Source organism: Corvus hawaiiensis, chromosome 4 (genome assembly GCF_020740725.1).
Source record: "Corvus hawaiiensis isolate bCorHaw1 chromosome 4, bCorHaw1.pri.cur, whole genome shotgun sequence".
In the NCBI taxonomy this organism is placed as follows: domain Eukaryota; kingdom Metazoa; phylum Chordata; class Aves; order Passeriformes; family Corvidae; genus Corvus; species Corvus hawaiiensis.
In genome coordinates this window covers 8,786,707-8,855,337 of record NC_063216.1, presented here as the reverse complement: position 1 = coordinate 8,855,337, position 68,631 = coordinate 8,786,707, and positions in this window count along the sequence as shown.

Here is a 68,631-nt window from a genome sequence, read left to right as displayed (position 1 = left end):
TCTCCAGCTAAACGAAAGCGCGACCTGCTACGAAGAGCATAAGAACGAAGGCAGAGCAGCAGGCTGCTGTGCGAATCGCCCAGGCTGCAAGAGGAAGCGTGCGTGGCACTCGCTTGTTTGCGGATTCACTTTAGCAGTCGGAAGCAGAAAGTTCAACCTGCGGCTACTTGTGCTGCTACCTATTTCTCTTCCAGTATTCCCTGGAACCAATTCTGCTAGCTTCATGCTTGGAGATGCAGAGATGACAGTGGTAGATGCGGTGGAGAAGGGAAAAACAGAGTGCAGAGGACAGTTTCTGGTGCTTGACGTGAGGCAAGGGGAAGGTTCAGCCCAGCAGAGGCTGTTACCCCTGGAGCCTTTTTCTTTGGCAGCAGCTGCTGCAAGTGGGCAAGGGAGCTGCGAGAGTGAAGAAGGGGACGGTCCATCTAGCTGAGGAAAGAAGAAGCTCCCCGAGGCGCAGTTTGTTGTGCTCAGTTTCAAGGTTGCCTGGAGGAGGGGGGGACTTGAAGAACGCCTTCTTTCTGGACGCCTCCTTCTGGCTGTGCTCCAGCTGCATGCACTCTGCAGCACGGAAGGTTTAGGAACCTGCTGCTGGCCAGCTTGTGTCCAGGAGTGCAAGGGCTGCGCCTTCCTTTCTGAAGCAGCCAGAGCATTCTCAGCTGCATGTGCTTGTGAAGCAGCTCTTGGCTGGACATTTGAAATTGGCTCCCCTGAGTACATGAGCCCGGTGCCCAGCTGCTTGGTTCTTCGCCTTCTGTGCTCTGGACAGAAGTGAAGCCCAGCCATGGCTTGGAGCTTTGCCGCTCTTCAGCGTGAACACTGCACGCAGCCACAGTGTGCTGTGCAGGGATTTTCCTTCAGCTCGACGGACAAGCATTTTCTTGCTGTTTCACCGAGTGCAAACTGTCCGTGTAGCTCTCGCTCAGCGAAATGCGTTTGGAGAGAAACACTTGCTGGAGTAGCTTTTCGCTGGGCAAGACTTTCAACACAGCACCACAATTCGGGCAAGGAGCAGCAGAAAGGAAGACCATCTTTTGGTCCTGGCACGTTCTTCTGGGCGAGACGCCTATCCGCCTCTTCGCTCCCTGCAAGGCTGTAAGCTTGGCGCTGGTACTTGCAAATGAGAAGGCAGGTGCAGAGAGCACCGCGATCTGCCGGCGCTGTTGCAGGCTGGAAAGGAAAGAGGGCTACCACTAGGATGTGCTGCAAATACAGGTTTCCACGCGTCGAGGGTAAGCTCCGCGTAAGCTCGTTCACCTACAACTGTTCTCTGTGCGAGACGTAGCTGAGAAGCTTTCCGTTAAGATTCAGGCTACAAGGCAGACCGAATGTGCTGCTACCTAGCGCTGAGAGAGAAAGTGCAGAGGCCAGGCGTGTTTGGGCAGAGGCAGCAGCCTGGAGCATTTCTCTGCCGGCACCGTGCTCTCTGGGTGAGAAGTAGACACCGGTTCCACTCCGGCACAATGAAGGCGCAGAGCACGGAGCTGGTATGCGCATGGCACAGGCTGCAAGAGGAAGCGTGGCTGCCTCTCGCTTGTGTGCGGATTCACGTTAGCACTTGAAAACAGAAAGTTCAACCTGCGGCCACTTGTGCTGCTACCTATTTCTCTTCCAGCTTTGCCTGGAAAGAATTGTGCCCAGCTTGATGCTTGGAGATGCAGAGATGACAGTGGTAGATGCAGCGGAGACTGGAAATACAGAGTGCAGCCGAGAGTTTCTGGTGCTTTGACGTGAGGCAAGGGGAAAGTGCAGCCCAGCAGAGGCCTTGACTTCTGGAGCCTTTTATCTTGGCAGCAGCTGCTGCAAGTGGGCAAGGGAGCTGCGAGAGTGAAGAAGGGGACGGTCCATCTAGCTGAGGAAGAAGCTCCCCGAGGCGCAGTGTGTTGTGCTCAGTGGCAAGGCTGCCTGGAGGAGGGGGGGACTTGAAGAACGCCTTCTTTCTGGACGCCTCCTTCTGGCTGTGCTCCAGCTGCATGCACTCTGCAGCACGGAAGGTTTAGGAACCTGCTGCTGGCCAGCTTGTGTCCAGGAGTGCAAGGGCTGCGCCTTCCTTTCTGAAGCAGCCAGAGCATTCTCAGCTGCATGTGCTTGTGAAGCAGCTCTTGGCTGGACATTTGAAATTGGCTCCCCTGAGTACATGAGCCCGGTGCCCAGCTGCTTGGTTCTTCGCCTTCTGTGCTCTGGACAGAAGTGAAGCCCAGCCATGGCTTGGAGCTTTGCCGCTCTTCAGCGTGAACACTGCACGCAGCCACAGTGTGCTGTGCAGGGAGTTTCCTTCAGCTCGGCGGACAAGCATTTTCTTGCTGTTTCACCGAGTGCAAACTGTCCGTGTAGCTCTCGCTCAGCGAAATGCGTTTGGAGAGAACCACTTGCTGGAGTAGCTTTTCGCTGGGCAAGACTTTCAACACAGCACCACAATTCGGGCAAGGAGCAGGAGAAAGGAAGACCATCTTTTGGTCCTGGCACCTTCTTCTGGGCGAGACGCCTATCCGCCTCTTCGCTCCCTGCAAGGCTGTAAGCTTGGCGCTGGTACTTGCAAGTGAGAAGGCAGGTGCAGAGAGCACCGCGATCTGCCTGCGCTGTGCAGGCTGGAAAGGAAAGAGGGCTACCACTAGGATGTGCTGCAAATACAGGTTTCCACGCGTCGAGGGTAAGCTCCGCGTAAGCTCGTTCACCTACAACTGTTCTCTGTGCGAGACTTAGCTGAGAAGCTTTCCGTTAAGATTCAGGCTACCACGCAGACCGAATGTGCTGCTACCTAGCGCTGAGAGAGAAAGTGCAGAGGCCAGGCGTGTTTGGGCAGAGGCAGCAGCCTGGAGGCTTTCGCTGCCAGCACCGTGCTCTCTGGGCGAGAAGCAGACGACTGTTCGTCTCCAGCTAAACGAAAGCGCGACCTGCTACGAAGAGCATAAGAACGAAGGCAGAGCAGCAGGCTGCTGTGCGAATCGCCCAGGCTGCAAGAGGAAGCGTGCGTGGCACTCGCTTGTTTGCGGATTCACTTTAGCAGTCGGAAGCAGAAAGTTCAACCTGCGGCTACTTGTGCTGCTACCTATTTCTCTTCCAGTATTCCCTGGAACCAATTCTGCTAGCTTCATGCTTGGAGATGCAGAGATGACAGTGGTAGATGCGGTGGAGAAGGGAAAAACAGAGTGCAGAGGACAGTTTCTGGTGCTTGACGTGAGGCAAGGGGAAGGTTCAGCCCAGCAGAGGCTGTTACCCCTGGAGCCTTTTTCTTTGGCAGCAGCTGCTGCAAGTGGGCAAGGGAGCTGCGAGAGTGAAGAAGGGGACGGTCCATCTAGCTGAGGAAAGAAGAAGCTCCCCGAGGCGCAGTTTGTTGTGCTCAGTTTCAAGGTTGCCTGGAGGAGGGGGGGACTTGAAGAACGCCTTCTTTCTGGACGCCTCCTTCTGGCTGTGCTCCAGCTGCATGCACTCTGCAGCACGGAAGGTTTAGGAACCTGCTGCTGGCCAGCTTGTGTCCAGGAGTGCAAGGGCTGCGCCTTCCTTTCTGAAGCAGCCAGAGCATTCTCAGCTGCATGTGCTTGTGAAGCAGCTCTTGGCTGGACATTTGAAATTGGCTCCCCTGAGTACATGAGCCCGGTGCCCAGCTGCTTGGTTCTTCGCCTTCTGTGCTCTGGACAGAAGTGAAGCCCAGCCATGGCTTGGAGCTTTGCCGCTCTTCAGCGTGAACACTGCACGCAGCCACAGTGTGCTGTGCAGGGATTTTCCTTCAGCTCGACGGACAAGCATTTTCTTGCTGTTTCACCGAGTGCAAACTGTCCGTGTAGCTCTCGCTCAGCGAAATGCGTTTGGAGAGAAACACTTGCTGGAGTAGCTTTTCGCTGGGCAAGACTTTCAACACAGCACCACAATTCGGGCAAGGAGCAGCAGAAAGGAAGACCATCTTTTGGTCCTGGCACGTTCTTCTGGGCGAGACGCCTATCCGCCTCTTCGCTCCCTGCAAGGCTGTAAGCTTGGCGCTGGTACTTGCAAATGAGAAGGCAGGTGCAGAGAGCACCGCGATCTGCCGGCGCTGTTGCAGGCTGGAAAGGAAAGAGGGCTACCACTAGGATGTGCTGCAAATACAGGTTTCCACGCGTCGAGGGTAAGCTCCGCGTAAGCTCGTTCACCTACAACTGTTCTCTGTGCGAGACGTAGCTGAGAAGCTTTCCGTTAAGATTCAGGCTACAAGGCAGACCGAATGTGCTGCTACCTAGCGCTGAGAGAGAAAGTGCAGAGGCCAGGCGTGTTTGGGCAGAGGCAGCAGCCTGGAGCATTTCTCTGCCGGCACCGTGCTCTCTGGGTGAGAAGTAGACACCGGTTCCACTCCGGCACAATGAAGGCGCAGAGCACGGAGCTGGTATGCGCATGGCACAGGCTGCAAGAGGAAGCGTGGCTGCCTCTCGCTTGTGTGCGGATTCACGTTAGCACTTGAAAACAGAAAGTTCAACCTGCGGCCACTTGTGCTGCTACCTATTTCTCTTCCAGCTTTGCCTGGAAAGAATTGTGCCCAGCTTGATGCTTGGAGATGCAGAGATGACAGTGGTAGATGCAGCGGAGACTGGAAATACAGAGTGCAGCCGAGAGTTTCTGGTGCTTTGACGTGAGGCAAGGGGAAAGTGCAGCCCAGCAGAGGCCTTGACTTCTGGAGCCTTTTATCTTGGCAGCAGCTGCTGCAAGTGGGCAAGGGAGCTGCGAGAGTGAAGAAGGGGACGGTCCATCTAGCTGAGGAAGAAGCTCCCCGAGGCGCAGTGTGTTGTGCTCAGTGGCAAGGCTGCCTGGAGGAGGGGGGGACTTGAAGAACGCCTTCTTTCTGGACGCCTCCTTCTGGCTGTGCTCCAGCTGCATGCACTCTGCAGCACGGAAGGTTTAGGAACCTGCTGCTGGCCAGCTTGTGTCCAGGAGTGCAAGGGCTGCGCCTTCCTTTCTGAAGCAGCCAGAGCATTCTCAGCTGCATGTGCTTGTGAAGCAGCTCTTGGCTGGACATTTGAAATTGGCTCCCCTGAGTACATGAGCCCGGTGCCCAGCTGCTTGGTTCTTCGCCTTCTGTGCTCTGGACAGAAGTGAAGCCCAGCCATGGCTTGGAGCTTTGCCGCTCTTCAGCGTGAACACTGCACGCAGCCACAGTGTGCTGTGCAGGGAGTTTCCTTCAGCTCGGCGGACAAGCATTTTCTTGCTGTTTCACCGAGTGCAAACTGTCCGTGTAGCTCTCGCTCAGCGAAATGCGTTTGGAGAGAACCACTTGCTGGAGTAGCTTTTCGCTGGGCAAGACTTTCAACACAGCACCACAATTCGGGCAAGGAGCAGGAGAAAGGAAGACCATCTTTTGGTCCTGGCACCTTCTTCTGGGCGAGACGCCTATCCGCCTCTTCGCTCCCTGCAAGGCTGTAAGCTTGGCGCTGGTACTTGCAAGTGAGAAGGCAGGTGCAGAGAGCACCGCGATCTGCCTGCGCTGTGCAGGCTGGAAAGGAAAGAGGGCTACCACTAGGATGTGCTGCAAATACAGGTTTCCACGCGTCGAGGGTAAGCTCCGCGTAAGCTCGTTCACCTACAACTGTTCTCTGTGCGAGACTTAGCTGAGAAGCTTTCCGTTAAGATTCAGGCTACCACGCAGACCGAATGTGCTGCTACCTAGCGCTGAGAGAGAAAGTGCAGAGGCCAGGCGTGTTTGGGCAGAGGCAGCAGCCTGGAGGCTTTCGCTGCCAGCACCGTGCTCTCTGGGCGAGAAGCAGACGACTGTTCGTCTCCAGCTAAACGAAAGCGCGACCTGCTACGAAGAGCATAAGAACGAAGGCAGAGCAGCAGGCTGCTGTGCGAATCGCCCAGGCTGCAAGAGGAAGCGTGCGTGGCACTCGCTTGTTTGCGGATTCACTTTAGCAGTCGGAAGCAGAAAGTTCAACCTGCGGCTACTTGTGCTGCTACCTATTTCTCTTCCAGTATTCCCTGGAACCAATTCTGCTAGCTTCATGCTTGGAGATGCAGAGATGACAGTGGTAGATGCGGTGGAGAAGGGAAAAACAGAGTGCAGAGGACAGTTTCTGGTGCTTGACGTGAGGCAAGGGGAAGGTTCAGCCCAGCAGAGGCTGTTACCCCTGGAGCCTTTTTCTTTGGCAGCAGCTGCTGCAAGTGGGCAAGGGAGCTGCGAGAGTGAAGAAGGGGACGGTCCATCTATCTCAGGAAAGAAGAAGCTCCCCGAGGCGCAGTGTGTTGTGCTCAGTGGCAAGGCTGCCTGGAGGAGGGGGGTACTTGAAGAACGCCTTCTTTCTGGACGCCTCCTTCTGGCTGTGCTCCAGCTGCATGCACTCTGCAGCACGGAAGGTTTAGGAACCTGCTGCTGGCCAGCTTGTGTCCAGGAGTGCAAGGGCTGCGCCTTCCTTTCTGAAGCAGCCAGAGCATTCTCAGCTGCATGTGCTTGTGAAGCAGCTCTTGGCTGGACATTTGAAATTGGCTCCCCTGAGTACATGAGCCCGGTGCCCAGCTGCTTGGTTCTTCGCCTTCTGTGCTCTGGACAGAAGTGAAGCCCAGCCATGGCTTGGAGCTTTGCCGCTCTTCAGCGTGAACACTGCACGCAGCCACAGTGTGCTGTGCAGGGAGTTTCCTTCAGCTCGGCGGACAAGCATTTTCTTGCTGTTTCACCGAGTGCAAACTGTCCGTGTAGCTCTCAGCGAAATGCGTTTGGAGAGAACCACTTGCTGGAGTAGCTTTTCGCTGGGCAAGACTTTCAACACAGCACCACAATTCGGGCAAGGAGCAGGAGAAAGGAAGACCATCTTTTGGTCCTGGCACCTTCTTCTGGGCGAGACGCCTATCCGCCTCTTCGCTCCCTGCAAGGCTGTAAGCTTGGCGCTGGTACTTGCAAGTGAGAAGGCAGGTGCAGAGAGCACCGCCGTCTGCCGGCGCGCTGTGCAGGCTGGAAAGGAAAGAGGGCTACCACTAGGATGTGCTGCAAATACAGGTTTCCACGCGTCGAGGGTAAGCTCCGGCTAAGCTCGTTGACCTCAAACTGTTCTCTGTGCGAGACTTAGCTGAGAAGCTTTCCGTTAAGATTCAGGCTACCACGCAGACCGAATGTGCTGCTACCTAGCGCTGAGAGAGAAAGTGCAGAGGCCAGGCGTGTTTGGGCAGAGGCAGCAGCCTGGAGGCTTTCGCTGCCAGCACCGTGCTCTCTGGGCGAGAAGCAGACGACTGTTCGTCTCCAGCTAAACGAAAGCGCGACCTGCTACGAAGAGCATAAGAACGAAGGCAGAGCAGCAGGCTGCTGTGCGAATCGCCCAGGCTGCAAGAGGAAGCGTGCGTGGCACTCGCTTGTTTGCGGATTCACTTTAGCAGTCGGAAGCAGAAAGTTCAACCTGCGGCTACTTGTGCTGCTACCTATTTCTCTTCCAGTATTCCCTGGAACCAATTCTGCTAGCTTCATGCTTGGAGATGCAGAGATGACAGTGGTAGATGCGGTGGAGAAGGGAAAAACAGAGTGCAGAGGACAGTTTCTGGTGCTTGACGTGAGGCAAGGGGAAGGTTCAGCCCAGCAGAGGCTGTTACCCCTGGAGCCTTTTTCTTTGGCAGCAGCTGCTGCAAGTGGGCAAGGGAGCTGCGAGAGTGAAGAAGGGGACGGTCCATCTAGCTGAGGAAAGAAGAAGCTCCCCGAGGCGCAGTTTGTTGTGCTCAGTTTCAAGGTTGCCTGGAGGAGGGGGGGACTTGAAGAACGCCTTCTTTCTGGACGCCTCCTTCTGGCTGTGCTCCAGCTGCATGCACTCTGCAGCACGGAAGGTTTAGGAACCTGCTGCTGGCCAGCTTGTGTCCAGGAGTGCAAGGGCTGCGCCTTCCTTTCTGAAGCAGCCAGAGCATTCTCAGCTGCATGTGCTTGTGAAGCAGCTCTTGGCTGGACATTTGAAATTGGCTCCCCTGAGTACATGAGCCCGGTGCCCAGCTGCTTGGTTCTTCGCCTTCTGTGCTCTGGACAGAAGTGAAGCCCAGCCATGGCTTGGAGCTTTGCCGCTCTTCAGCGTGAACACTGCACGCAGCCACAGTGTGCTGTGCAGGGATTTTCCTTCAGCTCGACGGACAAGCATTTTCTTGCTGTTTCACCGAGTGCAAACTGTCCGTGTAGCTCTCGCTCAGCGAAATGCGTTTGGAGAGAAACACTTGCTGGAGTAGCTTTTCGCTGGGCAAGACTTTCAACACAGCACCACAATTCGGGCAAGGAGCAGCAGAAAGGAAGACCATCTTTTGGTCCTGGCACGTTCTTCTGGGCGAGACGCCTATCCGCCTCTTCGCTCCCTGCAAGGCTGTAAGCTTGGCGCTGGTACTTGCAAATGAGAAGGCAGGTGCAGAGAGCACCGCGATCTGCCGGCGCTGTTGCAGGCTGGAAAGGAAAGAGGGCTACCACTAGGATGTGCTGCAAATACAGGTTTCCACGCGTCGAGGGTAAGCTCCGCGTAAGCTCGTTCACCTACAACTGTTCTCTGTGCGAGACGTAGCTGAGAAGCTTTCCGTTAAGATTCAGGCTACCACGCAGACCGAATGTGCTGCTACCTAGCGCTGAGAGAGAAAGTGCAGAGGCCAGGCGTGTTTGGGCAGAGGCAGCAGCCTGGAGCATTTCTCTGCCGGCACCGTGCTCTCTGGGTGAGAAGTAGACACCGGTTCCACTCCGGCACAATGAAGGCGCAGAGCACGGAGCTGGTATGCGCATGGCACAGGCTGCAAGAGGAAGCGTGGCTGCCTCTCGCTTGTGTGCGGATTCACGTTAGCACTTGAAAACAGAAAGTTCAACCTGCGGCCACTTGTGCTGCTACCTATTTCTCTTCCAGCTTTGCCTGGAAAGAATTGTGCCCAGCTTGATGCTTGGAGATGCAGAGATGACAGTGGTAGATGCAGCGGAGACTGGAAATACAGAGTGCAGCCGAGAGTTTCTGGTGCTTTGACGTGAGGCAAGGGGAAAGTGCAGCCCAGCAGAGGCCTTGACTTCTGGAGCCTTTTATCTTGGCAGCAGCTGCTGCAAGTGGGCAAGGGAGCTGCGAGAGTGAAGAAGGGGACGGTCCATCTAGCTGAGGAAGAAGCTCCCCGAGGCGCAGTGTGTTGTGCTCAGTGGCAAGGCTGCCTGGAGGAGGGGGGGACTTGAAGAACGCCTTCTTTCTGGACGCCTCCTTCTGGCTGTGCTCCAGCTGCATGCACTCTGCAGCACGGAAGGTTTAGGAACCTGCTGCTGGCCAGCTTGTGTCCAGGAGTGCAAGGGCTGCGCCTTCCTTTCTGAAGCAGCCAGAGCATTCTCAGCTGCATGTGCTTGTGAAGCAGCTCTTGGCTGGACATTTGAAATTGGCTCCCCTGAGTACATGAGCCCGGTGCCCAGCTGCTTGGTTCTTCGCCTTCTGTGCTCTGGACAGAAGTGAAGCCCAGCCATGGCTTGGAGCTTTGCCGCTCTTCAGCGTGAACACTGCACGCAGCCACAGTGTGCTGTGCAGGGAGTTTCCTTCAGCTCGGCGGACAAGCATTTTCTTGCTGTTTCACCGAGTGCAAACTGTCCGTGTAGCTCTCGCTCAGCGAAATGCGTTTGGAGAGAACCACTTGCTGGAGTAGCTTTTCGCTGGGCAAGACTTTCAACACAGCACCACAATTCGGGCAAGGAGCAGGAGAAAGGAAGACCATCTTTTGGTCCTGGCACCTTCTTCTGGGCGAGACGCCTATCCGCCTCTTCGCTCCCTGCAAGGCTGTAAGCTTGGCGCTGGTACTTGCAAGTGAGAAGGCAGGTGCAGAGAGCACCGCGATCTGCCTGCGCTGTGCAGGCTGGAAAGGAAAGAGGGCTACCACTAGGATGTGCTGCAAATACAGGTTTCCACGCGTCGAGGGTAAGCTCCGCGTAAGCTCGTTCACCTACAACTGTTCTCTGTGCGAGACTTAGCTGAGAAGCTTTCCGTTAAGATTCAGGCTACCACGCAGACCGAATGTGCTGCTACCTAGCGCTGAGAGAGAAAGTGCAGAGGCCAGGCGTGTTTGGGCAGAGGCAGCAGCCTGGAGGCTTTCGCTGCCAGCACCGTGCTCTCTGGGCGAGAAGCAGACGACTGTTCGTCTCCAGCTAAACGAAAGCGCGACCTGCTACGAAGAGCATAAGAACGAAGGCAGAGCAGCAGGCTGCTGTGCGAATCGCCCAGGCTGCAAGAGGAAGCGTGCGTGGCACTCGCTTGTTTGCGGATTCACTTTAGCAGTCGGAAGCAGAAAGTTCAACCTGCGGCTACTTGTGCTGCTACCTATTTCTCTTCCAGTATTCCCTGGAACCAATTCTGCTAGCTTCATGCTTGGAGATGCAGAGATGACAGTGGTAGATGCGGTGGAGAAGGGAAAAACAGAGTGCAGAGGACAGTTTCTGGTGCTTGACGTGAGGCAAGGGGAAGGTTCAGCCCAGCAGAGGCTGTTACCCCTGGAGCCTTTTTCTTTGGCAGCAGCTGCTGCAAGTGGGCAAGGGAGCTGCGAGAGTGAAGAAGGGGACGGTCCATCTAGCTGAGGAAAGAAGAAGCTCCCCGAGGCGCAGTTTGTTGTGCTCAGTTTCAAGGCTGCCTGGAGGAGGGGGGGACTTGAAGAACGCCTTCTTTCTGGACGCCTCCTTCTGGCTGTGCTCCAGCTGCATGCACTCTGCAGCACGGAAGGTTTAGGAACCTGCTGCTGGCCAGCTTGTGTCCAGGAGTGCAAGGGCTGCGCCTTCCTTTCTGAAGCAGCCAGAGCATTCTCAGCTGCATGTGCTTGTGAAGCAGCTCTTGGCTGGACATTTGAAATTGGCTCCCCTGAGTACATGAGCCCGGTGCCCAGCTGCTTGGTTCTTCGCCTTCTGTGCTCTGGACAGAAGTGAAGCCCAGCCATGGCTTGGAGCTTTGCCGCTCTTCAGCGTGAACACTGCACGCAGCCACAGTGTGCTGTGCAGGGAGTTTCCTTCAGCTCGGCGGACAAGCATTTTCTTGCTGTTTCACCGAGTGCAAACTGTCCGTGTAGCTCTCGCTCAGCGAAATGCGTTTGGAGAGAACCACTTGCTGGAGTAGCTTTTCGCTGGGCAAGACTTTCAACACAGCACCACAATTCGGGCAAGGAGCAGCAGAAAGGAAGACCATCTTTTGGTCCTGGCACCTTCTTCTGGGCGAGACGCCTATCCGCCTCTTCGCTCCCTGCAAGGCTGTAAGCTTGGCGCTGGTACTTGCAAGTGAGAAGGCAGGTGCAGAGAGCACCGCCGTCTGCCGGCGCTGTGCAGGCTGGAAAGGAAAGAGGGCTACCACTAGGATGTGCTGCAAATACAGGTTTCCACGCGTCGAGGGTAAGCTCCGGCTAAGCTCATTGACCTCAAACTGTTCTCTGTGCGAGACTTAGCTGAGAAGCTTTCCGTTAAGATTCAGGCTACAAGGCAGACCGAATGTGCTGCTACCTAGCGCTGAGAGAGAAAGTGCAGAGGCCAGGCGTGTTTGGGCAGAGGCAGCAGCCTGGAGGCTTTCGCTGCCAGCACCGTGCTCTCTGGGCGAGAAGCAGACGACTGTTCGTCTCCAGCTAAACGAAAGCGCGACCTGCTACGAAGAGCATAAGAACGAAGGCAGAGCAGCAGGCTGCTGTGCGAATCGCCCAGGCTGCAAGAGGAAGCGTGCGTGGCACTCGCTTGTTTGCGGATTCACTTTAGCAGTCGGAAGCAGAAAGTTCAACCTGCGGCTACTTGTGCTGCTACCTATTTCTCTTCCAGTATTCCCTGGAACCAATTCTGCTAGCTTCATGCTTGGAGATGCAGAGATGACAGTGGTAGATGCGGTGGAGAAGGCAAAAACAGAGTGCAGAGGACAGTTTCTGGTGCTTGACGTGAGGCAAGGGGAAGGTTCAGCCCAGCAGAGGCTGTTACCCCTGGAGCCTTTTTCTTTGGCAGCAGCTGCTGCAAGTGGGCAAGGGAGCTGCGAGAGTGAAGAAGGGGACGGTCCATCTAGCTGAGGAAAGAAGAAGCTCCCCGAGGCGCAGTGTGTTGTGCTCAGTGGCAAGGCTGCCTGGAGGAGGGGGGTACTTGAAGAACGCCTTCTTTCTGGATGCCTCCTTCTGGCTGTGCTCCAGCTGCATGCACTCTGCAGCACGGAAGGTTTAGGAACCTGCTGCTGGCCAGCTTGTGTCCAGGAGTGCAAGGGCTGCGCCTTCCTTTCTGAAGCAGCCAGAGCATTCTCAGCTGCATGTGCTTGTGAAGCAGCTCTTGGCTGGACATTTGAAATTGGCTCCCCTGAGTACATGAGCCCGGTGCCCAGCTGCTTGGTTCTTCGCCTTCTGTGCTCTGGACAGAAGTGAAGCCCAGCCATGGCTTGGAGCTTTGCCGCTCTTCAGCGTGAACACTGCACGCAGCCACAGTGTGCTGTGCAGGGAGTTTCCTTCAGCTCGACGGACAAGCATTTTCTTGCTGTTTCACCGAGTGCAAACTGTCCGTGTAGCTCTCGCTCAGCGAAATGCGTTTGGAGAGAAACACTTGCTGGAGTAGCTTTTCGCTGGGCAAGACTTTCAACATAGTACCACAATTCGGGCAAGGAGCAGGAGAAAGGAAGACCATCTTTTGGTCCTGGCACGTTCTTCTGGGCGAGACGCCTATCCGCCTCTTCGCTCCCTGCAAGGCTGTAAGCTTGGCGCTGGTACTTGCAAATGAGAAGGCAGGTGCAGAGAGCACCGCGATCTGCCGGCGCTGTTGCAGGCTGGAAAGGAAAGAGGGCTACCACTAGGATGTGCTGCAAATACAGGTTTCCACGCGTCGAGGGTAAGCTCCGCGTAAGCTCGTTCACCTACAACTGTTCTCTGTGCGAGACGTAGCTGAGAAGCTTTCCGTTAAGATTCAGGCTACCACGCAGACCGAATGTGCTGCTACCTAGCGCTGAGAGAGAAAGTGCAGAGGCCAGGCGTGTTTGGGCAGAGGCAGCAGCCTGGAGCATTTCTCTGCCGGCACCGTGCTCTCTGGGTGAGAAGTAGACACCGCTTCCACTCCGGCACAATGAAGGCGCAGAGCACGGAGCTGGTATGCGCATGGCACAGGCTGCAAGAGGAAGCGTGGCTGCCTCTCGCTTGTGTGCGGATTCACGTTAGCACTTGAAAACAGAAAGTTCAACCTGCGGCCACTTGTGCTGCTACCTATTTCTCTTCCAGCTTTGCCTGGAAAGAATTGTGCCCAGCTTGATGCTTGGAGATGCAGAGATGACAGTGGTAGATGCAGCGGAGACTGGAAATACAGAGTGCAGCCGAGAGTTTCTGGTGCTTTGACGTGAGGCAAGGGGAAAGTGCAGCCCAGCAGAGGCCTTGACTTCTGGAGCCTTTTATCTTGGCAGCAGCTGCTGCAAGTGGGCAAGGGAGCTGCGAGAGTGAAGAAGGGGACGGTCCATCTAGCTGAGGAAGAAGCTCCCCGAGGCGCAGTGTGTTGTGCTCAGTGGCAAGGCTGCCTGGAGGAGGGGGGTACTTGAAGAACGCCTTCTTTCTGGACGCCTCCTTCTGGCTGTGCTCCAGCTGCATGCACTCTGCAGCACGGAAGGTTTAGGAACCTGCTGCTGGCCAGCTTGTGTCCAGGAGTGCAAGGGCTGCGCCTTCCTTTCTGAAGCAGCCAGAGCATTCTCAGCTGCATGTGCTTGTGAAGCAGCTCTTGGCTGGACATTTGAAATTGGCTCCCCTGAGTACATGAGCCCGGTGCCCAGCTGCTTGGTTCTTCGCCTTCTGTGCTCTGGACAGAAGTGAAGCCCAGCCATGGCTTGGAGCTTTGCCGCTCTTCAGCGTGAACACTGCACGCAGCCACAGTGTGCTGTGCAGGGAGTTTCCTTCAGCTCGGCGGACAAGCATTTTCTTGCTGTTTCACCGAGTGCAAACTGTCCGTGTAGCTCTCGCTCAGCGAAATGCGTTTGGAGAGAACCACTTGCTGGAGTAGCTTTTCGCTGGGCAAGACTTTCAACACAGCACCACAATTCGGGCAAGGAGCAGGAGAAAGGAAGACCATCTTTTGGTCCTGGCACCTTCTTCTGGGCGAGACGCCTATCCGCCTCTTCGCTCCCTGCAAGGCTGTAAGCTTGGCGCTGGTACTTGCAAGTGAGAAGGCAGGTGCAGAGAGCACCGCGATCTGCCGGCGCTGTGCAGGCTGGAAAGGAAAGAGGGCTACCACTAGGATGTGCTGCAAATACAGGTTTCCACGCGTCGAGGGTAAGCTCCGCGTAAGCTCGTTGACCTCAAACTGTTCTCTGTGCGAGACTTAGCTGAGAAGCTTTCCGTTAAGATTCAGGCTACCACGCAGACCGAATGTGCTGCTACCTAGCGCTGAGAGAGAAAGTGCAGAGGCCAGGCGTGTTTGGGCAGAGGCAGCAGCCTGGAGGCTTTCGCTGCCAGCACCGTGCTCTCTGGGCGAGAAGCAGACGACTGTTCGTCTCCAGCTAAACGAAAGCGCGACCTGCTACGAAGAGCATAAGAACGAAGGCAGAGCAGCAGGCTGCTGTGCGAATCGCCCAGGCTGCAAGAGGAAGCGTGCGTGGCACTCGCTTGTTTGCGGATTCACTTTAGCAGTCGGAAGCAGAAAGTTCAACCTGCGGCTACTTGTGCTGCTACCTATTTCTCTTCCAGTATTCCCTGGAACCAATTCTGCTAGCTTCATGCTTGGCGATGCAGAGATGACAGTGGTAGATGCGGTGGAGAAGGCAAAAACAGAGTGCAGAGGACAGTTTCTGGTGCTTGACGTGAGGCAAGGGGAAGGTTCAGCCCAGCAGAGGCTGTTACCCCTGGAGCCTTTTTCTTTGGCAGCAGCTGCTGCAAGTGGGCAAGGGAGCTGCGAGAGTGAAGAAGGGGACGGTCCATCTAGCTGAGGAAAGAAGAAGCTCCCCGAGGCGCAGTTTGTTGTGCTCAGTTTCAAGGCTGCCTGGAGGAGGGGGGGACTTGAAGAACGCCTTCTTTCTGGACGCCTCCTTCTGGCTGTGCTCCAGCTGCATGCACTCTGCAGCACGGAAGGTTTAGGAACCTGCTGCTGGCCAGCTTGTGTCCAGGAGTGCAAGGGCTGCGCCTTCCTTTCTGAAGCAGCCAGAGCATTCTCAGCTGCATGTGCTTGTGAAGCAGCTCTTGGCTGGACATTTGAAATTGGCTCCCCTGAGTACATGAGCCCGGTGCCCAGCTGCTTGGTTCTTCGCCTTCTGTGCTCTGGACAGAACTGAAGCCCAGCCATGGCTTGGAGCTTTGCCGCTCTTCAGCGTGAACACTGCACGCAGCCACAGTGTGCTGTGCAGGGAGTTTCCTTCAGCTCGGCGGACAAGCATTTTCTTGCTGTTTCACCGAGTGCAAACTGTCCGTGTAGCTCTCAGCGAAATGCGTTTGGAGAGAAACACTTGCTGGAGTAGCTTTTCGCTGGGCAAGACTTTCAACACAGCACCACAATTCGGGCAAGGAGCAGGAGAAAGGAAGACCATCTTTTGGTCCTGGCACGTTCTTCTGGGCGAGACGCCTATCCGCCTCTTCGCTCCCTGCAAGGCTGTAAGCTTGGCGCTGGTACTTGCAAGTGAGAAGGCAGGTGCAGAGAGCACCGCCGTCTGCCGGCGCGCTGTGCAGGCTGGAAAGGAAAGAGGGCTACCACTAGGATGTGCTGCAAATACAGGTTTCCACGCGTCGAGGGTAAGCTCCGGCTAAGCTCGTTGACCTCAAACTGTTCTCTGTGCGAGACTTAGCTGAGAAGCTTTCCGTTAAGATTCAGGCTACCACGCAGACCGAATGTGCTGCTACCTAGCGCTGAGAGAGAAAGTGCAGAGGCCAGGCGTGTTTGGGCAGAGGCAGCAGCCTGGAGGCTTTCGCTGCCAGCACCGTGCTCTCTGGGCGAGAAGCAGACGACTGTTCGTCTCCAGCTAAACGAAAGCGCGACCTGCTACGAAGAGCATAAGAACGAAGGCAGAGCAGCAGGCTGCTGTGCGAATCGCCCAGGCTGCAAGAGGAAGCGTGCGTGGCACTCGCTTGTTTGCGGATTCACTTTAGCAGTCGGAAGCAGAAAGTTCAACCTGCGGCTACTTGTGCTGCTACCTATTTCTCTTCCAGTATTCCCTGGAACCAATTCTGCTAGCTTCATGCTTGGAGATGCAGAGATGACAGTGGTAGATGCGGTGGAGAAGGGAAAAACAGAGTGCAGAGGACAGTTTCTGGTGCTTGACGTGAGGCAAGGGGAAGGTTCAGCCCAGCAGAGGCTGTTACCCCTGGAGCCTTTTTCTTTGGCAGCAGCTGCTGCAAGTGGGCAAGGGAGCTGCGAGAGTGAAGAAGGGGACGGTCCATCTAGCTGAGGAAAGAAGAAGCTCCCCGAGGCGCAGTTTGTTGTGCTCAGTTTCAAGGCTGCCTGGAGGAGGGGGGGACTTGAAGAACGCCTTCTTTCTGGACGCCTCCTTCTGGCTGTGCTCCAGCTGCATGCACTCTGCAGCACGGAAGGTTTAGGAACCTGCTGCTGGCCAGCTTGTGTCCAGGAGTGCAAGGGCTGCGCCTTCCTTTCTGAAGCAGCCAGAGCATTCTCAGCTGCATGTGCTTGTGAAGCAGCTCTTGGCTGGACATTTGAAATTGGCTCCCCTGAGTACATGAGCCCGGTGCCCAGCTGCTTGGTTCTTCGCCTTCTGTGCTCTGGACAGAAGTGAAGCCCAGCCATGGCTTGGAGCTTTGCCGCTCTTCAGCGTGAACACTGCACGCAGCCACAGTGTGCTGTGCAGGGATTTTCCTTCAGCTCGACGGACAAGCATTTTCTTGCTGTTTCACCGAGTGCAAACTGTCCGTGTAGCTCTCGCTCAGCGAAATGCGTTTGGAGAGAAACACTTGCTGGAGTAGCTTTTCGCTGGGCAAGACTTTCAACACAGCACCACAATTCGGGCAAGGAGCAGCAGAAAGGAAGACCATCTTTTGGTCCTGGCACCTTCTTCTGGGCGAGACGCCTATCCGCCTCTTCGCTCCCTGCAAGGCTGTAAGCTTGGCGCTGGTACTTGCAAGTGAGAAGGCAGGTGCAGAGAGCACCGCCGTCTGCCGGCGCTGTGCAGGCTGGAAAGGAAAGAGGGCTACCACTAGGATGTGCTGCAAATACAGGTTTCCACGCGTCGAGGGTAAGCTCCGGCTAAGCTCATTGACCTCAAACTGTTCTCTGTGCGAGACTTAGCTGAGAAGCTTTCCGTTAAGATTCAGGCTACAAGGCAGACCGAATGTGCTGCTACCTAGCGCTGAGAGAGAAAGTGCAGAGGCCAGGCGTGTTTGGGCAGAGGCAGCAGCCTGGAGGCTTTCGCTGCCAGCACCGTGCTCTCTGGGCGAGAAGCAGACGACTGTTCGTCTCCAGCTAAACGAAAGCGCGACCTGCTACGAAGAGCATAAGAACGAAGGCAGAGCAGCAGGCTGCTGTGCGAATCGCCCAGGCTGCAAGAGGAAGCGTGCGTGGCACTCGCTTGTTTGCGGATTCACTTTAGCAGTCGGAAGCAGAAAGTTCAACCTGCGGCTACTTGTGCTGCTACCTATTTCTCTTCCAGTATTCCCTGGAACCAATTCTGCTAGCTTCATGCTTGGAGATGCAGAGATGACAGTGGTAGATGCGGTGGAGAAGGCAAAAACAGAGTGCAGAGGACAGTTTCTGGTGCTTGACGTGAGGCAAGGGGAAGGTTCAGCCCAGCAGAGGCTGTTACCCCTGGAGCCTTTTTCTTTGGCAGCAGCTGCTGCAAGTGGGCAAGGGAGCTGCGAGAGTGAAGAAGGGGACGGTCCATCTAGCTGAGGAAAGAAGAAGCTCCCCGAGGCGCAGTGTGTTGTGCTCAGTGGCAAGGCTGCCTGGAGGAGGGGGGTACTTGAAGAACGCCTTCTTTCTGGATGCCTCCTTCTGGCTGTGCTCCAGCTGCATGCACTCTGCAGCACGGAAGGTTTAGGAACCTGCTGCTGGCCAGCTTGTGTCCAGGAGTGCAAGGGCTGCGCCTTCCTTTCTGAAGCAGCCAGAGCATTCTCAGCTGCATGTGCTTGTGAAGCAGCTCTTGGCTGGACATTTGAAATTGGCTCCCCTGAGTACATGAGCCCGGTGCCCAGCTGCTTGGTTCTTCGCCTTCTGTGCTCTGGACAGAAGTGAAGCCCAGCCATGGCTTGGAGCTTTGCCGCTCTTCAGCGTGAACACTGCACGCAGCCACAGTGTGCTGTGCAGGGAGTTTCCTTCAGCTCGACGGACAAGCATTTTCTTGCTGTTTCACCGAGTGCAAACTGTCCGTGTAGCTCTCGCTCAGCGAAATGCGTTTGGAGAGGAACACTTGCTGGAGTAGCTTTTCGCTGGGCAAGACTTTCAACACAGCACCACAATTCGGGCAAGGAGCAGGAGAAAGGAAGACCATCTTTTGGTCCTGGCACGTTCTTCTGGGCGAGACGCCTATCCGCCTCTTCGCTCCCTGCAAGGCTGTAAGCTTGGCGCTGGTACTTGCAAATGAGAAGGCAGGTGCAGAGAGCACCGCGATCTGCCGGCGCTGTTGCAGGCTGGAAAGGAAAGAGGGCTACCACTAGGATGTGCTGCAAATACAGGTTTCCACGCGTCGAGGGTAAGCTCCGCGTAAGCTCGTTCACCTACAACTGTTCTCTGTGCGAGACGTAGCTGAGAAGCTTTCCGTTAAGATTCAGGCTACCACGCAGACCGAATGTGCTGCTACCTAGCGCTGAGAGAGAAAGTGCAGAGGCCAGGCGTGTTTGGGCAGAGGCAGCAGCCTGGAGCATTTCTCTGCCGGCACCGTGCTCTCTGGGTGAGAAGTAGACACCGGTTCCACTCCGGCACAATGAAGGCGCAGAGCACGGAGCTGGTATGCGCATGGCACAGGCTGCAAGAGGAAGCGTGGCTGCCTCTCGCTTGTGTGCGGATTCACGTTAGCACTTGAAAACAGAAAGTTCAACCTGCGGCCACTTGTGCTGCTACCTATTTCTCTTCCAGCTTTGCCTGGAAAGAATTGTGCCCAGCTTGATGCTTGGAGATGCAGAGATGACAGTGGTAGATGCAGCGGAGACTGGAAATACAGAGTGCAGCCGAGAGTTTCTGGTGCTTTGACGTGAGGCAAGGGGAAAGTGCAGCCCAGCAGAGGCCTTGACTTCTGGAGCCTTTTATCTTGGCAGCAGCTGCTGCAAGTGGGCAAGGGAGCTGCGAGAGTGAAGAAGGGGACGGTCCATCTAGCTGAGGAAAGAAGAAGCTCCCCGAGGCGCAGTGTGTTGTGCTCAGTGGCAAGGCTGCCTGGAGGAGGGGGGTACTTGAAGAACGCCTTCTTTCTGGACGCCTCCTTCTGGCTGTGCTCCAGCTGCATGCACTCTGCAGCATGGAAGGTTTAGGAACCTGCTGCTGGCCAGCTTGTGTCCAGGAGTGCAAGGGCTGCGCCTTCCTTTCTGAAGCAGCCAGAGCATTCTCAGCTGCATGTGCTTGTGAAGCAGCTCTTGGCTGGACATTTGAAATTGGCTCCCCTGAGTACATGAGCCCGGTGCCCAGCTGCTTGGTTCTTCGCCTTCTGTGCTCTGGACAGAAGTGAAGCCCAGCCATGGCTTGGAGCTTTGCCGCTCTTCAGCGTGAACACTGCACGCAGCCACAGTGTGCTGTGCAGGGAGTTTCCTTCAGCTCGGCGGACAAGCATTTTCTTGCTGTTTCACCGAGTGCAAACTGTCCGTGTAGCTCTCGCTCAGCGAAATGCGTTTGGAGAGAACCACTTGCTGGAGTAGCTTTTCGCTGGGCAAGACTTTCAACACAGCACCACAATTCGGGCAAGGAGCAGGAGAAAGGAAGACCATCTTTTGGTCCTGGCACCTTCTTCTGGGCGAGACGCCTATCCGCCTCTTCGCTCCCTGCAAGGCTGTAAGCTTGGCGCTGGTACTTGCAAGTGAGAAGGCAGGTGCAGAGAGCACCGCGATCTGCCGGCGCTGTGCAGGCTGGAAAGGAAAGAGGGCTACCACTAGGATGTGCTGCAAATACAGGTTTCCACGCGTCGAGGGTAAGCTCCGCGTAAGCTCGTTGACCTCAAACTGTTCTCTGTGCGAGACTTAGCTGAGAAGCTTTCCGTTAAGATTCAGGCTACCACGCAGACCGAATGTGCTGCTACCTAGCGCTGAGAGAGAAAGTGCAGAGGCCAGGCGTGTTTGGGCAGAGGCAGCAGCCTGGAGGCTTTCGCTGCCAGCACCGTGCTCTCTGGGCGAGAAGCAGACGACTGTTCGTCTCCAGCTAAACGAAAGCGCGACCTGCTACGAAGAGCATAAGAACGAAGGCAGAGCAGCAGGCTGCTGTGCGAATCGCCCAGGCTGCAAGAGGAAGCGTGCGTGGCACTCGCTTGTTTGCGGATTCACTTTAGCAGTCGGAAGCAGAAAGTTCAACCTGCGGCTACTTGTGCTGCTACCTATTTCTCTTCCAGTATTCCCTGGAACCAATTCTGCTAGCTTCATGCTTGGCGATGCAGAGATGACAGTGGTAGATGCGGTGGAGAAGGGAAAAACAGAGTGCAGAGGACAGTTTCTGGTGCTTGACGTGAGGCAAGGGGAAGGTTCAGCCCAGCAGAGGCTGTTACCCCTGGAGCCTTTTTCTTTGGCAGCAGCTGCTGCAAGTGGGCAAGGGAGCTGCGAGAGTGAAGAAGGGGACGGTCCATCTAGCTGAGGAAAGAAGAAGCTCCCCGAGGCGCAGTTTGTTGTGCTCAGTTTCAAGGCTGCCTGGAGGAGGGGGGGACTTGAAGAACGCCTTCTTTCTGGACGCCTCCTCCTGGCTGTGCTCCAGCTGCATGCACTCTGCAGCACGGAAGGTTTAGGAACCTGCTGCTGGCCAGCTTGTGTCCAGGAGTGCAAGGGCTGCGCCTTCCTTTCTGAAGCAGCCAGAGCATTCTCAGCTGCATGTGCTTGTGAAGCAGCTCTTGGCTGGACATTTGAAATTGGCTCCCCTGAGTACATGAGCCCGGTGCCCAGCTGCTTGGTTCTTCGCCTTCTGTGCTCTGGACAGAAGTGAAGCCCAGCCATGGCTTGGAGCTTTGCCGCTCTTCAGCGTGAACACTGCACGCAGCCACAGTGTGCTGTGCAGGGATTTTCCTTCAGCTCGACGGACAAGCATTTTCTTGCTGTTTCACCGAGTGCAAACTGTCCGTGTAGCTCTCGCTCAGCGAAATGCGTTTGGAGAGAAACACTTGCTGGAGTAGCTTTTCGCTGGGCAAGACTTTCAACACAGCACCACAATTCGGGCAAGGAGCAGCAGAAAGGAAGACCATCTTTTGGTCCTGGCACGTTCTTCTGGGCGAGACGCCTATCCGCCTCTTCGCTCCCTGCAAGGCTGTAAGCTTGGCGCTGGTACTTGCAAGTGAGAAGGCAGGTGCAGAGAGCACCGCCGTCTGCCGGCGCTGTGCAGGCTGGAAAGGAAAGAGGGCTACCACTAGGATGTGCTGCAAATACAGGTTTCCACGCGTCGAGGGTAAGCTCCGGCTAAGCTCATTGACCTCAAACTGTTCTCTGTGCGAGACGTAGCTGAGAAGCTTTCCGTTAAGATTCAGGCTACCACGCAGACCGAATGTGCTGCTACCTAGCGCTGAGAGAGAAAGTGCAGAGGCCAGGCGTGTTTGGGCAGAGGCAGCAGCCTGGAGCATTTCTCTGCCGGCACCGTGCTCTCTGGGTGAGAAGTAGACACCGGTTCCACTCCGGCACAATGAAGGCGCAGAGCACGGAGCTGGTATGCGCATGGCACAGGCTGCAAGAGGAAGCGTGGCTGCCTCTCGCTTGTGTGCGGATTCACGTTAGCACTTGAAAACAGAAAGTTCAACCTGCGGCCACTTGTGCTGCTACCTATTTCTCTTCCAGCTTTGCCTGGAAAGAATTGTGCCCAGCTTGATGCTTGGAGATGCAGAGATGACAGTGGTAGATGCAGCGGAGACTGGAAATACAGAGTGCAGCCGAGAGTTTCTGGTGCTTTGACGTGAGGCAAGGGGAAAGTGCAGCCCAGCAGAGGCCTTGACTTCTGGAGCCTTTTATCTTGGCAGCAGCTGCTGCAAGTGGGCAAGGGAGCTGCGAGAGTGAAGAAGGGGACGGTCCATCTAGCTGAGGAAAGAAGAAGCTCCCCGAGGCGCAGTGTGTTGTGCTCAGTGGCAAGGCTGCCTGGAGGAGGGGGGGACTTGAAGAACGCCTTCTTTCTGGACGCCTCCTTCTGGCTGTGCTCCAGCTGCATGCACTCTGCAGCACGGAAGGTTTAGGAACCTGCTGCTGGCCAGCTTGTGTCCAGGAGTGCAAGGGCTGCGCCTTCCTTTCTGAAGCAGCCAGAGCATTCTCAGCTGCATGTGCTTGTGAAGCAGCTCTTGGCTGGACATTTGAAATTGGCTCCCCTGAGTACATGAGCCCGGTGCCCAGCTGCTTGGTTCTTCGCCTTCTGTGCTCTGGACAGAAGTGAAGCCCAGCCATGGCTTGGAGCTTTGCCGCTCTTCAGCGTGAACACTGCACGCAGCCACAGTGTGCTGTGCAGGGAGTTTCCTTCAGCTCGGCGGACAAGCATTTTCTTGCTGTTTCACCGAGTGCAAACTGTCCGTGTAGCTCTCGCTCAGCGAAATGCGTTTGGAGAGAACCACTTGCTGGAGTAGCTTTTCGCTGGGCAAGACTTTCAACACAGCACCACAATTCGGGCAAGGAGCAGGAGAAAGGAAGACCATCTTTTGGTCCTGGCACCTTCTTCTGGGCGAGACGCCTATCCGCCTCTTCGCTCCCTGCAAGGCTGTAAGCTTGGCGCTGGTACTTGCAAGTGAGAAGGCAGGTGCAGACAGCACCGCGATCTGCCTGCGCTGTGCAGGCTGGAAAGGAAAGAGGGCTACCACTAGGATGTGCTGCAAATACAGGTTTCCACGCGTCGAGGGTAAGCTCCGCGTAAGCTCGTTCACCTACAACTGTTCTCTGTGCGAGACTTAGCTGAGAAGCTTTCCGTTAAGATTCAGGCTACCACGCAGACCGAATGTGCTGCTACCTAGCGCTGAGAGAGAAAGTGCAGAGGCCAGGCGTGTTTGGGCAGAGGCAGCAGCCTGGAGGCTTTCGCTGCCAGCACCGTGCTCTCTGGGCGAGAAGCAGACGACTGTTCGTCTCCAGCTAAACGAAAGCGCGACCTGCTACGAAGAGCATAAGAACGAAGGCAGAGCAGCAGGCTGCTGTGCGAATCGCCCAGGCTGCAAGAGGAAGCGTGCGTGGCACTCGCTTGTTTGCGGATTCACTTTAGCAGTCGGAAGCAGAAAGTTCAACCTGCGGCTACTTGTGCTGCTACCTATTTCTCTTCCAGTATTCCCTGGAACCAATTCTGCTAGCTTCATGCTTGGAGATGCAGAGATGACAGTGGTAGATGCGGTGGAGAAGGGAAAAACAGAGTGCAGAGGACAGTTTCTGGTGCTTGACGTGAGGCAAGGGGAAGGTTCAGCCCAGCAGAGGCTGTTACCCCTGGAGCCTTTTTCTTTGGCAGCAGCTGCTGCAAGTGGGCAAGGGAGCTGCGAGAGTGAAGAAGGGGACGGTCCATCTAGCTGAGGAAAGAAGAAGCTCCCCGAGGCGCAGTTTGTTGTGCTCAGTTTCAAGGCTGCCTGGAGGAGGGGGGTACTTGAAGAACGCCTTCTTTCTGGACGCCTCCTCCTGGCTGTGCTCCAGCTGCATGCACTCTGCAGCACGGAAGGTTTAGGAACCTGCTGCTGGCCAGCTGTGTCCAGGAGTGCAAGGGCTGCGCCTTCCTTTCTGAAGCAGCCAGAGCATTCTCAGCTGCATGTGCTTGTGAAGCAGCTCTTGGCTGGACATTTGAAATTGGCTCCCCTGAGTACATGAGCCCGGTGCCCAGCTGCTTGGTTCTTCGCCTTCTGTGCTCTGGACAGAAGTGAAGCCCAGCCATGGCTTGGAGCTTTGCCGCTCTTCAGCGTGAACACTGCACGCAGCCACAGTGTGCTGTGCAGGGATTTTCCTTCAGCTCGACGGACAAGCATTTTCTTGCTGTTTCACCGAGTGCAAACTGTCCGTGTAGCTCTCGCTCAGCGAAATGCGTTTGGAGAGAAACACTTGCTGGAGTAGCTTTTCGCTGGGCAAGACTTTCAACACAGCACCACAATTCGGGCAAGGAGCAGCAGAAAGGAAGACCATCTTTTGGTCCTGGCACGTTCTTCTGGGCGAGACGCCTATCCGCCTCTTCGCTCTCTGCAAGGCTGTAAGCTTGGCGCTGGTACTTGCAAATGAGAAGGCAGGTGCAGAGAGCACCGCGATCTGCCGGCGCTGTTGCAGGCTGGAAAGGAAAGAGGGCTACCACTAGGATGTGCTGCAAATACAGGTTTCCACGCGTCGAGGGTAAGCTCCGCGTAAGCTCGTTCACCTACAACTGTTCTCTGTGCGAGACGTAGCTGAGAAGCTTTCCGTTAAGATTCAGGCTACCACGCAGACCGAATGTGCTGCTACCTAGCGCTGAGAGAGAAAGTGCAGAGGCCAGGCGTGTTTGGGCAGAGGCAGCAGCCTGGAGCATTTCTCTGCCGGCACCGTGCTCTCTGGGTGAGAAGTAGACACCGGTTCCACTCCGGCACAATGAAGGCGCAGAGCACGGAGCTGGTATGCGCATGGCACAGGCTGCAAGAGGAAGCGTGGCTGCCTCTCGCTTGTGTGCGGATTCACGTTAGCACTTGAAAACAGAAAGTTCAACCTGCGGCCACTTGTGCTGCTACCTATTTCTCTTCCAGCTTTGCCTGGAAAGAATTGTGCCCAGCTTGATGCTTGGAGATGCAGAGATGACAGTGGTAGATGCAGCGGAGACTGGAAATACAGAGTGCAGCCGAGAGTTTCTGGTGCTTTGACGTGAGGCAAGGGGAAAGTGCAGCCCAGCAGAGGCCTTGACTTCTGGAGCCTTTTATCTTGGCAGCAGCTGCTGCAAGTGGGCAAGGGAGCTGCGAGAGTGAAGAAGGGGACGGTCCATCTAGCTGAGGAAAGAAGAAGCTCCCCGAGGCGCAGTGTGTTGTGCTCAGTGGCAAGGCTGCCTGGAGGAGGGGGGTACTTGAAGAACGCCTTCTTTCTGGACGCCTCCTTCTGGCTGTGCTCCAGCTGCATGCACTCTGCAGCACGGAAGGTTTAGGAACCTGCTGCTGGCCAGCTTGTGTCCAGGAGTGCAAGGGCTGCGCCTTCCTTTCTGAAGCAGCCAGAGCATTCTCAGCTGCATGTGCTTGTGAAGCAGCTCTTGGCTGGACATTTGAAATTGGCTCCCCTGAGTACATGAGCCCGGTGCCCAGCTGCTTGGTTCTTCGCCTTCTGTGCTCTGGACAGAAGTGAAGCCCAGCCATGGCTTGGAGCTTTGCCGCTCTTCAGCGTGAACACTGCACGCAGCCACAGTGTGCTGTGCAGGGAGTTTCCTTCAGCTCGGCGGACAAGCATTTTCTTGCTGTTTCACCGAGTGCAAACTGTCCGTGTAGCTCTCGCTCAGCGAAATGCGTTTGGAGAGAACCACTTGCTGGAGTAGCTTTTCGCTGGGCAAGACTTTCAACACAGCACCACAATTCGGGCAAGGAGCAGGAGAAAGGAAGACCATCTTTTGGTCCTGGCACCTTCTTCTGGGCGAGACGCCTATCCGCCTCTTCGCTCCCTGCAAGGCTGTAAGCTTGGCGCTGGTACTTGCAAGTGAGAAGGCAGGTGCAGAGAGCACCGCCGTCTGCCGGCGCTGTGCAGGCTGGAAAGGAAAGAGGGCTACCACTAGGATGTGCTGCAAATACAGGTTTCCACGCGTCGAGGGTAAGCTCCGCGTAAGCTCGTTCACCTACAACTGTTCTCTGTGCGAGACTTAGCTGAGAAGCTTTCCGTTAAGATTCAGGCTACCACGCAGACCGAATGTGCTGCTACCTAGCGCTGAGAGAGAAAGTGCAGAGGCCAGGCGTGTTTGGGCAGAGGCAGCAGCCTGGAGGCTTTCGCTGCCAGCACCGTGCTCTCTGGGCGAGAAGCAGACGACTGTTCGTCTCCAGCTAAACGAAAGCGCGACCTGCTACGAAGAGCATAAGAACGAAGGCAGAGCAGCAGGCTGCTGTGCGAATCGCCCAGGCTGCAAGAGGAAGCGTGCGTGGCACTCGCTTGTTTGCGGATTCACTTTAGCAGTCGGAAGCAGAAAGTTCAACCTGCGGCTACTTGTGCTGCTACCTATTTCTCTTCCAGTATTCCCTGGAACCAATTCTGCTAGCTTCATGCTTGGCGATGCAGAGATGACAGTGGTAGATGCGGTGGAGAAGGCAAAAACAGAGTGCAGAGGACAGTTTCTGGTGCTTGACGTGAGGCAAGGGGAAGGTTCAGCCCAGCAGAGGCTGTTACCCCTGGAGCCTTTTTCTTTGGCAGCAGCTGCTGCAAGTGGGCAAGGGAGCTGCGAGAGTGAAGAAGGGGACGGTCCATCTAGCTGAGGAAAGAAGAAGCTCCCCGAGGCGCAGTTTGTTGTGCTCAGTTTCAAGGCTGCCTGGAGGAGGGGGGGACTTGAAGAACGCCTTCTTTCTGGACGCCTCCTTCTGGCTGTGCTCCAGCTGCATGCACTCTGCAGCACGGAAGGTTTAGGAACGTGCTGCTGGCCAGCTTGTGTCCAGGAGTGCAAGGGCTGCGCCTTCCTTTCTGAAGCAGCCAGAGCATTCTCAGCTGCATGTGCTTGTGAAGCAGCTCTTGGCTGGACATTTGAAATTGGCTCCCCTGAGTACATGAGCCCGGTGCCCAGCTGCTTGGTTCTTCGCCTTCTGTGCTCTGGACAGAAGTGAAGCCCAGCCATGGCTTGGAGCTTTGCCGCTCTTCAGCGTGAACACTGCACGCAGCCACAGTGTGCTGTGCAGGGATTTTCCTTCAGCTCGACGGACAAGCATTTTCTTGCTGTTTCACCGAGTGCAAACTGTCCGTGTAGCTCTCGCTCAGCGAAATGCGTTTGGAGAGAAACACTTGCTGGAGTAGCTTTTCGCTGGGCAAGACTTTCAACACAGCACCACAATTCGGGCAAGGAGCAGGAGAAAGGAAGACCATCTTTTGGTCCTGGCACCTTCTTCTGGGCGAGACGCCTATCCGCCTCTTCGCTCCCTGCAAGGCTGTAAGCTTGGCGCTGGTACTTGCAAGTGAGAAGGCAGGTGCAGAGAGCACCGCCGTCTGCCGGCGCTGTGCAGGCTGGAAAGGAAAGAGGGCTACCACTAGGATGTGCTGCAAATACAGGTTTCCACGCGTCGAGGGTAAGCTCCGGCTAAGCTCATTGACCTCAAACTGTTCTCTGTGCGAGACTTAGCTGAGAAGCTTTCCGTTAAGATTCAGGCTACAAGGCAGACCGAATGTGCTGCTACCTAGCGCTGAGAGAGAAAGTGCAGAGGCCAGGCGTGTTTGGGCAGAGGCAGCAGCCTGGAGGCTTTCGCTGCCAGCACCGTGCTCTCTGGGCGAGAAGCAGACGACTGTTCGTCTCCAGCTAAACGAAAGCGCGACCTGCTACGAAGAGCATAAGAACGAAGGCAGAGCAGCAGGCTGCTGTGCGAATCGCCCAGGCTGCAAGAGGAAGCGTGCGTGGCACTCGCTTGTTTGCGGATTCACTTTAGCAGTCGGAAGCAGAAAGTTCAACCTGCGGCTACTTGTGCTGCTACCTATTTCTCTTCCAGTATTCCCTGGAACCAATTCTGCTAGCTTCATGCTTGGAGATGCAGAGATGACAGTGGTAGATGCGGTGGAGAAGGGAAAAACAGAGTGCAGAGGACAGTTTCTGGTGCTTGACGTGAGGCAAGGGGAAGGTTCAGCCCAGCAGAGGCTGTTACCCCTGGAGCCTTTTTCTTCGGCAGCAGCTGCTGCAAGTGGGCAAGGGAGCTGCGAGAGTGAAGAAGGGGACGGTCCATCTAGCTGAGGAAAGAAGAAGCTCCCCGAGGCGCAGTTTGTTGTGCTCAGTTTCAAGGCTGCCTGGAGGAGGGGGGGACTTGAAGAACGCCTTCTTTCTGGACGCCTCCTTCTGGCTGTGCTCCAGCTGCATGCACTCTGCAGCACGGAAGGTTTAGGAACCTGCTGCTGGCCAGCTTGTGTCCAGGAGTGCAAGGGCTGCGCCTTCCTTTCTGAAGCAGCCAGAGCATTCTCAGCTGCATGTGCTTGTGAAGCAGCTCTTGGCTGGACATTTGAAATTGGCTCCCCTGAGTACATGAGCCCGGTGCCCAGCTGCTTGGTTCTTCGCCTTCTGTGCTCTGGACAGAAGTGAAGCCCAGCCATGGCTTGGAGCTTTGCCGCTCTTCAGCGTGAACACTGCACGCAGCCACAGTGTGCTGTGCAGGGATTTTCCTTCAGCTCGACGGACAAGCATTTTCTTGCTGTTTCACCGAGTGCAAACTGTCCGTGTAGCTCTCGCTCAGCGAAATGCGTTTGGAGAGAAACACTTGCTGGAGTAGCTTTTCGCTGGGCAAGACTTTCAACACAGCACCACAATTCGGGCAAGGAGCAGCAGAAAGGAAGACCATCTTTTGGTCCTGGCACGTTCTTCTGGGCGAGACGCCTATCCGCCTCTTCGCTCCCTGCAAGGCTGTAAGCTTGGCGCTGGTACTTGCAAATGAGAAGGCAGGTGCAGAGAGCACCGCGATCTGCCGGCGCTGTTGCAGGCTGGAAAGGAAAGAGGGCTACCACTAGGATGTGCTGCAAATACAGGTTTCCACGCGTCGAGGGTAAGCTCCGCGTAAGCTCGTTCACCTACAACTGTTCTCTGTGCGAGACGTAGCTGAGAAGCTTTCCGTTAAGATTCAGGCTACAAGGCAGACCGAATGTGCTGCTACCTAGCGCTGAGAGAGAAAGTGCAGAGGCCAGGCGTGTTTGGGCAGAGGCAGCAGCCTGGAGCATTTCTCTGCCGGCACCGTGCTCTCTGGGTGAGAAGTAGACACCGGTTCCACTCCGGCACAATGAAGGCGCAGAGCACGGAGCTGGTATGCGCATGGCACAGGCTGCAAGAGGAAGCGTGGCTGCCTCTCGCTTGTGTGCGGATTCACGTTAGCACTTGAAAACAGAAAGTTCAACCTGCGGCCACTTGTGCTGCTACCTATTTCTCTTCCAGCTTTGCCTGGAAAGAATTGTGCCCAGCTTGATGCTTGGAGATGCAGAGATGACAGTGGTAGATGCAGCGGAGACTGGAAATACAGAGTGCAGCCGAGAGTTTCTGGTGCTTTGACGTGAGGCAAGGGGAAAGTGCAGCCCAGCAGAGGCCTTGACTTCTGGAGCCTTTTATCTTGGCAGCAGCTGCTGCAAGTGGGCAAGGGAGCTGCGAGAGTGAAGAAGGGGACGGTCCATCTATCTCAGGAAAGAAGAAGCTCCCCGAGGCGCAGTGTGTTGTGCTCAGTGGCAAGGCTGCCTGGAGGAGGGGGGTACTTGAAGAACGCCTTCTTTCTGGACGCCTCCTTCTGGCTGTGCTCCAGCTGCATGCACTCTGCAGCACGGAAGGTTTAGGAACCTGCTGCTGGCCAGCTTGTGTCCAGGAGTGCAAGGGCTGCGCCTTCCTTTCTGAAGCAGCCAGAGCATTCTCAGCTGCATGTGCTTGTGAAGCAGCTCTTGGCTGGACATTTGAAATTGGCTCCCCTGAGTACATGAGCCCGGTGCCCAGCTGCTTGGTTCTTCGCCTTCTGTGCTCTGGACAGAAGTGAAGCCCAGCCATGGCTTGGAGCTTTGCCGCTCTTCAGCGTGAACACTGCACGCAGCCACAGTGTGCTGTGCAGGGAGTTTCCTTCAGCTCGGCGGAGAAGCATTTTCTTGCTGTTTCACCGAGTGCAAACTGTCCGTGTAGCTCTCAGCGAAATGCGTTTGGAGAGAAACACTTGCTGGAGTAGCTTTTCGCTGGGCAAGACTTTCAACACAGCACCACAATTCGGGCAAGGAGCAGGAGAAAGGAAGACCATCTTTTGGTCCTGGCACCTTCTTCTGGGCGAGACGCCTATCCGCCTCTTCGCTCCCTGCAAGGCTGTAAGCTTGGCGCTGGTACTTGCAAGTGAGAAGGCAGGTGCAGAGAGCACCGCCGTCTGCCGGCGCGCTGTGCAGGCTGGAAAGGAAAGAGGGCTACCACTAGGATGTGCTGCAAATACAGGTTTCCACGCGTCGAGGGTAAGCTCCGGCTAAGCTCGTTGACCTCAAACTGTTCTCTGTGCGAGACTTAGCTGAGAAGCTTTCCGTTAAGATTCAGGCTACCACGCAGACCGAATGTGCTGCTACCTAGCGCTGAGAGAGAAAGTGCAGAGGCCAGGCGTGTTTGGGCAGAGGCAGCAGCCTGGAGGCTTTCGCTGCCAGCACCGTGCTCTCTGGGCGAGAAGCAGACGACTGTTCGTCTCCAGCTAAACGAAAGCGCGACCTGCTACGAAGAGCATAAGAACGAAGGCAGAGCAGCAGGCTGCTGTGCGAATCGCCCAGGCTGCAAGAGGAAGCGTGCGTGGCACTCGCTTGTTTGCGGATTCACTTTAGCAGTCGGAAGCAGAAAGTTCAACCTGCGGCTACTTGTGCTGCTACCTATTTCTCTTCCAGTATTCCCTGGAACCAATTCTGCTAGCTTCATGCTTGGAGATGCAGAGATGACAGTGGTAGATGCGGTGGAGAAGGGAAAAACAGAGTGCAGAGGACAGTTTCTGGTGCTTGACGTGAGGCAAGGGGAAGGTTCAGCCCAGCAGAGGCTGTTACCCCTGGAGCCTTTTTCTTTGGCAGCAGCTGCTGCAAGTGGGCAAGGGAGCTGCGAGAGTGAAGAAGGGGACGGTCCATCTAGCTGAGGAAAGAAGAAGCTCCCCGAGGCGCAGTTTGTTGTGCTCAGTTTCAAGGTTGCCTGGAGGAGGGGGGGACTTGAAGAACGCCTTCTTTCTGGACGCCTCCTTCTGGCTGTGCTCCAGCTGCATGCACTCTGCAGCACGGAAGGTTTAGGAACCTGCTGCTGGCCAGCTTGTGTCCAGGAGTGCAAGGGCTGCGCCTTCCTTTCTGAAGCAGCCAGAGCATTCTCAGCTGCATGTGCTTGTGAAGCAGCTCTTGGCTGGACATTTGAAATTGGCTCCCCTGAGTACATGAGCCCGGTGCCCAGCTGCTTGGTTCTTCGCCTTCTGTGCTCTGGACAGAAGTGAAGCCCAGCCATGGCTTGGAGCTTTGCCGCTCTTCAGCGTGAACACTGCACGCAGCCACAGTGTGCTGTGCAGGGATTTTCCTTCAGCTCGACGGACAAGCATTTTCTTGCTGTTTCACCGAGTGCAAACTGTCCGTGTAGCTCTCGCTCAGCGAAATGCGTTTGGAGAGAAACACTTGCTGGAGTAGCTTTTCGCTGGGCAAGACTTTCAACACAGCACCACAATTCGGGCAAGGAGCAGCAGAAAGGAAGACCATCTTTTGGTCCTGGCACGTTCTTCTGGGCGAGACGCCTATCCGCCTCTTCGCTCCCTGCAAGGCTGTAAGCTTGGCGCTGGTACTTGCAAATGAGAAGGCAGGTGCAGAGAGCACCGCGATCTGCCGGCGCTGTTGCAGGCTGGAAAGGAAAGAGGGCTACCACTAGGATGTGCTGCAAATACAGGTTTCCACGCGTCGAGGGTAAGCTCCGCGTAAGCTCGTTCACCTACAACTGTTCTCTGTGCGAGACGTAGCTGAGAAGCTTTCCGTTAAGATTCAGGCTACAAGGCAGACCGAATGTGCTGCTACCTAGCGCTGAGAGAGAAAGTGCAGAGGCCAGGCGTGTTTGGGCAGAGGCAGCAGCCTGGAGCATTTCTCTGCCGGCACCGTGCTCTCTGGGTGAGAAGTAGACACCGGTTCCACTCCGGCACAATGAAGGCGCAGAGCACGGAGCTGGTATGCGCATGGCACAGGCTGCAAGAGGAAGCGTGGCTGCCTCTCGCTTGTGTGCGGATTCACGTTAGCACTTGAAAACAGAAAGTTCAACCTGCGGCCACTTGTGCTGCTACCTATTTCTCTTCCAGCTTTGCCTGGAAAGAATTGTGCCCAGCTTGATGCTTGGAGATGCAGAGATGACAGTGGTAGATGCAGCGGAGACTGGAAATACAGAGTGCAGCCGAGAGTTTCTGGTGCTTTGACGTGAGGCAAGGGGAAAGTGCAGCCCAGCAGAGGCCTTGACTTCTGGAGCCTTTTATCTTGGCAGCAGCTGCTGCAAGTGGGCAAGGGAGCTGCGAGAGTGAAGAAGGGGACGGTCCATCTAGCTGAGGAAGAAGCTCCCCGAGGCGCAGTGTGTTGTGCTCAGTGGCAAGGCTGCCTGGAGGAGGGGGGGACTTGAAGAACGCCTTCTTTCTGGACGCCTCCTTCTGGCTGTGCTCCAGCTGCATGCACTCTGCAGCACGGAAGGTTTAGGAACCTGCTGCTGGCCAGCTTGTGTCCAGGAGTGCAAGGGCTGCGCCTTCCTTTCTGAAGCAGCCAGAGCATTCTCAGCTGCATGTGCTTGTGAAGCAGCTCTTGGCTGGACATTTGAAATTGGCTCCCCTGAGTACATGAGCCCGGTGCCCAGCTGCTTGGTTCTTCGCCTTCTGTGCTCTGGACAGAAGTGAAGCCCAGCCATGGCTTGGAGCTTTGCCGCTCTTCAGCGTGAACACTGCACGCAGCCACAGTGTGCTGTGCAGGGAGTTTCCTTCAGCTCGGCGGACAAGCATTTTCTTGCTGTTTCACCGAGTGCAAACTGTCCGTGTAGCTCTCGCTCAGCGAAATGCGTTTGGAGAGAACCACTTGCTGGAGTAGCTTTTCGCTGGGCAAGACTTTCAACACAGCACCACAATTCGGGCAAGGAGCAGGAGAAAGGAAGACCATCTTTTGGTCCTGGCACCTTCTTCTGGGCGAGACGCCTATCCGCCTCTTCGCTCCCTGCAAGGCTGTAAGCTTGGCGCTGGTACTTGCAAGTGAGAAGGCAGGTGCAGAGAGCACCGCGATCTGCCTGCGCTGTGCAGGCTGGAAAGGAAAGAGGGCTACCACTAGGATGTGCTGCAAATACAGGTTTCCACGCGTCGAGGGTAAGCTCCGCGTAAGCTCGTTCACCTACAACTGTTCTCTGTGCGAGACTTAGCTGAGAAGCTTTCCGTTAAGATTCAGGCTACCACGCAGACCGAATGTGCTGCTACCTAGCGCTGAGAGAGAAAGTGCAGAGGCCAGGCGTGTTTGGGCAGAGGCAGCAGCCTGGAGGCTTTCGCTGCCAGCACCGTGCTCTCTGGGCGAGAAGCAGACGACTGTTCGTCTCCAGCTAAACGAAAGCGCGACCTGCTACGAAGAGCATAAGAACGAAGGCAGAGCAGCAGGCTGCTGTGCGAATCGCCCAGGCTGCAAGAGGAAGCGTGCGTGGCACTCGCTTGTTTGCGGATTCACTTTAGCAGTCGGAAGCAGAAAGTTCAACCTGCGGCTACTTGTGCTGCTACCTATTTCTCTTCCAGTATTCCCTGGAACCAATTCTGCTAGCTTCATGCTTGGAGATGCAGAGATGACAGTGGTAGATGCGGTGGAGAAGGGAAAAACAGAGTGCAGAGGACAGTTTCTGGTGCTTGACGTGAGGCAAGGGGAAGGTTCAGCCCAGCAGAGGCTGTTACCCCTGGAGCCTTTTTCTTTGGCAGCAGCTGCTGCAAGTGGGCAAGGGAGCTGCGAGAGTGAAGAAGGGGACGGTCCATCTATCTCAGGAAAGAAGAAGCTCCCCGAGGCGCAGTGTGTTGTGCTCAGTGGCAAGGCTGCCTGGAGGAGGGGGGTACTTGAAGAACGCCTTCTTTCTGGACGCCTCCTTCTGGCTGTGCTCCAGCTGCATGCACTCTGCAGCACGGAAGGTTTAGGAACCTGCTGCTGGCCAGCTTGTGTCCAGGAGTGCAAGGGCTGCGCCTTCCTTTCTGAAGCAGCCAGAGCATTCTCAGCTGCATGTGCTTGTGAAGCAGCTCTTGGCTGGACATTTGAAATTGGCTCCCCTGAGTACATGAGCCCGGTGCCCAGCTGCTTGGTTCTTCGCCTTCTGTGCTCTGGACAGAAGTGAAGCCCAGCCATGGCTTGGAGCTTTGCCGCTCTTCAGCGTGAACACTGCACGCAGCCACAGTGTGCTGTGCAGGGAGTTTCCTTCAGCTCGGCGGAGAAGCATTTTCTTGCTGTTTCACCGAGTGCAAACTGTCCGTGTAGCTCTCAGCGAAATGCGTTTGGAGAGAAACACTTGCTGGAGTAGCTTTTCGCTGGGCAAGACTTTCAACACAGCACCACAATTCGGGCAAGGAGCAGGAGAAAGGAAGACCATCTTTTGGTCCTGGCACCTTCTTCTGGGCGAGACGCCTATCCGCCTCTTCGCTCCCTGCAAGGCTGTAAGCTTGGCGCTGGTACTTGCAAGTGAGAAGGCAGGTGCAGAGAGCACCGCCGTCTGCCGGCGCGCTGTGCAGGCTGGAAAGGAAAGAGGGCTACCACTAGGATGTGCTGCAAATACAGGTTTCCACGCGTCGAGGGTAAGCTCCGGCTAAGCTCGTTGACCTCAAACTGTTCTCTGTGCGAGACTTAGCTGAGAAGCTTTCCGTTAAGATTCAGGCTACCACGCAGACCGAATGTGCTGCTACCTAGCGCTGAGAGAGAAAGTGCAGAGGCCAGGCGTGTTTGGGCAGAGGCAGCAGCCTGGAGGCTTTCGCTGCCAGCACCGTGCTCTCTGGGCGAGAAGCAGACGACTGTTCGTCTCCAGCTAAACGAAAGCGCGACCTGCTACGAAGAGCATAAGAACGAAGGCAGAGCAGCAGGCTGCTGTGCGAATCGCCCAGGCTGCAAGAGGAAGCGTGCGTGGCACTCGCTTGTTTGCGGATTCACTTTAGCAGTCGGAAGCAGAAAGTTCAACCTGCGGCTACTTGTGCTGCTACCTATTTCTCTTCCAGTATTCCCTGGAACCAATTCTGCTAGCTTCATGCTTGGAGATGCAGAGATGACAGTGGTAGATGCGGTGGAGAAGGGAAAAACAGAGTGCAGAGGACAGTTTCTGGTGCTTGACGTGAGGCAAGGGGAAGGTTCAGCCCAGCAGAGGCTGTTACCCCTGGAGCCTTTTTCTTCGGCAGCAGCTGCTGCAAGTGGGCAAGGGAGCTGCGAGAGTGAAGAAGGGGACGGTCCATCTAGCTGAGGAAAGAAGAAGCTCCCCGAGGCGCAGTTTGTTGTGCTCAGTTTCAAGGTTGCCTGGAGGAGGGGGGGACTTGAAGAACGCCTTCTTTCTGGACGCCTCCTTCTGGCTGTGCTCCAGCTGCATGCACTCTGCAGCACGGAAGGTTTAGGAACCTGCTGCTGGCCAGCTTGTGTCCAGGAGTGCAAGGGCTGCGCCTTCCTTTCTGAAGCAGCCAGAGCATTCTCAGCTGCATGTGCTTGTGAAGCAGCTCTTGGCTGGACATTTGAAATTGGCTCCCCTGAGTACATGAGCCCGGTGCCCAGCTGCTTGGTTCTTCGCCTTCTGTGCTCTGGACAGAAGTGAAGCCCAGCCATGGCTTGGAGCTTTGCCGCTCTTCAGCGTGAACACTGCACGCAGCCACAGTGTGCTGTGCAGGGATTTTCCTTCAGCTCGACGGACAAGCATTTTCTTGCTGTTTCACCGAGTGCAAACTGTCCGTGTAGCTCTCGCTCAGCGAAATGCGTTTGGAGAGAAACACTTGCTGGAGTAGCTTTTCGCTGGGCAAGACTTTCAACACAGCACCACAATTCGGGCAAGGAGCAGCAGAAAGGAAGACCATCTTTTGGTCCTGGCACGTTCTTCTGGGCGAGACGCCTATCCGCCTCTTCGCTCCCTGCAAGGCTGTAAGCTTGGCGCTGGTACTTGCAAATGAGAAGGCAGGTGCAGAGAGCACCGCGATCTGCCGGCGCTGTTGCAGGCTGGAAAGGAAAGAGGGCTACCACTAGGATGTGCTGCAAATACAGGTTTCCACGCGTCGAGGGTAAGCTCCGCGTAAGCTCGTTCACCTACAACTGTTCTCTGTGCGAGACGTAGCTGAGAAGCTTTCCGTTAAGATTCAGGCTACCACGCAGACCGAATGTGCTGCTACCTAGCGCTGAGAGAGAAAGTGCAGAGGCCAGGCGTGTTTGGGCAGAGGCAGCAGCCTGGAGCATTTCTCTGCCGGCACCGTGCTCTCTGGGTGAGAAGTAGACACCGGTTCCACTCCGGCACAATGAAGGCGCAGAGCACGGAGCTGGTATGCGCATGGCACAGGCTGCAAGAGGAAGCGTGGCTGCCTCTCGCTTGTGTGCGGATTCACGTTAGCACTTGAAAACAGAAAGTTCAACCTGCGGCCACTTGTGCTGCTACCTATTTCTCTTCCAGCTTTGCCTGGAAAGAATTGTGCCCAGCTTGATGCTTGGAGATGCAGAGATGACAGTGGTAGATGCAGCGGAGACTGGAAATACAGAGTGCAGCCGAGAGTTTCTGGTGCTTTGACGTGAGGCAAGGGGAAAGTGCAGCCCAGCAGAGGCCTTGACTTCTGGAGCCTTTTATCTTGGCAGCAGCTGCTGCAAGTGGGCAAGGGAGCTGCGAGAGTGAAGAAGGGGACGGTCCATCTAGCTGAGGAAGAAGCTCCCCGAGGCGCAGTGTGTTGTGCTCAGTGGCAAGGCTGCCTGGAGGAGGGGGGGACTTGAAGAACGCCTTCTTTCTGGACGCCTCCTTCTGGCTGTGCTCCAGCTGCATGCACTCTGCAGCACGGAAGGTTTAGGAACCTGCTGCTGGCCAGCTTGTGTCCAGGAGTGCAAGGGCTGCGCCTTCCTTTCTGAAGCAGCCAGAGCATTCTCAGCTGCATGTGCTTGTGAAGCAGCTCTTGGCTGGACATTTGAAATTGGCTCCCCTGAGTACATGAGCCCGGTGCCCAGCTGCTTGGTTCTTCGCCTTCTGTGCTCTGGACAGAAGTGAAGCCCAGCCATGGCTTGGAGCTTTGCCGCTCTTCAGCGTGAACACTGCACGCAGCCACAGTGTGCTGTGCAGGGAGTTTCCTTCAGCTCGGCGGACAAGCATTTTCTTGCTGTTTCACCGAGTGCAAACTGTCCGTGTAGCTCTCGCTCAGCGAAATGCGTTTGGAGAGAACCACTTGCTGGAGTAGCTTTTCGCTGGGCAAGACTTTCAACACAGCACCACAATTCGGGCAAGGAGCAGGAGAAAGGAAGACCATCTTTTGGTCCTGGCACCTTCTTCTGGGCGAGACGCCTATCCGCCTCTTCGCTCCCTGCAAGGCTGTAAGCTTGGCGCTGGTACTTGCAAGTGAGAAGGCAGGTGCAGAGAGCACCGCGATCTGCCTGCGCTGTGCAGGCTGGAAAGGAAAGAGGGCTACCACTAGGATGTGCTGCAAATACAGGTTTCCACGCGTCGAGGGTAAGCTCCGCGTAAGCTCGTTCACCTACAACTGTTCTCTGTGCGAGACTTAGCTGAGAAGCTTTCCGTTAAGATTCAGGCTACCACGCAGACCGAATGTGCTGCTACCTAGCGCTGAGAGAGAAAGTGCAGAGGCCAGGCGTGTTTGGGCAGAGGCAGCAGCCTGGAGGCTTTCGCTGCCAGCACCGTGCTCTCTGGGCGAGAAGCAGACGACTGTTCGTCTCCAGCTAAACGAAAGCGCGACCTGCTACGAAGAGCATAAGAACGAAGGCAGAGCAGCAGGCTGCTGTGCGAATCGCCCAGGCTGCAAGAGGAAGCGTGCGTGGCACTCGCTTGTTTGCGGATTCACTTTAGCAGTCGGAAGCAGAAAGTTCAACCTGCGGCTACTTGTGCTGCTACCTATTTCTCTTCCAGTATTCCCTGGAACCAATTCTGCTAGCTTCATGCTTGGAGATGCAGAGATGACAGTGGTAGATGCGGTGGAGAAGGGAAAAACAGAGTGCAGAGGACAGTTTCTGGTGCTTGACGTGAGGCAAGGGGAAGGTTCAGCCCAGCAGAGGCTGTTACCCCTGGAGCCTTTTTCTTTGGCAGCAGCTGCTGCAAGTGGGCAAGGGAGCTGCGAGAGTGAAGAAGGGGACGGTCCATCTAGCTGAGGAAAGAAGAAGCTCCCCGAGGCGCAGTTTGTTGTGCTCAGTTTCAAGGCTGCCTGGAGGAGGGGGGGACTTGAAGAACGCCTTCTTTCTGGACGCCTCCTTCTGGCTGTGCTCCAGCTGCATGCACTCTGCAGCACGGAAGGTTTAGGAACCTGCTGCTGGCCAGCTTGTGTCCAGGAGTGCAAGGGCTGCGCCTTCCTTTCTGAAGCAGCCAGAGCATTCTCAGCTGCATGTGCTTGTGAAGCAGCTCTTGGCTGGACATTTGAAATTGGCTCCCCTGAGTACATGAGCCCGGTGCCCAGCTGCTTGGTTCTTCGCCTTCTGTGCTCTGGACAGAAGTGAAGCCCAGCCATGGCTTGGAGCTTTGCCGCTCTTCAGCGTGAACACTGCACGCAGCCACAGTGTGCTGTGCAGGGATTTTCCTTCAGCTCGACGGACAAGCATTTTCTTGCTGTTTCACCGAGTGCAAACTGTCCGTGTAGCTCTCGCTCAGCGAAATGCGTTTGGAGAGAAACACTTGCTGGAGTAGCTTTTCGCTGGGCAAGACTTTCAACACAGCACCACAATTCGGGCAAGGAGCAGCAGAAAGGAAGACCATCTTTTGGTCCTGGCACCTTCTTCTGGGCGAGACGCCTATCCGCCTCTTCGCTCCCTGCAAGGCTGTAAGCTTGGCGCTGGTACTTGCAAATGAGAAGGCAGGTGCAGAGAGCACCGCGATCTGCCGGCGCTGTTGCAGGCTGGAAAGGAAAGAGGGCTACCACTAGGATGTGCTGCAAATACAGGTTTCCACGCGTCGAGGGTAAGCTCCGCGTAAGCTCGTTCACCTACAACTGTTCTCTGTGCGAGACGTAGCTGAGAAGCTTTCCGTTAAGATTCAGGCTACCACGCAGACCGAATGTGCTGCTACCTAGCGCTGAGAGAGAAAGTGCAGAGGCCAGGCGTGTTTGGGCAGAGGCAGCAGCCTGGAGCATTTCTCTGCCGGCACCGTGCTCTCTGGGTGAGAAGTAGACACCGGTTCCACTCCGGCACAATGAAGGCGCAGAGCACGGAGCTGGTATGCGCATGGCACAGGCTGCAAGAGGAAGCGTGGCTGCCTCTCGCTTGTGTGCAGATTCACGTTAGCACTTGAAAACAGAAAGTTCAACCTGCGGCCACTTGTGCTGCTACCTATTTCTCTTCCAGCTTTGCCTGGAAAGAATTGTGCCCAGCTTGATGCTTGGAGATGCAGAGATGACAGTGGTAGATGCAGCGGAGACTGGAAATACAGAGTGCAGCCGAGAGTTTCTGGTGCTTTGACGTGAGGCAAGGGGAAAGTGCAGCCCAGCAGAGGCCTTGACTTCTGGAGCCTTTTATCTTGGCAGCAGCTGCTGCAAGTGGGCAAGGGAGCTGCGAGAGTGAAGAAGGGGACGGTCCATCTAGCTGAGGAAGAAGCTCCCCGAGGCGCAGTGTGTTGTGCTCAGTGGCAAGGCTGCCTGGAGGAGGGGGGGACTTGAAGAACGCCTTCTTTCTGGACGCCTCCTTCTGGCTGTGCTCCAGCTGCATGCACTCTGCAGCACGGAAGGTTTAGGAACCTGCTGCTGGCCAGCTTGTGTCCAGGAGTGCAAGGGCTGCGCCTTCCTTTCTGAAGCAGCCAGAGCATTCTCAGCTGCATGTGCTTGTGAAGCAGCTCTTGGCTGGACATTTGAAATTGGCTCCCCTGAGTACATGAGCCCGGTGCCCAGCTGCTTGGTTCTTCGCCTTCTGTGCTCTGGACAGAAGTGAAGCCCAGCCATGGCTTGGAGCTTTGCCGCTCTTCAGCGTGAACACTGCACGCAGCCACAGTGTGCTGTGCAGGGAGTTTCCTTCAGCTCGGCGGAGAAGCATTTTCTTGCTGTTTCACCGAGTGCAAACTGTCCGTGTAGCTCTCGCTCAGCGAAATGCGTTTGGAGAGAAACACTTGCTGGAGTAGCTTTTCGCTGGGCAAGACTTTCAACACAGCACCACAATTCGGGCAAGGAGCAGCAGAAAGGAAGACCATCTTTTGGTCCTGGCACCTTCTTCTGGGCGAGACGCCTATCCGCCTCTTCGCTCCCTGCAAGGCTGTAAGCTTGGCGCTGGTACTTGCAAGTGAGAAGGCAGGTGCAGAGAGCACCGCGATCTGCCTGCGCTGTGCAGGCTGGAAAGGAAAGAGGGCTACCACTAGGATGTGCTGCAAATACAGGTTTCCACGCGTCGAGGGTAAGCTCCGCGTAAGCTCGTTCACCTACAACTGTTCTCTGTGCGAGACTTAGCTGAGAAGCTTTCCGTTAAGATTCAGGCTACCACGCAGACCGAATGTGCTGCTACCTAGCGCTGAGAGAGAAAGTGCAGAGGCCAGGCGTGTTTGGGCAGAGGCAGCAGCCTGGAGGCTTTCGCTGCCAGCACCGTGCTCTCTGGGCGAGAAGCAGACGACTGTTCGTCTCCAGCTAAACGAAAGCGCGACCTGCTACGAAGAGCATAAGAACGAAGGCAGAGCAGCAGGCTGCTGTGCGAATCGCCCAGGCTGCAAGAGGAAGCGTGCGTGGCACTCGCTTGTTTGCGGATTCACTTTAGCAGTCGGAAGCAGAAAGTTCAACCTGCGGCTACTTGTGCTGCTACCTATTTCTCTTCCAGTATTCCCTGGAACCAATTCTGCTAGCTTCATGCTTGGAGATGCAGAGATGACAGTGGTAGATGCGGTGGAGAAGGGAAAAACAGAGTGCAGAGGACAGTTTCTGGTGCTTGACGTGAGGCAAGGGGAAGGTTCAGCCCAGCAGAGGCTGTTACCCCTGGAGCCTTTTTCTTTGGCAGCAGCTGCTGCAAGTGGGCAAGGGAGCTGCGAGAGTGAAGAAGGGGACGGTCCATCTAGCTGAGGAAAGAAGAAGCTCCCCGAGGCGCAGTTTGTTGTGCTCAGTTTCAAGGCTGCCTGGAGGAGGGGGGGACTTGAAGAACGCCTTCTTTCTGGACGCCTCCTTCTGGCTGTGCTCCAGCTGCATGCACTCTGCAGCACGGAAGGTTTAGGAACCTGCTGCTGGCCAGCTTGTGTCCAGGAGTGCAAGGGCTGCGCCTTCCTTTCTGAAGCAGCCAGAGCATTCTCAGCTGCATGTGCTTGTGAAGCAGCTCTTGGCTGGACATTTGAAATTGGCTCCCCTGAGTACATGAGCCCGGTGCCCAGCTGCTTGGTTCTTCGCCTTCTGTGCTCTGGACAGAAGTGAAGCCCAGCCATGGCTTGGAGCTTTGCCGCTCTTCAGCGTGAACACTGCACGCAGCCACAGTGTGCTGTGCAGGGATTTTCCTTCAGCTCGACGGACAAGCATTTTCTTGCTGTTTCACCGAGTGCAAACTGTCCGTGTAGCTCTCGCTCAGCGAAATGCGTTTGGAGAGAAACACTTGCTGGAGTAGCTTTTCGCTGGGCAAGACTTTCAACACAGCACCACAATTCGGGCAAGGAGCAGGAGAAAGGAAGACCATCTTTTGGTCCTGGCACGTTCTTCTGGGCGAGACGCCTATCCGCCTCTTCGCTCCCTGCAAGGCTGTAAGCTTGGCGCTGGTACTTGCAAGTGAGAAGGCAGGTGCAGAGAGCACCGCCGTCTGCCGGCGCTGTGCAGGCTGGAAAGGAAAGAGGGCTACCACTAGGATGTGCTGCAAATACAGGTTTCCACGCGTCGAGGGTAAGCTCCGGCTAAGCTCATTGACCTCAAACTGTTCTCTGTGCGAGACTTAGCTGAGAAGCTTTCCGTTAAGATTCAGGCTACAAGGCAGACCGAATGTGCTGCTACCTAGCGCTGAGAGAGAAAGTGCAGAGGCCAGGCGTGTTTGGGCAGAGGCAGCAGCCTGGAGGCTTTCGCTGCCAGCACCGTGCTCTCTGGGCGAGAAGCAGACGACTGTTCGTCTCCAGCTAAACGAAAGCGCGACCTGCTACGAAGAGCATAAGAACGAAGGCAGAGCAGCAGGCTGCTGTGCGAATCGCCCAGGCTGCAAGAGGAAGCGTGCGTGGCACTCGCTTGTTTGCGGATTCACTTTAGCAGTCGGAAGCAGAAAGTTCAACCTGCGGCTACTTGTGCTGCTACCTATTTCTCTTCCAGTATTCCCTGGAACCAATTCTGCTAGCTTCATGCTTGGAGATGCAGAGATGACAGTGGTAGATGCGGTGGAGAAGGGAAAAACAGAGTGCAGAGGACAGTTTCTGGTGCTTGACGTGAGGCAAGGGGAAGGTTCAGCCCAGCAGAGGCTGTTACCCCTGGAGCCTTTTTCTTTGGCAGCAGCTGCTGCAAGTGGGCAAGGGAGCTGCGAGAGTGAAGAAGGGGACGGTCCATCTAGCTGAGGAAAGAAGAAGCTCCCCGAGGCGCAGTTTGTTGTGCTCAGTTTCAAGGCTGCCTGGAGGAGGGGGGGACTTGAAGCACGCCTTCTTTCTGGACGCCTCCTTCTGGCTGTGCTCCAGCTGCATGCACTCTGCAGCACGGAAGGTTTAGGAACCTGCTGCTGGCCAGCTTGTGTCCAGGAGTGCAAGGGCTGCGCCTTCCTTTCTGAAGCAGCCAGAGCATTCTCAGCTGCATGTGCTTGTGAAGCAGCTCTTGGCTGGACATTTGAAATTGGCTCCCCTGAGTACATGAGCCCGGTGCCCAGCTGCTTGGTTCTTCGCCTTCTGTGCTCTGGACAGAAGTGAAGCCCAGCCATGGCTTGGAGCTTTGCCGCTCTTCAGCGTGAACACTGCACGCAGCCACAGTGTGCTGTGCAGGGATTTTCCTTCAGCTCGACGGACAAGCATTTTCTTGCTGTTTCACCGAGTGCAAACTGTCCGTGTAGCTCTCGCTCAGCGAAATGCGTTTGGAGAGAAACACTTGCTGGAGTAGCTTTTCGCTGGGCAAGACTTTCAACACAGCACCACAATTCGGGCAAGGAGCAGCAGAAAGGAAGACCATCTTTTGGTCCTGGCACGTTCTTCTGGGCGAGACGCCTATCCGCCTCTTCGCTCCCTGCAAGGCTGTAAGCTTGGCGCTGGTACTTGCAAATGAGAAGGCAGGTGCAGAGAGCACCGCGATCTGCCGGCGCTGTTGCAGGCTGGAAAGGAAAGAGGGCTACCACTAGGATGTGCTGCAAATACAGGTTTCCACGCGTCGAGGGTAAGCTCCGCGTAAGCTCGTTCACCTACAACTGTTCTCTGTGCGAGACGTAGCTGAGAAGCTTTCCGTTAAGATTCAGGCTACAAGGCAGACCGAATGTGCTGCTACCTAGCGCTGAGAGAGAAAGTGCAGAGGCCAGGCGTGTTTGGGCAGAGGCAGCAGCCTGGAGCATTTCTCTGCCGGCACCGTGCTCTCTGGGTGAGAAGTAGACACCGCTTCCACTCCGGCACAATGAAGGCGCAGAGCACGGAGCTGGTATGCGCATGGCACAGGCTGCAAGAGGAAGCGTGGCTGCCTCTCGCTTGTGTGCGGATTCACGTTAGCACTTGAAAACAGAAAGTTCAACCTGCGGCCACTTGTGCTGCTACCTATTTCTCTTCCAGCTTTGCCTGGAAAGAATTGTGCCCAGCTTGATGCTTGGAGATGCAGAGATGACAGTGGTAGATGCAGCGGAGACTGGAAATACAGAGTGCAGCCGAGAGTTTCTGGTGCTTTGACGTGAGGCAAGGGGAAAGTGCAGCCCAGCAGAGGCCTTGACTTCTGGAGCCTTTTATCTTGGCAGCAGCTGCTGCAAGTGGGCAAGGGAGCTGCGAGAGTGAAGAAGGGGACGGTCCATCTAGCTGAGGAAGAAGCTCCCCGAGGCGCAGTGTGTTGTGCTCAGTGGCAAGGCTGCCTGGAGGAGGGGGGGACTTGAAGAACGCCTTCTTTCTGGACGCCTCCTTCTGGCTGTGCTCCAGCTGCATGCACTCTGCAGCACGGAAGGTTTAGGAACCTGCTGCTGGCCAGCTTGTGTCCAGGAGTGCAAGGGCTGCGCCTTCCTTTCTGAAGCAGCCAGAGCATTCTCAGCTGCATGTGCTTGTGAAGCAGCTCTTGGCTGGACATTTGAAATTGGCTCCCCTGAGTACATGAGCCCGGTGCCCAGCTGCTTGGTTCTTCGCCTTCTGTGCTCTGGACAGAAGTGAAGCCCAGCCATGGCTTGGAGCTTTGCCGCTCTTCAGCGTGAACACTGCACGCAGCCACAGTGTGCTGTGCAGGGAGTTTCCTTCAGCTCGGCGGACAAGCATTTTCTTGCTGTTTCACCGAGTGCAAACTGTCCGTGTAGCTCTCGCTCAGCGAAATGCGTTTGGAGAGAACCACTTGCTGGAGTAGCTTTTCGCTGGGCAAGACTTTCAACACAGCACCACAATTCGGGCAAGGAGCAGGAGAAAGGAAGACCATCTTTTGGTCCTGGCACCTTCTTCTGGGCGAGACGCCTATCCGCCTCTTCGCTCCCTGCAAGGCTGTAAGCTTGGCGCTGGTACTTGCAAGTGAGAAGGCAGGTGCAGAGAGCACCGCGATCTGCCTGCGCTGTGCAGGCTGGAAAGGAAAGAGGGCTACCACTAGGATGTGCTGCAAATACAGGTTTCCACGCGTCGAGGGTAAGCTCCGCGTAAGCTCGTTCACCTACAACTGTTCTCTGTGCGAGACTTAGCTGAGAAGCTTTCCGTTAAGATTCAGGCTACCACGCAGACCGAATGTGCTGCTACCTAGCGCTGAGAGAGAAAGTGCAGAGGCCAGGCGTGTTTGGGCAGAGGCAGCAGCCTGGAGGCTTTCGCTGCCAGCACCGTGCTCTCTGGGCGAGAAGCAGACGACTGTTCGTCTCCAGCTAAACGAAAGCGCGACCTGCTACGAAGAGCATAAGAACGAAGGCAGAGCAGCAGGCTGCTGTGCGAATCGCCCAGGCTGCAAGAGGAAGCGTGCGTGGCACTCGCTTGTTTGCGGATTCACTTTAGCAGTCGGAAGCAGAAAGTTCAACCTGCGGCTACTTGTGCTGCTACCTATTTCTCTTCCAGTATTCCCTGGAACCAATTCTGCTAGCTTCATGCTTGGAGATGCAGAGATGACAGTGGTAGATGCGGTGGAGAAGGGAAAAACAGAGTGCAGAGGACAGTTTCTGGTGCTTGACGTGAGGCAAGGGGAAGGTTCAGCCCAGCAGAGGCTGTTACCCCTGGAGCCTTTTTCTTTGGCAGCAGCTGCTGCAAGTGGGCAAGGGAGCTGCGAGAGTGAAGAAGGGGACGGTCCATCTAGCTGAGGAAAGAAGAAGCTCCCCGAGGCGCAGTTTGTTGTGCTCAGTTTCAAGGTTGCCTGGAGGAGGGGGGGACTTGAAGAACGCCTTCTTTCTGGACGCCTCCTTCTGGCTGTGCTCCAGCTGCATGCACTCTGCAGCACGGAAGGTTTAGGAACCTGCTGCTGGCCAGCTTGTGTCCAGGAGTGCAAGGGCTGCGCCTTCCTTTCTGAAGCAGCCAGAGCATTCTCAGCTGCATGTGCTTGTGAAGCAGCTCTTGGCTGGACATTTGAAATTGGCTCCCCTGAGTACATGAGCCCGGTGCCCAGCTGCTTGGTTCTTCGCCTTCTGTGCTCTGGACAGAAGTGAAGCCCAGCCATGGCTTGGAGCTTTGCCGCTCTTCAGCGTGAACACTGCACGCAGCCACAGTGTGCTGTGCAGGGATTTTCCTTCAGCTCGACGGACAAGCATTTTCTTGCTGTTTCACCGAGTGCAAACTGTCCGTGTAGCTCTCGCTCAGCGAAATGCGTTTGGAGAGAAACACTTGCTGGAGTAGCTTTTCGCTGGGCAAGACTTTCAACACAGCACCACAATTCGGGCAAGGAGCAGCAGAAAGGAAGACCATCTTTTGGTCCTGGCACGTTCTTCTGGGCGAGACGCCTATCCGCCTCTTCGCTCCCTGCAAGGCTGTAAGCTTGGCGCTGGTACTTGCAAATGAGAAGGCAGGTGCAGAGAGCACCGCGATCTGCCGGCGCTGTTGCAGGCTGGAAAGGAAAGAGGGCTACCACTAGGATGTGCTGCAAATACAGGTTTCCACGCGTCGAGGGTAAGCTCCGCGTAAGCTCGTTCACCTACAACTGTTCTCTGTGCGAGACGTAGCTGAGAAGCTTTCCGTTAAGATTCAGGCTACCACGCAGACCGAATGTGCTGCTACCTAGCGCTGAGAGAGAAAGTGCAGAGGCCAGGCGTGTTTGGGCAGAGGCAGCAGCCTGGAGCATTTCTCTGCCGGCACCGTGCTCTCTGGGTGAGAAGTAGACACCGGTTCCACTCCGGCACAATGAAGGCGCAGAGCACGGAGCTGGTATGCGCATGGCACAGGCTGCAAGAGGAAGCGTGGCTGCCTCTCGCTTGTGTGCGGATTCACGTTAGCACTTGAAAACAGAAAGTTCAACCTGCGGCCACTTGTGCTGCTACCTATTTCTCTTCCAGCTTTGCCTGGAAAGAATTGTGCCCAGCTTGATGCTTGGAGATGCAGAGATGACAGTGGTAGATGCAGCGGAGACTGGAAATACAGAGTGCAGCGGAGAGTTTCTGGTGCTTTGACGTGAGGCAAGGGGAAAGTGCAGCCCAGCAGAGGCCTTGACTTCTGGAGCCTTTTATCTTGGCAGCAGCTGCTGCAAGTGGGCAAGGGAGCTGCGAGAGTGAAGAAGGGGACGGTCCATCTAGCTGAGGAAGAAGCTCCCCGAGGCGCAGTGTGTTGTGCTCAGTGGCAAGGCTGCCTGGAGGAGGGGGGGACTTGAAGAACGCCTTCTTTCTGGACGCCTCCTTCTGGCTGTGCTCCAGCTGCATGCACTCTGCAGCACGGAAGGTTTAGGAACCTGCTGCTGGCCAGCTTGTGTCCAGGAGTGCAAGGGCTGCGCCTTCCTTTCTGAAGCAGCCAGAGCATTCTCAGCTGCATGTGCTTGTGAAGCAGCTCTTGGCTGGACATTTGAAATTGGCTCCCCTGAGTACATGAGCCCGGTGCCCAGCTGCTTGGTTCTTCGCCTTCTGTGCTCTGGACAGAAGTGAAGCCCAGCCATGGCTTGGAGCTTTGCCGCTCTTCAGCGTGAACACTGCACGCAGCCACAGTGTGCTGTGCAGGGAGTTTCCTTCAGCTCGGCGGACAAGCATTTTCTTGCTGTTTCACCGAGTGCAAACTGTCCGTGTAGCTCTCGCTCAGCGAAATGCGTTTGGAGAGAACCACTTGCTGGAGTAGCTTTTCGCTGGGCAAGACTTTCAACACAGCACCACAATTCGGGCAAGGAGCAGGAGAAAGGAAGACCATCTTTTGGTCCTGGCACCTTCTTCTGGGCGAGACGCCTATCCGCCTCTTCGCTCCCTGCAAGGCTGTAAGCTTGGCGCTGGTACTTGCAAGTGAGAAGGCAGGTGCAGAGAGCACCGCCGTCTGCCGGCGCTGTGCAGGCTGGAAAGGAAAGAGGGCTACCACTAGGATGTGCTGCAAATACAGGTTTCCACGCGTCGAGGGTAAGCTCCGCGTAAGCTCGTTCACCTACAACTGTTCTCTGTGCGAGACTTAGCTGAGAAGCTTTCCGTTAAGATTCAGGCTACCACGCAGACCGAATGTGCTGCTACCTAGCGCTGAGAGAGAAAGTGCAGAGGCCAGGCGTGTTTGGGCAGAGGCAGCAGCCTGGAGGCTTTCGCTGCCAGCACCGTGCTCTCTGGGCGAGAAGCAGACGACTGTTCGTCTCCAGCTAAACGAAAGCGCGACCTGCTACGAAGAGCATAAGAACGAAGGCAGAGCAGCAGGCTGCTGTGCGAATCGCCCAGGCTGCAAGAGGAAGCGTGCGTGGCACTCGCTTGTTTGCGGATTCACTTTAGCAGTCGGAAGCAGAAAGTTCAACCTGCGGCTACTTGTGCTGCTACCTATTTCTCTTCCAGTATTCCCTGGAACCAATTCTGCTAGCTTCATGCTTGGAGATGCAGAGATGACAGTGGTAGATGCGGTGGAGAAGGGAAAAACAGAGTGCAGAGGACAGTTTCTGGTGCTTGACGTGAGGCAAGGGGAAGGTTCAGCCCAGCAGAGGCTGTTACCCCTGGAGCCTTTTTCTTTGGCAGCAGCTGCTGCAAGTGGGCAAGGGAGCTGCGAGAGTGAAGAAGGGGACGGTCCATCTAGCTGAGGAAAGAAGAAGCTCCCCGAGGCGCAGTTTGTTGTGCTCAGTTTCAAGGCTGCCTGGAGGAGGGGGGGACTTGAAGAACGCCTTCTTTCTGGACGCCTCCTTCTGGCTGTGCTCCAGCTGCATGCACTCTGCAGCACGGAAGGTTTAGGAACCTGCTGCTGGCCAGCTTGTGTCCAGGAGTGCAAGGGCTGCGCCTTCCTTTCTGAAGCAGCCAGAGCATTCTCAGCTGCATGTGCTTGTGAAGCAGCTCTTGGCTGGACATTTGAAATTGGCTCCCCTGAGTACATGAGCCCGGTGCCCAGCTGCTTGGTTCTTCGCCTTCTGTGCTCTGGACAGAAGTGAAGCCCAGCCATGGCTTGGAGCTTTGCCGCTCTTCAGCGTGAACACTGCACGCAGCCACAGTGTGCTGTGCAGGGATTTTCCTTCAGCTCGACGGACAAGCATTTTCTTGCTGTTTCACCGAGTGCAAACTGTCCGTGTAGCTCTCGCTCAGCGAAATGCGTTTGGAGAGAAACACTTGCTGGAGTAGCTTTTCGCTGGGCAAGACTTTCAACACAGCACCACAATTCGGGCAAGGAGCAGCAGAAAGGAAGACCATCTTTTGGTCCTGGCACGTTCTTCTGGGCGAGACGCCTATCCGCCTCTTCGCTCCCTGCAAGGCTGTAAGCTTGGCGCTGGTACTTGCAAATGAGAAGGCAGGTGCAGAGAGCACCGCGATCTGCCGGCGCTGTTGCAGGCTGGAAAGGAAAGAGGGCTACCACTAGGATGTGCTGCAAATACAGGTTTCCACGCGTCGAGGGTAAGCTCCGCGTAAGCTCGTTCACCTACAACTGTTCTCTGTGCGAGACGTAGCTGAGAAGCTTTCCGTTAAGATTCAGGCTACCACGCAGACCGAATGTGCTGCTACCTAGCGCTGAGAGAGAAAGTGCAGAGGCCAGGCGTGTTTGGGCAGAGGCAGCAGCCTGGAGCATTTCTCTGCCGGCACCGTGCTCTCTGGGTGAGAAGTAGACACCGGTTCCACTCCGGCACAATGAAGGCGCAGAGCACGGAGCTGGTATGCGCATGGCACAGGCTGCAAGAGGAAGCGTGGCTGCCTCTCGCTTGTGTGCAGATTCACGTTAGCACTTGAAAACAGAAAGTTCAACCTGCGGCCACTTGTGCTGCTACCTATTTCTCTTCCAGCTTTGCCTGGAAAGAATTGTGCCCAGCTTGATGCTTGGAGATGCAGAGATGACAGTGGTAGATGCAGCGGAGACTGGAAATACAGAGTGCAGCCGAGAGTTTCTGGTGCTTTGACGTGAGGCAAGGGGAAAGTGCAGCCCAGCAGAGGCCTTGACTTCTGGAGCCTTTTATCTTGGCAGCAGCTGCTGCAAGTGGGCAAGGGAGCTGCGAGAGTGAAGAAGGGGACGGTCCATCTAGCTGAGGAAGAAGCTCCCCGAGGCGCAGTGTGTTGTGCTCAGTGGCAAGGCTGCCTGGAGGAGGGGGGGACTTGAAGAACGCCTTCTTTCTGGACGCCTCCTTCTGGCTGTGCTCCAGCTGCATGCACTCTGCAGCACGGAAGGTTTAGGAACCTGCTGCTGGCCAGCTTGTGTCCAGGAGTGCAAGGGCTGCGCCTTCCTTTCTGAAGCAGCCAGAGCATTCTCAGCTGCATGTGCTTGTGAAGCAGCTCTTGGCTGGACATTTGAAATTGGCTCCCCTGAGTACATGAGCCCGGTGCCCAGCTGCTTGGTTCTTCGCCTTCTGTGCTCTGGACAGAAGTGAAGCCCAGCCATGGCTTGGAGCTTTGCCGCTCTTCAGCGTGAACACTGCACGCAGCCACAGTGTGCTGTGCAGGGAGTTTCCTTCAGCTCGGCGGACAAGCATTTTCTTGCTGTTTCACCGAGTGCAAACTGTCCGTGTAGCTCTCGCTCAGCGAAATGCGTTTGGAGAGAACCACTTGCTGGAGTAGCTTTTCGCTGGGCAAGACTTTCAACACAGCACCACAATTCGGGCAAGGAGCAGGAGAAAGGAAGACCATCTTTTGGTCCTGGCACGTTCTTCTGGGCGAGACGCCTATCCGCCTCTTCGCTCCCTGCAAGGCTGTAAGCTTGGCGCTGGTACTTGCAAGTGAGAAGGCAGGTGCAGAGAGCACCGCGATCTGCCTGCGCTGTGCAGGCTGGAAAGGAAAGAGGGCTACCACTAGGATGTGCTGCAAATACAGGTTTCCACGCGTCGAGGGTAAGCTCCGCGTAAGCTCGTTCACCTACAACTGTTCTCTGTGCGAGACTTAGCTGAGAAGCTTTCCGTTAAGATTCAGGCTACCACGCAGACCGAATGTGCTGCTACCTAGCGCTGAGAGAGAAAGTGCAGAGGCCAGGCGTGTTTGGGCAGAGGCAGCAGCCTGGAGGCTTTCGCTGCCAGCACCGTGCTCTCTGGGCGAGAAGCAGACGACTGTTCGTCTCCAGCTAAACGAAAGCGCGACCTGCTACGAAGAGCATAAGAACGAAGGCAGAGCAGCAGGCTGCTGTGCGAATCGCCCAGGCTGCAAGAGGAAGCGTGCGTGGCACTCGCTTGTTTGCGGATTCACTTTAGCAGTCGGAAGCAGAAAGTTCAACCTGCGGCTACTTGTGCTGCTACCTATTTCTCTTCCAGTATTCCCTGGAACCAATTCTGCTAGCTTCATGCTTGGAGATGCAGAGATGACAGTGGTAGATGCGGTGGAGAAGGGAAAAACAGAGTGCAGAGGACAGTTTCTGGTGCTTGACGTGAGGCAAGGGGAAGGTTCAGCCCAGCAGAGGCTGTTACCCCTGGAGCCTTTTTCTTTGGCAGCAGCTGCTGCAAGTGGGCAAGGGAGCTGCGAGAGTGAAGAAGGGGACGGTCCATCTAGCTGAGGAAAGAAGAAGCTCCCCGAGGCGCAGTTTGTTGTGCTCAGTTTCAAGGCTGCCTGGAGGAGGGGGGGACTTGAAGAACGCCTTCTTTCTGGACGCCTCCTTCTGGCTGTGCTCCAGCTGCATGCACTCTGCAGCACGGAAGGTTTAGGAACCTGCTGCTGGCCAGCTTGTGTCCAGGAGTGCAAGGGCTGCGCCTTCCTTTCTGAAGCAGCCAGAGCATTCTCAGCTGCATGTGCTTGTGAAGCAGCTCTTGGCTGGACATTTGAAATTGGCTCCCCTGAGTACATGAGCCCGGTGCCCAGCTGCTTGGTTCTTCGCCTTCTGTGCTCTGGACAGAAGTGAAGCCCAGCCATGGCTTGGAGCTTTGCCGCTCTTCAGCGTGAACACTGCACGCAGCCACAGTGTGCTGTGCAGGGATTTTCCTTCAGCTCGACGGACAAGCATTTTCTTGCTGTTTCACCGAGTGCAAACTGTCCGTGTAGCTCTCGCTCAGCGAAATGCGTTTGGAGAGAAACACTTGCTGGAGTAGCTTTTCGCTGGGCAAGACTTTCAACACAGCACCACAATTCGGGCAAGGAGCAGCAGAAAGGAAGACCATCTTTTGGTCCTGGCACGTTCTTCTGGGCGAGACGCCTATCCGCCTCTTCGCTCCCTGCAAGGCTGTAAGCTTGGCGCTGGTACTTGCAAATGAGAAGGCAGGTGCAGAGAGCACCGCGATCTGCCGGCGCTGTTGCAGGCTGGAAAGGAAAGAGGGCTACCACTAGGATGTGCTGCAAATACAGGTTTCCACGCGTCGAGGGTAAGCTCCGCGTAAGCTCGTTCACCTACAACTGTTCTCTGTGCGAGACGTAGCTGAGAAGCTTTCCGTTAAGATTCAGGCTACCACGCAGACCGAATGTGCTGCTACCTAGCGCTGAGAGAGAAAGTGCAGAGGCCAGGCGTGTTTGGGCAGAGGCAGCAGCCTGGAGCATTTCTCTGCCGGCACCGTGCTCTCTGGGTGAGAAGTAGACACCGGTTCCACTCCGGCACAATGAAGGCGCAGAGCACGGAGCTGGTATGCGCATGGCACAGGCTGCAAGAGGAAGCGTGGCTGCCTCTCGCTTGTGTGCAGATTCACGTTAGCACTTGAAAACAGAAAGTTCAACCTGCGGCCACTTGTGCTGCTACCTATTTCTCTTCCAGCTTTGCCTGGAAAGAATTGTGCCCAGCTTGATGCTTGGAGATGCAGAGATGACAGTGGTAGATGCAGCGGAGACTGGAAATACAGAGTGCAGCCGAGAGTTTCTGGTGCTTTGACGTGAGGCAAGGGGAAAGTGCAGCCCAGCAGAGGCCTTGACTTCTGGAGCCTTTTATCTTGGCAGCAGCTGCTGCAAGTGGGCAAGGGAGCTGCGAGAGTGAAGAAGGGGACGGTCCATCTAGCTGAGGAAGAAGCTCCCCGAGGCGCAGTGTGTTGTGCTCAGTGGCAAGGCTGCCTGGAGGAGGGGGGGACTTGAAGAACGCCTTCTTTCTGGACGCCTCCTTCTGGCTGTGCTCCAGCTGCATGCACTCTGCAGCACGGAAGGTTTAGGAACCTGCTGCTGGCCAGCTTGTGTCCAGGAGTGCAAGGGCTGCGCCTTCCTTTCTGAAGCAGCCAGAGCATTCTCAGCTGCATGTGCTTGTGAAGCAGCTCTTGGCTGGACATTTGAAATTGGCTCCCCTGAGTACATGAGCCCGGTGCCCAGCTGCTTGGTTCTTCGCCTTCTGTGCTCTGGACAGAAGTGAAGCCCAGCCATGGCTTGGAGCTTTGCCGCTCTTCAGCGTGAACACTGCACGCAGCCACAGTGTGCTGTGCAGGGAGTTTCCTTCAGCTCGGCGGACAAGCATTTTCTTGCTGTTTCACCGAGTGCAAACTGTCCGTGTAGCTCTCGCTCAGCGAAATGCGTTTGGAGAGAACCACTTGCTGGAGTAGCTTTTCGCTGGGCAAGACTTTCAACACAGCACCACAATTCGGGCAAGGAGCAGGAGAAAGGAAGACCATCTTTTGGTCCTGGCACGTTCTTCTGGGCGAGACGCCTATCCGCCTCTTCGCTCCCTGCAAGGCTGTAAGCTTGGCGCTGGTACTTGCAAGTGAGAAGGCAGGTGCAGAGAGCACCGCGATCTGCCTGCGCTGTGCAGGCTGGAAAGGAAAGAGGGCTACCACTAGGATGTGCTGCAAATACAGGTTTCCACGCGTCGAGGGTAAGCTCCGGCTAAGCTCGTTCACCTACAACTGTTCTCTGTGCGAGACTTAGCTGAGAAGCTTTCCGTTAAGATTCAGGCTACCACGCAGACCGAATGTGCTGCTACCTAGCGCTGAGAGAGAAAGTGCAGAGGCCAGGCGTGTTTGGGCAGAGGCAGCAGCCTGGAGGCTTTCGCTGCCAGCACCGTGCTCTCTGGGCGAGAAGCAGACGACTGTTCGTCTCCAGCTAAACGAAAGCGCGACCTGCTACGAAGAGCATAAGAACGAAGGCAGAGCAGCAGGCTGCTGTGCGAATCGCCCAGGCTGCAAGAGGAAGCGTGCGTGGCACTCGCTTGTTTGCGGATTCACTTTAGCAGTCGGAAGCAGAAAGTTCAACCTGCGGCTACTTGTGCTGCTACCTATTTCTCTTCCAGTATTCCCTGGAACCAATTCTGCTAGCTTCATGCTTGGAGATGCAGAGATGACAGTGGTAGATGCGGTGGAGAAGGGAAAAACAGAGTGCAGAGGACAGTTTCTGGTGCTTGACGTGAGGCAAGGGGAAGGTTCAGCCCAGCAGAGGCTGTTACCCCTGGAGCCTTTTTCTTTGGCAGCAGCTGCTGCAAGTGGGCAAGGGAGCTGCGAGAGTGAAGAAGGGGACGGTCCATCTAGCTGAGGAAAGAAGAAGCTCCCCGAGGCGCAGTTTGTTGTGCTCAGTTTCAAGGCTGCCTGGAGGAGGGGGGGACTTGAAGAACGCCTTCTTTCTGGACGCCTCCTTCTGGCTGTGCTCCAGCTGCATGCACTCTGCAGCACGGAAGGTTTAGGAACCTGCTGCTGGCCAGCTTGTGTCCAGGAGTGCAAGGGCTGCGCCTTCCTTTCTGAAGCAGCCAGAGCATTCTCAGCTGCATGTGCTTGTGAAGCAGCTCTTGGCTGGACATTTGAAATTGGCTCCCCTGAGTACATGAGCCCGGTGCCCAGCTGCTTGGTTCTTCGCCTTCTGTGCTCTGGACAGAAGTGAAGCCCAGCCATGGCTTGGAGCTTTGCCGCTCTTCAGCGTGAACACTGCACGCAGCCACAGTGTGCTGTGCAGGGATTTTCCTTCAGCTCGACGGACAAGCATTTTCTTGCTGTTTCACCGAGTGCAAACTGTCCGTGTAGCTCTCGCTCAGCGAAATGCGTTTGGAGAGAACCACTTGCTGGAGTAGCTTTTCGCTGGGCAAGACTTTCAACACAGCACCACAATTCGGGCAAGGAGCAGCAGAAAGGAAGACCATCTTTTGGTCCTGGCACCTTCTTCTGGGCGAGACGCCTATCCGCCTCTTCGCTCCCTGCAAGGCTGTAAGCTTGGCGCTGGTACTTGCAAATGAGAAGGCAGGTGCAGAGAGCACCGCGATCTGCCGGCGCTGTTGCAGGCTGGAAAGGAAAGAGGGCTACCACTAGGATGTGCTGCAAATACAGGTTTCCACGCGTCGAGGGTAAGCTCCGCGTAAGCTCGTTCACCTACAACTGTTCTCTGTGCGAGACGTAGCTGAGAAGCTTTCCGTTAAGATTCAGGCTACCACGCAGACCGAATGTGCTGCTACCTAGCGCTGAGAGAGAAAGTGCAGAGGCCAGGCGTGTTTGGGCAGAGGCAGCAGCCTGGAGCATTTCTCTGCCGGCACCGTGCTCTCTGGGTGAGAAGTAGACACCGGTTCCACTCCGGCACAATGAAGGCGCAGAGCACGGAGCTGGTATGCGCATGGCACAGGCTGCAAGAGGAAGCGTGGCTGCCTCTCGCTTGTGTGCAGATTCACGTTAGCACTTGAAAACAGAAAGTTCAACCTGCGGCCACTTGTGCTGCTACCTATTTCTCTTCCAGCTTTGCCTGGAAAGAATTGTGCCCAGCTTGATGCTTGGAGATGCAGAGATGACAGTGGTAGATGCAGCGGAGACTGGAAATACAGAGTGCAGCCGAGAGTTTCTGGTGCTTTGACGTGAGGCAAGGGGAAAGTGCAGCCCAGCAGAGGCCTTGACTTCTGGAGCCTTTTATCTTGGCAGCAGCTGCTGCAAGTGGGCAAGGGAGCTGCGAGAGTGAAGAAGGGGACGGTCCATCTAGCTGAGGAAGAAGCTCCCCGAGGCGCAGTGTGTTGTGCTCAGTGGCAAGGCTGCCTGGAGGAGGGGGGGACTTGAAGAACGCCTTCTTTCTGGACGCCTCCTTCTGGCTGTGCTCCAGCTGCATGCACTCTGCAGCACGGAAGGTTTAGGAACCTGCTGCTGGCCAGCTTGTGTCCAGGAGTGCAAGGGCTGCGCCTTCCTTTCTGAAGCAGCCAGAGCATTCTCAGCTGCATGTGCTTGTGAAGCAGCTCTTGGCTGGACATTTGAAATTGGCTCCCCTGAGTACATGAGCCCGGTGCCCAGCTGCTTGGTTCTTCGCCTTCTGTGCTCTGGACAGAAGTGAAGCCCAGCCATGGCTTGGAGCTTTGCCGCTCTTCAGCGTGAACACTGCACGCAGCCACAGTGTGCTGTGCAGGGAGTTTCCTTCAGCTCGGCGGACAAGCATTTTCTTGCTGTTTCACCGAGTGCAAACTGTCCGTGTAGCTCTCGCTCAGCGAAATGCGTTTGGAGAGAACCACTTGCTGGAGTAGCTTTTCGCTGGGCAAGACTTTCAACACAGCACCACAATTCGGGCAAGGAGCAGGAGAAAGGAAGACCATCTTTTGGTCCTGGCACGTTCTTCTGGGCGAGACGCCTATCCGCCTCTTCGCTCCCTGCAAGGCTGTAAGCTTGGCGCTGGTACTTGCAAGTGAGAAGGCAGGTGCAGAGAGCACCGCGATCTGCCTGCGCTGTGCAGGCTGGAAAGGAAAGAGGGCTACCACTAGGATGTGCTGCAAATACAGGTTTCCACGCGTCGAGGGTAAGCTCCGCGTAAGCTCGTTCACCTACAACTGTTCTCTGTGCGAGACTTAGCTGAGAAGCTTTCCGTTAAGATTCAGGCTACCACGCAGACCGAATGTGCTGCTACCTAGCGCTGAGAGAGAAAGTGCAGAGGCCAGGCGTGTTTGGGCAGAGGCAGCAGCCTGGAGGCTTTCGCTGCCAGCACCGTGCTCTCTGGGCGAGAAGCAGACGACTGTTCGTCTCCAGCTAAACGAAAGCGCGACCTGCTACGAAGAGCATAAGAACGAAGGCAGAGCAGCAGGCTGCTGTGCGAATCGCCCAGGCTGCAAGAGGAAGCGTGCGTGGCACTCGCTTGTTTGCGGATTCACTTTAGCAGTCGGAAGCAGAAAGTTCAACCTGCGGCTACTTGTGCTGCTACCTATTTCTCTTCCAGTATTCCCTGGAACCAATTCTGCTAGCTTCATGCTTGGAGATGCAGAGATGACAGTGGTAGATGCGGTGGAGAAGGGAAAAACAGAGTGCAGAGGACAGTTTCTGGTGCTTGACGTGAGGCAAGGGGAAGGTTCAGCCCAGCAGAGGCTGTTACCCCTGGAGCCTTTTTCTTTGGCAGCAGCTGCTGCAAGTGGGCAAGGGAGCTGCGAGAGTGAAGAAGGGGACGGTCCATCTAGCTGAGGAAAGAAGAAGCTCCCCGAGGCGCAGTTTGTTGTGCTCAGTTTCAAGGCTGCCTGGAGGAGGGGGGGACTTGAAGAACGCCTTCTTTCTGGACGCCTCCTTCTGGCTGTGCTCCAGCTGCATGCACTCTGCAGCACGGAAGGTTTAGGAACCTGCTGCTGGCCAGCTTGTGTCCAGGAGTGCAAGGGCTGCGCCTTCCTTTCTGAAGCAGCCAGAGCATTCTCAGCTGCATGTGCTTGTGAAGCAGCTCTTGGCTGGACATTTGAAATTGGCTCCCCTGAGTACATGAGCCCGGTGCCCAGCTGCTTGGTTCTTCGCCTTCTGTGCTCTGGACAGAAGTGAAGCCCAGCCATGGCTTGGAGCTTTGCCGCTCTTCAGCGTGAACACTGCACGCAGCCACAGTGTGCTGTGCAGGGATTTTCCTTCAGCTCGACGGACAAGCATTTTCTTGCTGTTTCACCGAGTGCAAACTGTCCGTGTAGCTCTCGCTCAGCGAAATGCGTTTGGAGAGAAACACTTGCTGGAGTAGCTTTTCGCTGGGCAAGACTTTCAACACAGCACCACAATTCGGGCAAGGAGCAGCAGAAAGGAAGACCATCTTTTGGTCCTGGCACGTTCTTCTGGGCGAGACGCCTATCCGCCTCTTCGCTCCCTGCAAGGCTGTAAGCTTGGCGCTGGTACTTGCAAATGAGAAGGCAGGTGCAGAGAGCACCGCGATCTGCCGGCGCTGTTGCAGGCTGGAAAGGAAAGAGGGCTACCACTAGGATGTGCTGCAAATACAGGTTTCCACGCGTCGAGGGTAAGCTCCGCGTAAGCTCGTTCACCTACAACTGTTCTCTGTGCGAGACGTAGCTGAGAAGCTTTCCGTTAAGATTCAGGCTACCACGCAGACCGAATGTGCTGCTACCTAGCGCTGAGAGAGAAAGTGCAGAGGCCAGGCGTGTTTGGGCAGAGGCAGCAGCCTGGAGCATTTCTCTGCCGGCACCGTGCTCTCTGGGTGAGAAGTAGACACCGGTTCCACTCCGGCACAATGAAGGCGCAGAGCACGGAGCTGGTATGCGCATGGCACAGGCTGCAAGAGGAAGCGTGGCTGCCTCTCGCTTGTGTGCAGATTCACGTTAGCACTTGAAAACAGAAAGTTCAACCTGCGGCCACTTGTGCTGCTACCTATTTCTCTTCCAGCTTTGCCTGGAAAGAATTGTGCCCAGCTTGATGCTTGGAGATGCAGAGATGACAGTGGTAGATGCAGCGGAGACTGGAAATACAGAGTGCAGCCGAGAGTTTCTGGTGCTTTGACGTGAGGCAAGGGGAAAGTGCAGCCCAGCAGAGGCCTTGACTTCTGGAGCCTTTTATCTTGGCAGCAGCTGCTGCAAGTGGGCAAGGGAGCTGCGAGAGTGAAGAAGGGGACGGTCCATCTAGCTGAGGAAGAAGCTCCCCGAGGCGCAGTGTGTTGTGCTCAGTGGCAAGGCTGCCTGGAGGAGGGGGGGACTTGAAGAACGCCTTCTTTCTGGACGCCTCCTTCTGGCTGTGCTCCAGCTGCATGCACTCTGCAGCACGGAAGGTTTAGGAACCTGCTGCTGGCCAGCTTGTGTCCAGGAGTGCAAGGGCTGCGCCTTCCTTTCTGAAGCAGCCAGAGCATTCTCAGCTGCATGTGCTTGTGAAGCAGCTCTTGGCTGGACATTTGAAATTGGCTCCCCTGAGTACATGAGCCCGGTGCCCAGCTGCTTGGTTCTTCGCCTTCTGTGCTCTGGACAGAAGTGAAGCCCAGCCATGGCTTGGAGCTTTGCCGCTCTTCAGCGTGAACACTGCACGCAGCCACAGTGTGCTGTGCAGGGAGTTTCCTTCAGCTCGGCGGACAAGCATTTTCTTGCTGTTTCACCGAGTGCAAACTGTCCGTGTAGCTCTCGCTCAGCGAAATGCGTTTGGAGAGAACCACTTGCTGGAGTAGCTTTTCGCTGGGCAAGACTTTCAACACAGCACCACAATTCGGGCAAGGAGCAGGAGAAAGGAAGACCATCTTTTGGTCCTGGCACGTTCTTCTGGGCGAGACGCCTATCCGCCTCTTCGCTCCCTGCAAGGCTGTAAGCTTGGCGCTGGTACTTGCAAGTGAGAAGGCAGGTGCAGAGAGCACCGCGATCTGCCTGCGCTGTGCAGGCTGGAAAGGAAAGAGGGCTACCACTAGGATGTGCTGCAAATACAGGTTTCCACGCGTCGAGGGTAAGCTCCGCGTAAGCTCGTTCACCTACAACTGTTCTCTGTGCGAGACTTAGCTGAGAAGCTTTCCGTTAAGATTCAGGCTACCACGCAGACCGAATGTGCTGCTACCTAGCGCTGAGAGAGAAAGTGCAGAGGCCAGGCGTGTTTGGGCAGAGGCAGCAGCCTGGAGGCTTTCGCTGCCAGCACCGTGCTCTCTGGGCGAGAAGCAGACGACTGTTCGTCTCCAGCTAAACGAAAGCGCGACCTGCTACGAAGAGCATAAGAACGAAGGCAGAGCAGCAGGCTGCTGTGCGAATCGCCCAGGCTGCAAGAGGAAGCGTGCGTGGCACTCGCTTGTTTGCGGATTCACTTTAGCAGTCGGAAGCAGAAAGTTCAACCTGCGGCTACTTGTGCTGCTACCTATTTCTCTTCCAGTATTCCCTGGAACCAATTCTGCTAGCTTCATGCTTGGAGATGCAGAGATGACAGTGGTAGATGCGGTGGAGAAGGGAAAAACAGAGTGCAGAGGACAGTTTCTGGTGCTTGACGTGAGGCAAGGGGAAGGTTCAGCCCAGCAGAGGCTGTTACCCCTGGAGCCTTTTTCTTTGGCAGCAGCTGCTGCAAGTGGGCAAGGGAGCTGCGAGAGTGAAGAAGGGGACGGTCCATCTAGCTGAGGAAAGAAGAAGCTCCCCGAGGCGCAGTTTGTTGTGCTCAGTTTCAAGGCTGCCTGGAGGAGGGGGGGACTTGAAGAACGCCTTCTTTCTGGACGCCTCCTTCTGGCTGTGCTCCAGCTGCATGCACTCTGCAGCACGGAAGGTTTAGGAACCTGCTGCTGGCCAGCTTGTGTCCAGGAGTGCAAGGGCTGCGCCTTCCTTTCTGAAGCAGCCAGAGCATTCTCAGCTGCATGTGCTTGTGAAGCAGCTCTTGGCTGGACATTTGAAATTGGCTCCCCTGAGTACATGAGCCCGGTGCCCAGCTGCTTGGTTCTTCGCCTTCTGTGCTCTGGACAGAAGTGAAGCCCAGCCATGGCTTGGAGCTTTGCCGCTCTTCAGCGTGAACACTGCACGCAGCCACAGTGTGCTGTGCAGGGATTTTCCTTCAGCTCGACGGACAAGCATTTTCTTGCTGTTTCACCGAGTGCAAACTGTCCGTGTAGCTCTCGCTCAGCGAAATGCGTTTGGAGAGAAACACTTGCTGGAGTAGCTTTTCGCTGGGCAAGACTTTCAACACAGCACCACAATTCGGGCAAGGAGCAGCAGAAAGGAAGACCATCTTTTGGTCCTGGCACGTTCTTCTGGGCGAGACGCCTATCCGCCTCTTCGCTCCCTGCAAGGCTGTAAGCTTGGCGCTGGTACTTGCAAATGAGAAGGCAGGTGCAGAGAGCACCGCGATCTGCCGGCGCTGTTGCAGGCTGGAAAGGAAAGAGGGCTACCACTAGGATGTGCTGCAAATACAGGTTTCCACGCGTCGAGGGTAAGCTCCGCGTAAGCTCGTTCACCTACAACTGTTCTCTGTGCGAGACGTAGCTGAGAAGCTTTCCGTTAAGATTCAGGCTACCACGCAGACCGAATGTGCTGCTACCTAGCGCTGAGAGAGAAAGTGCAGAGGCCAGGCGTGTTTGGGCAGAGGCAGCAGCCTGGAGCATTTCTCTGCCGGCACCGTGCTCTCTGGGTGAGAAGTAGACACCGGTTCCACTCCGGCACAATGAAGGCGCAGAGCACGGAGCTGGTATGCGCATGGCACAGGCTGCAAGAGGAAGCGTGGCTGCCTCTCGCTTGTGTGCAGATTCACGTTAGCACTTGAAAACAGAAAGTTCAACCTGCGGCCACTTGTGCTGCTACCTATTTCTCTTCCAGCTTTGCCTGGAAAGAATTGTGCCCAGCTTGATGCTTGGAGATGCAGAGATGACAGTGGTAGATGCAGCGGAGACTGGAAATACAGAGTGCAGCCGAGAGTTTCTGGTGCTTTGACGTGAGGCAAGGGGAAAGTGCAGCCCAGCAGAGGCCTTGACTTCTGGAGCCTTTTATCTTGGCAGCAGCTGCTGCAAGTGGGCAAGGGAGCTGCGAGAGTGAAGAAGGGGACGGTCCATCTAGCTGAGGAAGAAGCTCCCCGAGGCGCAGTGTGTTGTGCTCAGTGGCAAGGCTGCCTGGAGGAGGGGGGGACTTGAAGAACGCCTTCTTTCTGGACGCCTCCTTCTGGCTGTGCTCCAGCTGCATGCACTCTGCAGCACGGAAGGTTTAGGAACCTGCTGCTGGCCAGCTTGTGTCCAGGAGTGCAAGGGCTGCGCCTTCCTTTCTGAAGCAGCCAGAGCATTCTCAGCTGCATGTGCTTGTGAAGCAGCTCTTGGCTGGACATTTGAAATTGGCTCCCCTGAGTACATGAGCCCGGTGCCCAGCTGCTTGGTTCTTCGCCTTCTGTGCTCTGGACAGAAGTGAAGCCCAGCCATGGCTTGGAGCTTTGCCGCTCTTCAGCGTGAACACTGCACGCAGCCACAGTGTGCTGTGCAGGGAGTTTCCTTCAGCTCGGCGGACAAGCATTTTCTTGCTGTTTCACCGAGTGCAAACTGTCCGTGTAGCTCTCGCTCAGCGAAATGCGTTTGGAGAGAACCACTTGCTGGAGTAGCTTTTCGCTGGGCAAGACTTTCAACACAGCACCACAATTCGGGCAAGGAGCAGGAGAAAGGAAGACCATCTTTTGGTCCTGGCACGTTCTTCTGGGCGAGACGCCTATCCGCCTCTTCGCTCCCTGCAAGGCTGTAAGCTTGGCGCTGGTACTTGCAAGTGAGAAGGCAGGTGCAGAGAGCACCGCGATCTGCCTGCGCTGTGCAGGCTGGAAAGGAAAGAGGGCTACCACTAGGATGTGCTGCAAATACAGGTTTCCACGCGTCGAGGGTAAGCTCCGGCTAAGCTCGTTCACCTACAACTGTTCTCTGTGCGAGACTTAGCTGAGAAGCTTTCCGTTAAGATTCAGGCTACCACGCAGACCGAATGTGCTGCTACCTAGCGCTGAGAGAGAAAGTGCAGAGGCCAGGCGTGTTTGGGCAGAGGCAGCAGCCTGGAGGCTTTCGCTGCCAGCACCGTGCTCTCTGGGCGAGAAGCAGACGACTGTTCGTCTCCAGCTAAACGAAAGCGCGACCTGCTACGAAGAGCATAAGAACGAAGGCAGAGCAGCAGGCTGCTGTGCGAATCGCCCAGGCTGCAAGAGGAAGCGTGCGTGGCACTCGCTTGTTTGCGGATTCACTTTAGCAGTCGGAAGCAGAAAGTTCAACCTGCGGCTACTTGTGCTGCTACCTATTTCTCTTCCAGTATTCCCTGGAACCAATTCTGCTAGCTTCATGCTTGGAGATGCAGAGATGACAGTGGTAGATGCGGTGGAGAAGGGAAAAACAGAGTGCAGAGGACAGTTTCTGGTGCTTGACGTGAGGCAAGGGGAAGGTTCAGCCCAGCAGAGGCTGTTACCCCTGGAGCCTTTTTCTTTGGCAGCAGCTGCTGCAAGTGGGCAAGGGAGCTGCGAGAGTGAAGAAGGGGACGGTCCATCTAGCTGAGGAAAGAAGAAGCTCCCCGAGGCGCAGTTTGTTGTGCTCAGTTTCAAGGCTGCCTGGAGGAGGGGGGGACTTGAAGAACGCCTTCTTTCTGGACGCCTCCTTCTGGCTGTGCTCCAGCTGCATGCACTCTGCAGCACGGAAGGTTTAGGAACCTGCTGCTGGCCAGCTTGTGTCCAGGAGTGCAAGGGCTGCGCCTTCCTTTCTGAAGCAGCCAGAGCATTCTCAGCTGCATGTGCTTGTGAAGCAGCTCTTGGCTGGACATTTGAAATTGGCTCCCCTGAGTACATGAGCCCGGTGCCCAGCTGCTTGGTTCTTCGCCTTCTGTGCTCTGGACAGAAGTGAAGCCCAGCCATGGCTTGGAGCTTTGCCGCTCTTCAGCGTGAACACTGCACGCAGCCACAGTGTGCTGTGCAGGGATTTTCCTTCAGCTCGACGGACAAGCATTTTCTTGCTGTTTCACCGAGTGCAAACTGTCCGTGTAGCTCTCGCTCAGCGAAATGCGTTTGGAGAGAACCACTTGCTGGAGTAGCTTTTCGCTGGGCAAGACTTTCAACACAGCACCACAATTCGGGCAAGGAGCAGCAGAAAGGAAGACCATCTTTTGGTCCTGGCACCTTCTTCTGGGCGAGACGCCTATCCGCCTCTTCGCTCCCTGCAAGGCTGTAAGCTTGGCGCTGGTACTTGCAAATGAGAAGGCAGGTGCAGAGAGCACCGCGATCTGCCGGCGCTGTTGCAGGCTGGAAAGGAAAGAGGGCTACCACTAGGATGTGCTGCAAATACAGGTTTCCACGCGTCGAGGGTAAGCTCCGCGTAAGCTCGTTCACCTACAACTGTTCTCTGTGCGAGACGTAGCTGAGAAGCTTTCCGTTAAGATTCAGGCTACCACGCAGACCGAATGTGCTGCTACCTAGCGCTGAGAGAGAAAGTGCAGAGGCCAGGCGTGTTTGGGCAGAGGCAGCAGCCTGGAGCATTTCTCTGCCGGCACCGTGCTCTCTGGGTGAGAAGTAGACACCGGTTCCACTCCGGCACAATGAAGGCGCAGAGCACGGAGCTGGTATGCGCATGGCACAGGCTGCAAGAGGAAGCGTGGCTGCCTCTCGCTTGTGTGCAGATTCACGTTAGCACTTGAAAACAGAAAGTTCAACCTGCGGCCACTTGTGCTGCTACCTATTTCTCTTCCAGCTTTGCCTGGAAAGAATTGTGCCCAGCTTGATGCTTGGAGATGCAGAGATGACAGTGGTAGATGCAGCGGAGACTGGAAATACAGAGTGCAGCCGAGAGTTTCTGGTGCTTTGACGTGAGGCAAGGGGAAAGTGCAGCCCAGCAGAGGCCTTGACTTCTGGAGCCTTTTATCTTGGCAGCAGCTGCTGCAAGTGGGCAAGGGAGCTGCGAGAGTGAAGAAGGGGACGGTCCATCTAGCTGAGGAAGAAGCTCCCCGAGGCGCAGTGTGTTGTGCTCAGTGGCAAGGCTGCCTGGAGGAGGGGGGGACTTGAAGAACGCCTTCTTTCTGGACGCCTCCTTCTGGCTGTGCTCCAGCTGCATGCACTCTGCAGCACGGAAGGTTTAGGAACCTGCTGCTGGCCAGCTTGTGTCCAGGAGTGCAAGGGCTGCGCCTTCCTTTCTGAAGCAGCCAGAGCATTCTCAGCTGCATGTGCTTGTGAAGCAGCTCTTGGCTGGACATTTGAAATTGGCTCCCCTGAGTACATGAGCCCGGTGCCCAGCTGCTTGGTTCTTCGCCTTCTGTGCTCTGGACAGAAGTGAAGCCCAGCCATGGCTTGGAGCTTTGCCGCTCTTCAGCGTGAACACTGCACGCAGCCACAGTGTGCTGTGCAGGGAGTTTCCTTCAGCTCGGCGGACAAGCATTTTCTTGCTGTTTCACCGAGTGCAAACTGTCCGTGTAGCTCTCGCTCAGCGAAATGCGTTTGGAGAGAACCACTTGCTGGAGTAGCTTTTCGCTGGGCAAGACTTTCAACACAGCACCACAATTCGGGCAAGGAGCAGGAGAAAGGAAGACCATCTTTTGGTCCTGGCACGTTCTTCTGGGCGAGACGCCTATCCGCCTCTTCGCTCCCTGCAAGGCTGTAAGCTTGGCGCTGGTACTTGCAAGTGAGAAGGCAGGTGCAGAGAGCACCGCGATCTGCCTGCGCTGTGCAGGCTGGAAAGGAAAGAGGGCTACCACTAGGATGTGCTGCAAATACAGGTTTCCACGCGTCGAGGGTAAGCTCCGCGTAAGCTCGTTCACCTACAACTGTTCTCTGTGCGAGACTTAGCTGAGAAGCTTTCCGTTAAGATTCAGGCTACCACGCAGACCGAATGTGCTGCTACCTAGCGCTGAGAGAGAAAGTGCAGAGGCCAGGCGTGTTTGGGCAGAGGCAGCAGCCTGGAGGCTTTCGCTGCCAGCACCGTGCTCTCTGGGCGAGAAGCAGACGACTGTTCGTCTCCAGCTAAACGAAAGCGCGACCTGCTACGAAGAGCATAAGAACGAAGGCAGAGCAGCAGGCTGCTGTGCGAATCGCCCAGGCTGCAAGAGGAAGCGTGCGTGGCACTCGCTTGTTTGCGGATTCACTTTAGCAGTCGGAAGCAGAAAGTTCAACCTGCGGCTACTTGTGCTGCTACCTATTTCTCTTCCAGTATTCCCTGGAACCAATTCTGCTAGCTTCATGCTTGGAGATGCAGAGATGACAGTGGTAGATGCGGTGGAGAAGGGAAAAACAGAGTGCAGAGGACAGTTTCTGGTGCTTGACGTGAGGCAAGGGGAAGGTTCAGCCCAGCAGAGGCTGTTACCCCTGGAGCCTTTTTCTTTGGCAGCAGCTGCTGCAAGTGGGCAAGGGAGCTGCGAGAGTGAAGAAGGGGACGGTCCATCTAGCTGAGGAAAGAAGAAGCTCCCCGAGGCGCAGTTTGTTGTGCTCAGTTTCAAGGCTGCCTGGAGGAGGGGGGGACTTGAAGAACGCCTTCTTTCTGGACGCCTCCTTCTGGCTGTGCTCCAGCTGCATGCACTCTGCAGCACGGAAGGTTTAGGAACCTGCTGCTGGCCAGCTTGTGTCCAGGAGTGCAAGGGCTGCGCCTTCCTTTCTGAAGCAGCCAGAGCATTCTCAGCTGCATGTGCTTGTGAAGCAGCTCTTGGCTGGACATTTGAAATTGGCTCCCCTGAGTACATGAGCCCGGTGCCCAGCTGCTTGGTTCTTCGCCTTCTGTGCTCTGGACAGAAGTGAAGCCCAGCCATGGCTTGGAGCTTTGCCGCTCTTCAGCGTGAACACTGCACGCAGCCACAGTGTGCTGTGCAGGGATTTTCCTTCAGCTCGACGGACAAGCATTTTCTTGCTGTTTCACCGAGTGCAAACTGTCCGTGTAGCTCTCGCTCAGCGAAATGCGTTTGGAGAGAAACACTTGCTGGAGTAGCTTTTCGCTGGGCAAGACTTTCAACACAGCACCACAATTCGGGCAAGGAGCAGCAGAAAGGAAGACCATCTTTTGGTCCTGGCACGTTCTTCTGGGCGAGACGCCTATCCGCCTCTTCGCTCCCTGCAAGGCTGTAAGCTTGGCGCTGGTACTTGCAAATGAGAAGGCAGGTGCAGAGAGCACCGCGATCTGCCGGCGCTGTTGCAGGCTGGAAAGGAAAGAGGGCTACCACTAGGATGTGCTGCAAATACAGGTTTCCACGCGTCGAGGGTAAGCTCCGCGTAAGCTCGTTCACCTACAACTGTTCTCTGTGCGAGACGTAGCTGAGAAGCTTTCCGTTAAGATTCAGGCTACCACGCAGACCGAATGTGCTGCTACCTAGCGCTGAGAGAGAAAGTGCAGAGGCCAGGCGTGTTTGGGCAGAGGCAGCAGCCTGGAGCATTTCTCTGCCGGCACCGTGCTCTCTGGGTGAGAAGTAGACACCGGTTCCACTCCGGCACAATGAAGGCGCAGAGCACGGAGCTGGTATGCGCATGGCACAGGCTGCAAGAGGAAGCGTGGCTGCCTCTCGCTTGTGTGCAGATTCACGTTAGCACTTGAAAACAGAAAGTTCAACCTGCGGCCACTTGTGCTGCTACCTATTTCTCTTCCAGCTTTGCCTGGAAAGAATTGTGCCCAGCTTGATGCTTGGAGATGCAGAGATGACAGTGGTAGATGCAGCGGAGACTGGAAATACAGAGTGCAGCCGAGAGTTTCTGGTGCTTTGACGTGAGGCAAGGGGAAAGTGCAGCCCAGCAGAGGCCTTGACTTCTGGAGCCTTTTATCTTGGCAGCAGCTGCTGCAAGTGGGCAAGGGAGCTGCGAGAGTGAAGAAGGGGACGGTCCATCTAGCTGAGGAAGAAGCTCCCCGAGGCGCAGTGTGTTGTGCTCAGTGGCAAGGCTGCCTGGAGGAGGGGGGGACTTGAAGAACGCCTTCTTTCTGGACGCCTCCTTCTGGCTGTGCTCCAGCTGCATGCACTCTGCAGCACGGAAGGTTTAGGAACCTGCTGCTGGCCAGCTTGTGTCCAGGAGTGCAAGGGCTGCGCCTTCCTTTCTGAAGCAGCCAGAGCATTCTCAGCTGCATGTGCTTGTGAAGCAGCTCTTGGCTGGACATTTGAAATTGGCTCCCCTGAGTACATGAGCCCGGTGCCCAGCTGCTTGGTTCTTCGCCTTCTGTGCTCTGGACAGAAGTGAAGCCCAGCCATGGCTTGGAGCTTTGCCGCTCTTCAGCGTGAACACTGCACGCAGCCACAGTGTGCTGTGCAGGGAGTTTCCTTCAGCTCGGCGGACAAGCATTTTCTTGCTGTTTCACCGAGTGCAAACTGTCCGTGTAGCTCTCGCTCAGCGAAATGCGTTTGGAGAGAACCACTTGCTGGAGTAGCTTTTCGCTGGGCAAGACTTTCAACACAGCACCACAATTCGGGCAAGGAGCAGGAGAAAGGAAGACCATCTTTTGGTCCTGGCACCTTCTTCTGGGCGAGACGCCTATCCGCCTCTTCGCTCCCTGCAAGGCTGTAAGCTTGGCGCTGGTACTTGCAAGTGAGAAGGCAGGTGCAGAGAGCACCGCGATCTGCCTGCGCTGTGCAGGCTGGAAAGGAAAGAGGGCTACCACTAGGATGTGCTGCAAATACAGGTTTCCACGCGTCGAGGGTAAGCTCCGGCTAAGCTCGTTCACCTACAACTGTTCTCTGTGCGAGACTTAGCTGAGAAGCTTTCCGTTAAGATTCAGGCTACCACGCAGACCGAATGTGCTGCTACCTAGCGCTGAGAGAGAAAGTGCAGAGGCCAGGCGTGTTTGGGCAGAGGCAGCAGCCTGGAGGCTTTCGCTGCCAGCACCGTGCTCTCTGGGCGAGAAGCAGACGACTGTTCGTCTCCAGCTAAACGAAAGCGCGACCTGCTACGAAGAGCATAAGAACGAAGGCAGAGCAGCAGGCTGCTGTGCGAATCGCCCAGGCTGCAAGAGGAAGCGTGCGTGGCACTCGCTTGTTTGCGGATTCACTTTAGCAGTCGGAAGCAGAAAGTTCAACCTGCGGCTACTTGTGCTGCTACCTATTTCTCTTCCAGTATTCCCTGGAACCAATTCTGCTAGCTTCATGCTTGGAGATGCAGAGATGACAGTGGTAGATGCGGTGGAGAAGGGAAAAACAGAGTGCAGAGGACAGTTTCTGGTGCTTGACGTGAGGCAAGGGGAAGGTTCAGCCCAGCAGAGGCTGTTACCCCTGGAGCCTTTTTCTTTGGCAGCAGCTGCTGCAAGTGGGCAAGGGAGCTGCGAGAGTGAAGAAGGGGACGGTCCATCTAGCTGAGGAAAGAAGAAGCTCCCCGAGGCGCAGTTTGTTGTGCTCAGTTTCAAGGCTGCCTGGAGGAGGGGGGGACTTGAAGAACGCCTTCTTTCTGGACGCCTCCTTCTGGCTGTGCTCCAGCTGCATGCACTCTGCAGCACGGAAGGTTTAGGAACCTGCTGCTGGCCAGCTTGTGTCCAGGAGTGCAAGGGCTGCGCCTTCCTTTCTGAAGCAGCCAGAGCATTCTCAGCTGCATGTGCTTGTGAAGCAGCTCTTGGCTGGACATTTGAAATTGGCTCCCCTGAGTACATGAGCCCGGTGCCCAGCTGCTTGGTTCTTCGCCTTCTGTGCTCTGGACAGAAGTGAAGCCCAGCCATGGCTTGGAGCTTTGCCGCTCTTCAGCGTGAACACTGCACGCAGCCACAGTGTGCTGTGCAGGGATTTTCCTTCAGCTCGACGGACAAGCATTTTCTTGCTGTTTCACCGAGTGCAAACTGTCCGTGTAGCTCTCGCTCAGCGAAATGCGTTTGGAGAGAACCACTTGCTGGAGTAGCTTTTCGCTGGGCAAGACTTTCAACACAGCACCACAATTCGGGCAAGGAGCAGGAGAAAGGAAGACCATCTTTTGGTCCTGGCACCTTCTTCTGGGCGAGACGCCT